This window comes from Brassica rapa, chromosome A07 (assembly GCF_000309985.2).
Source record: "Brassica rapa cultivar Chiifu-401-42 chromosome A07, CAAS_Brap_v3.01, whole genome shotgun sequence".
NCBI lineage: Eukaryota > Viridiplantae > Streptophyta > Magnoliopsida > Brassicales > Brassicaceae > Brassica > Brassica rapa.
This window is the reverse complement of record NC_024801.2, coordinates 7,419,210-7,491,298: the sequence shown is the minus strand read 5'-3', so window position 1 is coordinate 7,491,298 and position 72,089 is coordinate 7,419,210. Positions and strand designations below refer to the sequence as shown.

General features: G+C 37.6%; 3 protein-coding genes, 1 long non-coding RNA gene, 1 other non-coding gene and 1 pseudogene across 5 annotated transcripts in view; 3 read left to right on the top strand and 3 right to left on the bottom strand.

Moving 5' to 3' along the window:
- LOC103828516 overlaps positions 1 to 2,236 on the top strand; it is a 13,681-nt gene extending 11,445 nt beyond the window's left edge. The window contains exons 1-2 of the long non-coding RNA XR_625308.3: positions 1 to 1,003; positions 1,103 to 2,236. The exon at positions 1 to 1,003 is cut by the window's left edge and continues 11,445 nt beyond it. This is a non-coding gene — a long non-coding RNA (uncharacterized LOC103828516). The remainder of the gene's footprint in view (positions 1,004 to 1,102) is intronic.
- Positions 2,237 to 16,597: 14,361 nt separating this feature from the next.
- Positions 16,598 to 17,763, bottom strand: LOC103828515. Its single transcript, XM_009104113.3, has 3 exons — positions 17,489 to 17,763; positions 17,331 to 17,400; positions 16,598 to 16,949 (listed from the first exon to the last, which is right to left on the bottom strand). The coding sequence occupies exons 1-3, from the start codon at positions 17,655 to 17,657 to the stop codon at positions 16,805 to 16,807; spliced, it is 384 nt and encodes a 127-aa protein (XP_009102361.1). The 5' UTR covers positions 17,658 to 17,763; the 3' UTR covers positions 16,598 to 16,804.
- A 16,523-nt stretch (positions 17,764 to 34,286) lies between these two features.
- Positions 34,287 to 34,392, bottom strand: LOC117126962. Its single transcript, XR_004449723.1, has one exon. It is a non-coding gene; the product is annotated as a small nucleolar RNA R71 (small nucleolar RNA).
- A 14,018-nt stretch (positions 34,393 to 48,410) lies between these two features.
- LOC108868979 (cilia- and flagella-associated protein 251-like) lies at positions 48,411 to 49,070 on the top strand. The gene has a single exon (XM_033275927.1). The coding sequence runs from the start codon at positions 48,411 to 48,413 to the stop codon at positions 49,068 to 49,070; it is 660 nt and encodes a 219-aa protein (XP_033131818.1).
- Positions 49,071 to 51,687: 2,617 nt separating this feature from the next.
- LOC117126811 lies at positions 51,688 to 52,625 on the bottom strand. Its single transcript, XM_033275926.1, has 3 exons — positions 52,360 to 52,625; positions 52,180 to 52,318; positions 51,688 to 52,053 (listed from the first exon to the last, which is right to left on the bottom strand). Exons 1-3 carry the CDS (start codon positions 52,623 to 52,625, stop codon positions 51,688 to 51,690), a joined length of 771 nt encoding a protein of 256 aa, XP_033131817.1.
- Positions 52,626 to 53,843: 1,218 nt separating this feature from the next.
- On the top strand, positions 53,844 to 68,127 carry LOC103828513 (annotated as a pseudogene).
- Positions 68,128 to 72,089: the final 3,962 nt, after the last annotated feature.

Genomic DNA, 72,089 nt, shown 5'->3' with positions numbered 1-72,089 from the left:
GAGCCCAAAAGGCATGACCAAGTACTCGTAATGCATGTTATGCGTACGAAACACAGTCTTGTGGATATCTGATGGGTGCATTCAAACTTGGTGATAACCCGCGGTCAGGTCCAGCTTTGTGAAGATTGTCGCTCCATGTAGCTCATCGAGCATATTGTCAACAGTTGGAATTGCAAATCTGTCTTTGATTGTTGCAAAATTCAGTTCGCGATAGTCAGTGCAGAACCGCCATGATCCATCTTTTTTCTTAACTAGTAAACCCGGTAAAGCAAAGGGACTTGCGCTCGGTTTGATGATACCCGATGATAGCATCTCATGGACATGTCACTCTATTTCATCTTCCTGGTAGTATGCGTACCGGTAAGGCCGAACATTGATTGGATCTGTACCTTCCTTCAGCGTGATTCGATGTTCTATTTGATATTTTGGTGGCAAGTTAAGTCCGTGGCTGGAATAGATCGCCGAATTCCGAGACAAGACGTTGGATCTCGTCGGGAGTAGGTGGGTCGTGCTCATTGGGCTGAGCTACAGTAATGGAAAAAATTACCTGTCCACGACGGGCCTCCCGTGTGAAAGTCTCATGTAGAGTAGCCTACAACTTTGTGGGCTGCAGCCCATGGAGAATGACCACTTTGTCGGCCCATGAAAATTCCATAGTTTGAGCCTTCCAATCACAAAGAGTTGGGTCTAGACTCGCCATCCATTCTATACCCATTACTAAATCAAAGTCCACCAAGGTTAGTGCGTATAGGGTCACCGTGAAAGTCTTGCCACCCATGATGATACAGAGGCCGTCCAACTTGCGAGATCCATTGGCCACACGGACACTGACAGGAGATGTAGCTTCAATTCCCGAGCAACTTTGTCGCTGATGAAATTGTGGGTAGAACAACTATTGATCAAAGCCACCAGTTTATTCTTTTGAATCGAAGCGTGGAGTTGCAGAGTACGGGTCGAATCCCAACCGCCAAGAGTGTACATCGTAATTTCAGGTTTCTTTCAGGTTTATGTTCTTCTACTGTCTCCTCGTCTCCAGATTAATCATGTGATTCATGTTCTCCTTCCATTATGAATACCTGTGGTTGCTTGCATCGGTTTCCAGGTGTGAACCGTTCATCACAACTGAAGCAACGACCAACACTTCTCTTCCGCTTAAGTTCCTCCCAACTTTGTTTCTTTGGTGTCTGATCTGATGTGTTGCGTGGTGGGAAATTCTGAGGAGGAAAATTACGTGCCTGTGATTTGGTTTGTCCCGCTCTTCTCCTCTGTCGCTGGAGATGGCCATCCATCAGACGGGTGTAATTGATCACCTCCTTCAGTGTTTTTGGACGAAACATACGGATCCCATCCGCAATTGATCGATGAAGGCCACCCATGAATGTCCCAACTAAGGCTTGTTGCGACCAGCCTCTGACCTTGTTATGCAGACGTTTAAATTCTTGTTGGTAGTCGCTTAAGGTGCCGGTTTGGCGAACTCTTGATAAGGCCTCATGGAAATCTTCCCCGTCAGTAGGTCCAAATCTGCCCCACAACTCCTCTTCAAACACCATCCATCTGATTGGTATTTGATCTTCACGGAGAGCCTTGGAGATCACCTGCCACCATTCGTTTGCAACCCCATCGAGATGGTAAGAACTAAAACTGACTTGTTGGTCCAGTGGCATCCCTTGGTAGTTGAAGTAATGGTTAGCCTTGCTCACCCACTCAGTTGGGTCTTCTCCTGAAAATCTCAGAAATTCCAGTTTTACAGGACAGTGGTTTGGAGCGAGAGGTGCCATAGCAATGGGGTTACCTGTTCTTCTCGCTGATGTATCGGATTCTTCAGATGGTGTCTTTCAGGTCGTGGACTATTATGTAAGGTGTTGGAGTCACCTGATCATGGTTACCAGCCATTATGTCCATCAAGCGATTGAACTTATCATCGACATCTCCCAACATGTCCATCATAGCCATCTTCAGCTTCTGCATTTCGTCTTGCATCATTCCGCAGCTTGTCTCCAATCCCTCAAGCCGATCTTTAGTGGTCGTCATGGGCTCGACAGGTACGTCTGGAGCCGCAACTTGCTTCCCTTTTCTGATCTTCGTAGAGTAGTGGTGATGTGTTTGTGAAAAAGAAAAAAAATTGTAGAACAAAGTGTTGTGATACCAAGTTGATGTGGTCCCTCTTCATAACTAAGAGATTGTGTAAACAAGAATAAGAATTTTCTTCAGGCAAATGCAATCTTCTTTTTATTTCGTTTTGGCTTTTCTTATATAGAAACAAAGGAACTACACGTTCCAACAAAACAGGAAGGAAATAGGAAATGGAAAAGTGCATGTTTCTTACTCTGGTCCTACATGTTAGGAACAGAATGGACTAAGTATTATTTGCTGAAACAAAAACAAATGGAAATTAGAAACAGAGACTCAATGGTGGTAACGTGGATTTGATCTCCTTTCTCTGCTTGACTTTCTTCCGCCAACTCTAACGTCTTGTACGTCATATTCGTCATCACACTTACACATAGATCATTATCTATTGTTGTAGTAGCAGATAATGGAGGATATGGGTAGGAAGCTAATTATTTTCGAAGTTGTTAATCCTTTTCCATCACCAATAATATATCTGCTTCCTCGTTTCAGAAAATCATTTCCATAGAATATAGAAGCCCATCCATAAGATTGGATGTGACAAGTTTTAGCTTCAAATAGATGATTGTCATGAAAATATTGCCTTGTGCAATCTAGAAAATAAACATTCTGGTTTTATCACAAGTCTCAAAAGTCTGTTTCGCAAGTAAAGCCTCTTTGAATCTTGCTAAATCTCGGAAATCGTTCCTCTTTTTGTATACTGATTTTTTTCCATGCGACCCAAAGTAACCTTTTTGTTGATCATTTGTTTTCCACCGAATTAAAATGTGTTGGTTAATTCCAATTAAATTGAAGAACAAGTTAACTCATTAAAGTGGAAGTTTAGTGGGTTAAGGAAAAAACGAAAAACATATAGAGCTTAGGATTTATGTTTCCATATTACTATTAGGTTAATGAGTAGCTTAGTCTTATATAAGGAGTTCTCAAGGATAGATGTAACATAAAGAGAAACACATTGATTTAGTTTTGAGAGAGTTTCTAAATCTAATAAGAAGAGTTAGTTCTTATAATACTTTGTGTTCTTGCAACTTTAATTGGTATCAGAACTCCAGGTTTCAAAAATCGTTTACAAGAGGAGTTATAATTTGAACAAAACATGGGAGACGATAACAATTCTCAAGCACGTGATAAAGGTCTTGAGATGAAGAAGGACATACGATGTTCTATGCTATCACCGACCAACTACACCGTATGGTCGATGCGAATGAAAGTGATGCTTCGTTTATACGAAGTTTGGGATACGATTGATCCAGAGAGTGATGATGCAAAGAAGAACAATATGGCGATTGCTCTAATCTTTAAATCAGTCCCGGAAGCGCTAATACTTCCGAAAGGTGAACATGATACATCGAAAAAGATTTGGGAAGCTATCAAATCCCGTAACCTAGGTGTTGATCGCATGAGAGAAGCGAGGTTGCAGACTTTGTGTCTGAGTTTGACAAACTGAAGATGGCAGACACAGACACGGTGAATGACTACGCAGAAAAAACATTCAGGCTTAGCATCAAGAGCAGCCACATTAGGAGAAATAATGGAAGAGTCGAAGATGGTAAATCATTTTTTAAGGGACTTCCAAGAACAAAGTTCATTCACATCGTAGCTTTGTTAGAACAAGTGTTGGATTTAAATTCAACGGGATTCGAAGACATTGTTGGGAGATTGAAGGCTTTCGAAGAATACATAAAAGAAGAAACCCAAGATGAAGATCAATCGAAGCTAATGTTTGTAAGGAATGATACGTAAGGTCGTGGAAGCCATACAAACTCGCGAGGAAGAGTCAGGGGTAGAGGTTATGGTGGAAGAGGAAGAGGACGGGGAAGGTTTAATGGTTTTGGTCATAACAAAGGAGGAGAAGCTTCGGAAAAGACCAAGAAGGACTACTCTAAGGTTAAATGCTGGAGATGCGACAAGATGGGACACTTTATGTCACATTGTCCTACACGACTGAGAGAAGAAACAAATATAATGGAGAAAAAAGAGGCATATGTATTATATATGCACGAAGTTGTGTTCCTCAACGAAGAAAGAGTGTTTCCTAAAAGATTTGACGAGTGGGATGGAAATACGAGTCAATGGTATCTTAACAATGGTGCAAGTAACCATATGACATGAAAGAGAGAGTTCTTCTCAAAACTAAACGAACGTGTGAGAGGCAAAGTCAAATTTGGTGATTGATCACACGTCGAGATTTTTGGAAAAGATTCGATCACGTTCATCGCAAAAACATGAAAGAGAAGAGCACTCAAAGATATCTACTACATCACAAGTCTTAAACACAATATTATTAGTCTTGGACAAGAAACCAAGATGGATTGTGAGGTTAATATGAGAGAAGACTTACTGATGCTAAAAGATCCCTGTGGAAGGCTATTGGTACAAGTCTCAAGGTCACCAAATCGATTATACAAGATGCCAATGGAGGTTGAATATCCGAAGTATCTTCAAATACAAGAAATTGATGTCACATGGACGTGGCATGCGCGGCTAGAACATATGAACTTTGGAGTCATGAAGAATATGGTAGACAAGGAGATGATAGTAGGGATGCCTCATGTGATACAGGAGAAAGATGTGTGCAGCGCCTGCGTAGTTGGAAAGCAAACTCGGAAGTCTTTCTCGCCTAAAGCAAAGTATCAAACATCACACGCATTGGAGCTTGTACATGGTGACTTTTGCGGTCTGATATCACTACCAACACCAGCAAACAATAGATATGTATTTGCCTTAATTGATGATTACTCAAGATATATGTGGACGATGCTTCTAAAAAAGAAGAGTGAAGCGTTCGATCCATTCAAAAAGTTTAAGGAGTACGTGGAGAATCAAACGAAGCTAAAACTCAAGATTTTTCGCACCGATAGAGGAGGAGAGTTCACATCTTCTGAGTTCATTTATTTTTGTGAAGAAAACGGTGTAACTAAACATCTCACCACACTGTATACACCGCAACAAAACGGTGTGGTCGAGAGAGGCAATAGAACACTAATGGAGATGACTAGAAGTTTGATGAAAGGTATGAAGATACCTAATCAGCTATGGGGAGATGCAGTACATCATTCAACATATCTCATAAACCGCATTGCTATAAAGGCTTTGGAAAACAAGACTCCATACGAAGGCTTGTATGTTAAGAAACCAAACATTAAGCATCTAAGGGTCTTTGGATGAGTAGCTTTTCGCAAAAATCAACGGTCCTCATCTCAAGAAGCTGGATGATCAACTTAGGCACATATGCCGGCTCAAAAGCTTATATGCTCTATGACCTGGTCGCGAAGAAGGTAGTTGTTAGTAGAAGAAAAGTTGGGATTGTGGGAACCGAAATTCGCACTGTCGATTTCCGTTTAAATTGGGAAACTAGGAAAACCCTAATTTCCCAGAGGTCCCGGATCTCTGCGAGAGCCAACGACAAGTGACCAAATATATGCGGAAATCATGAAAAGATAACAAACGAATTTAGAGAAAACAATAGATCTTATTTCGAGTCCGCGTAAGAGCGTTGCGATCATTACAAGAGATCATAAAAGCTTTGGCCGCAAAGGCTGTCAGCGAGTTACTTAGTTCTAGCGGCCTAATAGCTCAAACCTAGTTGAGTCGCAGCTCGATAACAAAAGACGAAATAAATACAGAAAAGGTTTTTGATTGATTTCGGACTGAACCTTGTTAAAGGCTGCCTACGTACCCCTTTCGAGGATCAAGCCGAACGTAGTTCAATTGATAGAGCTGGACAAGAGATCGAAATGCCTGGGCGAGTTCATCTAGTAATTGAGTGCCAGTCATAGAAACCGAACTTGTCGAGAATAAAGCCTAAAGTTTCTAAGTGCAGAGAATTCCGAGTCTAAAAAGTTCTCCCTCATGCTCCTCACCTAGGACTATTTATATACTAGCTCCATGGTCGGTTTACGCGTTTACTCTTCTGCCCTTAAGCCGTCCTAGCATAATTCCATTTTTCCCGATCTTCATAATTATCTTCAAAACTTTCGTATTTATCCGCGGAAACTTGACATTTACCCTTCCTTGTGGACCAAGCGTAAACCGTGCTGTGGTTTACGGGCTTTTGGTTAAGAAATCGTAGGATGGCCTCGAGTCGTGTTTTTGGTCCCTTTGGGCCGTCTTCCGACTCGACACGTTTACTACGAGTTCTTTTGATAAAGAACGAACTTTCCGCGGTTTTTAATCTGCAAAGTTTGATCGATGATTTAGAATAGCGGAAAACATGGACTGAGCTTGCTACGGTCTTCGGGAGATAGCATTTGAAGGTTTGACGAGAATGCATGGACTGGTGTCGTATCGATGTTCGGAAGAGCTTGGTCGCTACGCAACGACCGAACTTTGGCTCGAGCCCGGTCGCTACGTAGCGACCGAGCGGAACGAGCGCTCGGTCGCTACGTAGCGACCGAGCGAGGCGAACTCTCGGTCGCTACGTAGCGAGAGCGAGACGGACGCTCGGTCGCTACGTAGCGACCGAGCTGTGTGCATGCTTGGTCACCACGTATCGATCGAGCTTGGCTTGTCTGCGGTCCAATTGCCATACTCGAGCTTGTCCGCGGCCGATTTGGATACATGTCTGTTGCCTTCGGACAATCGTATTTAGTGGTTCGATTGAGATTTGAACAAAATTTTACAGCAAGGCTCTTCGTAAAGATATCTTTACGAGGATTACTTTTCGTAAAAATGTTCATGCTGATTTTTACGGACTTTCAGACATTGATTTCGTCGTGACCGATTTTGACCCCAACAGGGATTGGTCTACACTATCAACAAACGTGGACGAAGAACCAGGATCATTCAAGCTTCTTCATATCGATGTTACAGAAGGAGGAGATGATGATGAGCATCAAGATCACCAACACCACGAAGAGCAAAACCATAAAGAAGAAGAAGAAGCTTTAAACGCAGGTAAACAAGAGCAAGTAGCAGAGAACAACGATGCAAACCAATACCAACATGTATCATCGAAATATGGCCGTAACATCAGAAAACCAAAGCGGTTCGATGATTACTTTCTGCTCACCGAAGTTGAAGGTGGTAGACTCTTGTTCACCATATATGGTGAACCCGAAAGTTACATCGAAGTTGCAACGATACAAGCTTGGATCGATGCAATGAAGGCAGAGAACGAATCTATCATAGAAAAAAAAACCTGGAAGCTCGTCAAGAAGCCGATAGGTGTAAAACTGATATGTTTAAAGTAGGTTTATAAGATCAAGATGAATGCAGATGGAACGATGATCAAATACAAAGCAATACTAGTCGCAAAAGGTTACGTGCAACAACAAGGCATAGACTTCGACGAAGTATTTGCACCAGTCGCTCGGATAGAGACCATACGACTACTCTTAGCTTTGGCAGCGACCAATGGATGGGAGATCCATCACTTAGATGTGAAAACTGCGTTCCTAAACGGAGACTTAAACGAAGATGTGTACGTAACTCAGCCAGGAGATTTTGAAGAGAAAGGTAAAGAGAACCACGTATACAAACTCAAAAAAGCTCTATACGGTTTACGGCAAGCTCCGAGAGTTTGGAACATCAAACTCGGCCGTGTTCTCAAGGAGATGGAGTTCACGAAGTGCACCTAGGAACCTGTGGTATATCAAAAGAAAGAGAAGGGGGAGCTTCTGATCATAGCTATATACATCGATGACTTGTTTGTAACAGGACTTCGCTCAACATTATCAACCAATTCAAAGATGATATGTCAAGAAGATTTAAGATGTCAGACCTTGGGAAACTTACATACTATCTTGGTATAGAAGTGACGCAAAGAGCTGATGACATTCGAATCAAGCAAGGAGGATACGCGCAAGGTATACTTGTCAAGACGAAGATGGAGTCAGGTAACTATACTCACGTTCCGATGCACACTAGTTTGAAAATATCAAAGGCAGAGGAGGAGCCTAAGATTGATGCAACATCGTGTCGAAGCACCATACGGTGCTTAAGGTATCTTCTTCATACTCGACCAAACTTGGCATTCTCGGTCGTTGTATTGAGTAGATATATGCAAATTCCAAGCGAGAGCCATGAGCAAGCCGTGAAGCATATGTTGCGATATATAAAGGACACCACTGAGTATGATCTCTTCTTCAAACGGAATGGAACAACGGAGATTACAGGTTACAGTAACAGCAGTCGTAACATAGACGTTGATGATGGAAGAAGCACTACATGGTTTATGTTCTACCTTGGAACATCGCCGATCACGTGGACATCGTGCAAGCAACCCACAGTGGCACTGTCTTCATGTGAGGCGGAGTCATGGCATATACAAAAGCTGCAAAACAAGAAATATGGTTAAAGGAGTTAATGGCCGAGATCATGAACAAAGAAGACAAGAAGGTCGTGTTGAAGATTAACAACAAGTCAGCGATTACCCTCACTAAGAACCCGGTGTTTCATTGAAGAAGCAAATACATACTCTCGAAGTACCACTTCATTCGAGAATGTGTGGAGTTCGACTTAATCGAAGTTAAACACGTACCTGGAGTGGAGCAGAAGGTAGACATACTCACTAAACCATTGGCAGAGATCAAGTTCGAAGAAATGTGCAAGTTCATCAAAGTTTAGAAGATCAATATACCCGAGATTCAAGTTGGAATTAAGGGAGAGAATGTTGGATAATTCCAATTAACTTGAGGAGCAAGTTAACTTATTAAAGTGGAAGTTTAGTGGGTAAAGGAAAAAAGGAAAACATATCGAACTTAGGATTTATGTTTCCATATTACTATTAGGTTTAGGAGTAGCTTAGTCCTATATAAAGAGTTCTCATGGAGAGATGTAACATAAAGAGAAACTCATTGATTTAGTTTTGAGAGAGTTTCTAAATCTAATAAGAAGAGTTAATTCTTATAATACTTTATGTTCTTGCAACTTTAAGAATGCTCTTCAACTCTTTGTAATTTGAGCGGCAAAAAAAATTCTCTTATACTCTTACTTATTCTCATATACTCTTATTTTTAGTGAAATAATATAATTTCGATTTTGCCCTTATTTTTTCTCCAAATCAAATTTCAAAATTTTAGATCTCAATAATCGAGGTCAAGTTTCACCTAGTTTTACAGTTTTACCAAATTCTAGATTTATAGTTTTACAATTTACAAGTTGAAAACTTAAACGATTGTACATCTTGGTAAAGCGAGACACAAAGTTTTACTAAGTTGTACCATTGTTGAGATATAACTTTGTAAAACTTTGTACCTAATCTAACCAATTTCTACACTTTTACAAAGTTGTATTTCAACGATTGTATAACTTGGTAAAACTTTGTTTCTTGGTTGAAGTTTTACTTTTACAGTTTTCATATATCCTGTAACATAACAGATCTAAGAGATAAAATCAAATAAGAAGAGGAGAAAATCGTAGAAGAATCCTGAATTGTAAAGAAAGACCAAAAAAAGAAAGAGAGAAAAACATAGATCGAAATAGAAAAAAAAATGAAGAATTCATAAAAGAATAGAAGATATTCGATGAATAATATATATGTTGAATAACAAGAGGAAAACAGATTGAAAGAGAGAGAGAAAAAAAATATAAAAAAGAATGAAATAAAATTCCAAGAACAAGAGATTTAGGTTGAAAAATGAAAGAGAATAAAAAACAAAAGAGAAGAGATAAAGAGAAAAGATGAAGAATGAAAGATAAGAAAAAAAAATTAGATCTAATAGGATAGCATATAAATAGATATATTTATTTAGGATATATTGGGTTTTAAGCAGATTTTGAATCTATAATATTACTTATGAAGTGATTTAGCTTATTTGTCATGATTTCCATGAGTTTAGGTAATTTTACTTATTTGTCATGTTTTAATTAGGTTTAAGTTGAGTCATTATCTATAAATAGTTTTAAAGTGATTTAGCTTATTTGTCATGATTTCCATGATTTTAGGTAATGTTGCTTATTTATCATGTTTTAGTTTGGTTTAAGCTGAGTCACTAATTTATAAAGATTACACAAAATAGAATGACTTTGAGTTGACTTTGAGTTAAACAATCTCGAGTTTGTTAGAGAAATCTCAGTTTTTGATCAGAGGAACCCCAAACACGAAGCTGCTATTAATTTACAGAAAATGTACAAAAGCTTTCGTACCAGGTGAAAGCTTGCGGATTGTGCAGTGCTCGACAATTTTAGACCACTTGGTATCATTAACTTTGTGGAGTAGCAGCATGTTTGTTGTTTTTATAGTTCTTACTTTTATTTTATGACTGAGAACTGATATCACATTATCTTGCAGGTTCATAAAAAGTTTAATAGATTAAAATCGATTGTATTATATATTCACGAAATGTGTTCATATATAAGTGTCAACTTTTTAAGTTAACTAAAACCTATACAAATACCCTGGGTGTAGCCCGAGAAAATCTCTAGTTAAAAATAAATCAAAATAAAATAGAATTTAAAAGTAGAGTATCTGAAAAAAAAAATTCTAGTTAAGATTCTAATTTGAAACAAAACATCGAGTACCATATATTTTAATATGATTTCTTTACCAGCTGGGGATAAAAATCGTGAGCTCCAATGAGAATTTTTTGCTTTATCTCCACTGGGGATACTGCATTGAACATTTCTTTCTTTTTTCTTCCAAATTGTTTTCGTTGTTGTACAATAAAACAAAAGAATGAGACTGGATCTCTTTTGTTTATATAAGTATATATTAATAATATATTTATTTCTGTCTTTTGTGAGAAAAAGTAACGAAGCGAGAGAGAGAGAATAGACAAAAATAATGTTATTATTTATCTTGTTTCTTATCTTACAATCTTACAACAATGAGAGGAAGAGGGTATTTATAACTCACTAAAGTCGGTCATGGACTCAGATATTTACCAACGAAAGATGTGGTGGAGACATGTGTATAGTGATAATCACACACATTTGATGAGAGTGGGACATCTGTTACCATGATGAATAATCATCTTTTCCAACACTCCCCTTTGATTATTCATCTTGTATTACGTAGTATCTCGTTAAAAACCTAGTCACGGAATAACCCATTGGGACAAAAACCATGACAAGGGAAAAAGAGTACACTACCGTAATCTTCCCCTGAAAATAGTGGAACTACCTTTCTCGTCACAGGTCACGCAAATACTCTTTATTTTTTTTGAGCTCCCTTATGTACGAGAAAAATCTTGTAGGAATATGCTTTGTTCTGTCGCTCTTAATGTAGTCTTCCTTGAGTGAAGCAATACAAGCCGAATTGTCTTCAAATATTTTCGTCGTTGACTATTCAGCTTAATTCTTGTATGTGGTGACTCATTGACCGAAGCCACACACATTCTCGACATGCTTCATGAAGCGCAATAGTCTCTGCATGATTCGAAGATGTCGCAACCAGAGTTTGTTTCTAGGACCGCCAAGAGATCGCGGTTCCACCAACTGTAAAACCATATCCGGTTTACGTTTGACTTTATAAATATCATGTATCTGCAAAACCATACCAAACTCGGGGTTTCTAGGTAAACCAATTCTGAATCAATACGTACCTTGGAGAGAACTGACATGTTCTCGATGCCATTCTAATTTCCATAAATAGGAAATAAGCTGTATCTTGCAAAAACATTAGTGTCTAAAACTATATTTTATCAAATACAACTTGCAAGACATATAAGCTCACAAATGATTTATTACCATTAGCATCTCCAAAGTACTTATTTATATAAAATCTTACCTGGATCTTTTAAAATAACATCTCTTTTAACATCGAGAGATCTATTTACCATTGGAGTACTCAAAGGAGTCGCTTTATTCATACAAAAGCGTTTCAATAACCTTTTCGTATGATTTGATTGATGCACAATTATTCTTTCTCGGAGATGCTCTATCTGGAACCCAAGACAAAACTTTGTCTTGCCGATATCTTTTATTTCAAACTCTTCTTTTATATGAGTCCGAGCAACATCAACCTCCTTTTGAGTTCCAATTATGTTCAGGTCATCTACATACACAACAATGATCACAAAGCCAGATGACGATTTCCTTATAAAAACGCATGGACATATCGCATTATTAACATATCCCTTTTTCAAGATATATTCACTTAAGCGATTGTACCACATGCGTCCGGATTGCTTTAATCCTTATAGTGATCGCTGTAACTTGACCGAAAAATCTCTCTGGATTTTTCTTTCAATGCCCCTCGTATTTTCAATCTCTCAGGGAGTTTCATATATATATATATATATATATATCATTATCCAACGAACCATACAAATATGCAGTCGCAACGTCCATGAGATGCATCTCAAGATTTTTAGACGCCGTTAAGCTCATCAAAAATCTAAACGTAATTGCATCCATTACCGGGAATACATTTCCTCAAAATCAATTCCCGGTCTCTGAGAAAATCTTTGGGCAACTAATCAGGTTTTATATCGTATTACTTTTCTCACGAATACCCACTTATACCCAACAAAATTTATATTCTCTGGCGTTATGACTATAGGTCCAAAGAAATTCCTTTTATTTAGGGAGAATAATTCAATTTGAATGGCCTTCTGCCTCCTCCCAATCATGTCTTTTTAACAAATGGATCTTGGATCAGGATCATCACTTTTATGATCGATTTCTTTGGACACAGAAAAGGAGAACATTCCATCAACATCTTTTATCTTATAACTTTTCATCAAGGGTGTATTTGATGGAAATCTCATACTTTTATGTTCCCTTTTCGTCATCTGGATCATCTTTATTTGGTTTATCTTGAACCTTTTCATTTATGCCTTCTTCAGACATTTTTCAGTATCATGTTCTTCTGGAACCTTTCCACTTATGCCTTCTTTCAGACATCTTATAATATCAGGTTCTTCTGGAACCTTACCATTTAAGTGTTCTTTCAGACATCTTTTAGCATCAGGTTCTCATTGAACCTTTCCACTTATGTCTTCTTTCAGACATTTTTTACTATCAAGTTCATCTGGAACTTTGCAAATTTTCTCAACCAATTTCTTTTGGGGTTTTTATCTCTAGAACCCGCTAGTCTCCCCCTCTTTAACTGAACCCTAGGTTCATTTTATTTCCAACAGTTTGTTCTTTAGGAACATCAACTTTTGATGGAACACTTTCAGCGGGTATATCATATCGTATCTGTGAACACATTTGGTAACTGGTTTGCCAAATTATGCAAATGCACAATTTTCTGAATTTCCAGCTCTCTTTGATCCGTAGGGGGACCAAGGTGTAACAACGACTATGTACACCATGTAATTTCTTTAGGAATTTCTCAAGTTCCTCCTCCTAACGCTGGAAATTCACCTTCATTAAAATGACAATTGACAAATCGTGCCGTAAACATATCACCAGTTACTGGTTCAAGATACCTTTTATACGGCTTGTTCTAACTCTTCCAGAGTTTTATACATTCCCAAGACTATCTTTAACTCTCCAGAGACTACTAAATATCAAGATGCAACTCAAGTCATTTTTGTCCTGCCAGACATTTCAATATATTGCATCTATTTTAAATTTTCTCCAGCGACCTCGGAACAAGCCGTTTTTCATACCTCAAGGTCATCTTTCATTCTCTGGAGAACTATACCTTGGACTTTTGGTCCAAAAATCTCTTGTTTTTCTAACGAGCTTTATATCGAATTGATGGCCAATCAATTCACTATATCCTCATATATAGAGGTAGATTTGTAATCTTTATTTATATAGCGCTTTTTTATTATTGTCGACAATCTATTTTTTTTCTTTGGTTCCATCTTTATACCCGTACTGATATGGTTAATCGAGATCTCTTTATCATCATTGATGATTTACCCAGGTACATGACTGTAATATTAACCATATCAACGGTCTCATCATGAGATTCATCCTCAATTTATATTTTTGCTCATTTTCGAGGACTCTTTGGAACCAAAGTGGTGTATCATGTCTCTAGCGTGCCATAGACTCATATATTGGCCGTTTAGGATACTATTTTCTTATTGGAGCATTTTCAGCTCGAATATGAGATATCATTTTTTTCATCAAAATGTCTGACAGATATTTTGTAAATGGATTATTCTACTTTTCATTGTAATCCATTTCACATATCTCATTCCATCAGCTTATCATATGCTTCTAGCAAACTTGCGAGCATATTTCTAAATATCCATATATTTTATCCTTCTGGATTGTTTATGTCTTTATTACATGCACAACTGCATATTTACACTCGATCATGGGATTATCTTGAATTTACTTTATCAAGTTCTTTTTTAAGTGCGAACATAATTTTTCAATGTTCCACTCATTCGGATTCTTTAATTCTCCTCTTCGAGATGATGACACTCCATGTCTAAAATCTCATACCGAATCCCACTCTAGAACCAATAACATATTCAGTTTTCCCATTTGGGATAAATTATGTTTCAAATCCTTTAGAGTGAGATCTTAATTTGGGGTCTGTTTAAAAAAATCACATATTATGAACTTGTTTGATGATTCATCACCTATGATTGTTTTCTTTATTTTCTTTAGTTTTTCAGCATTTCACAATAATGTTGATAACATTATTGGAGATGACTATATATCAGTAAACTTCAGATTTACCACTCATTTATAATTTTGCCATTTTTTCTTATGCATGTCTTTTCATCATAAGTTCCTCTAGAGCCAATAGTAATTTTTATATTACTAGATACTATACTTATTTATTTTGAGAGAGGAGAGATATTTGTTACCTTTAGTAGTCATGTACGATGACTCCATATCTGTCAGGTATATCTATCTCCATCCTGAATCTCAAAATCTTATTTAGGAAGATAATTCTTATATCACATCGATATTTTATTTTATTTTCTAGACCAACTAGAAAATCTGAATCATCAAGATGAGTATTCAAGCTATGAAAGATGGTCCGGGCTCATAAGAGACGAAAATTAATATACTTCCTTTCTCTTTTTCTTTTTGATTCTCAATATAGATCGGCGAAATATTTGGCGTACGACAACTGCGTACCCAATTTTCTTTCTGGCCGTATCTATAGCAAACCTGTTTTGTTTGCCTTTTATCACCCGACCACTTTCATTTTTCGTGGAAGTTTTCATTATTCTCATAGGGACGGAATCTTCTTCCTCGTCCTCTTCCACGACCATGATAGGAGGTTTCAACCGCATCTACACCCTCGTCCTTTTCTAGTAGGACCGACTTTATGGTTTAGTATCATGATTTCATATTTTTTTTTAAGTTTTCAAAAAAGATTTACATCAACTCCAACTATTTATTGAATCCTTTCTTTCAAGGATTTAATTATTCAAAGATCTTCTAGATCTTTTCTCATGATACACCTCATCTTATAAACCATCATTGAAGTGGTGTAAATTATCATGGCTTTTCTTTTTCTCATCCGATATAGTTTTCAACTTATCGATGATTTCTCAAAGCTCATTTTCTCTCAGGTGCATCTTTGCACCCACTGCCTAAGTTTTATAATTATTTTTCGTAATAGCCAGGGCATTAATTTTGAGCTTTGTCAAAATTCACATGATAACATTATTCACAGAATAATATTATAATAAAGACGAGAATTTTAAATGCAAAAATTAAAAGCATAAAATAAATGCATAAATCAAATTGTAGAAATTTAAATAGCATTAATAAAATCAGGAGGCTCAGCCTACCACATGATCCGAGGAGTCATAGACTACCATATTGATCATTTTTCAAAGTCCGAGGAGACATGGTCTACCATTTTGACTTTTACTTATTTCAAGGTCCGAGGAGACTTAGTCTACTATTTTTGACCTTTTCTTTTTTTTATTTACGGAGGCAAAGCCTTTCACGTAACTTTTTTTTTCAATTCACGGAGGCAAAGCCTACCACGTGTTTCTCTGATCGTTAAGACCTAGTCTACCATAACGATCAGTCGGAAAAGGTAACACTTATCATCCCGAAAAATAAACGGAGAAGGCCTAGCCTTTCACTCCAGAACAATAATAAAATTTAAATAAATTAAGTATATAAATTTAAACATTACCTCGACTGGTTTAAGAACTTTCGGATTGATAAATCTCAGTTGGCCAGAGCTTCGTGCTGATAACGTGTTATATAATAAAACAAAAGAATGAGACTGGATCTCTTTTGTTTAGATAAATATATATTAATAATATATTTATTTCTATCTTTTGTGAAGAAAAGTAACGAAGGGAAAGAAAGAGAATAGACAAAAATGATATTATTATTTATCTTGTTTCTTATCTTACAATCTTACAACAATGAGAAAGAAAGGGTATTTATAACCCACTAAAGTCGGTCATGGACTCAGATATTTACCAACGAAAGATATGGTAGAGACATGTGTATAGTGATAATCACACATATTTGATGAGAGTGGGACATCTCTTACCATGATGAATAATCATCTTTTGCAACACTGGTAACCTTATCTTTTTGAAGCTTCTCAATTTTTCCTTGATTATTTTTTGCCACTTTTAGGTTCGAGTTTATAGCCTACAAAGCAGAGTTTCGAAACTTTTTTTTCTTGCAAAACATCTAAAGATGATCCGAAGTTTTTGATTATAAAGAACTCAAAAATTAAATAAAGAAGAAAAAGTGCAAAAACGAAAGATGAATGAGAGAACCATACAATATAAACGCATACTTTGTTTTCTTTTACAGCCGAAGAAGATGTCTATGTTTCATTTCATGTTTAGAGACTTAAACAAGGGAAGAAGAAGTAAAAATGAAATGCTCAGCGAATAGGAACTTTGATCCAACCATTGGCAAAAGCAATGGCTAAGATGACGAATGGAGTTGACATACCAAAAATAATTATGTAAGGGAGAGGAGTCTTCATCGGATTCTCCCCTTCTCTTTCGCCAGCGCTTTGCCAATACCTACGTATTAATGTAATAATGGGCAAGTAAGAATAAATCACATAACATGGTAAGGAGTTCCGATTCGGATAAGGACACGAGCAGTGGTAAGACAGCACCACTACAAACCGTTTAGCTCGGTAAAACTACGAATGTGTATGAGTCACAAGTAAACTCTTCCCCACTAACCATGGGAATTAGATTTTAGTTGTGTGGTTACAAAAATAAAATTTTATTTGGAAATTTGATTCGTCAGATAATAAACAACAAAAGAGTCAACAATTCGCCAGTTTTTTTAATTAAGTTACACTTTTCTTGTTTCTAGATATAACGTTTTGCACAATTTGGCCATTTTGTGATAGGAAATTGAGAGGTGGATATGATAGGTAAGTAAAAACTAACTGCTCTGGTTCTTCTTCTTTGGTTATGAACTTCTTCTTTTCTTTAGGTTTCACTTCTCCATCTCCTCCACCTTAAGCAGGATCAGGTATAAAGAAAGTCTTTCTCTTAATAAAAAAAAATAGATAGGAAAATCCTGATTTGAAAGAGATATAAAGTACCTAATTTGGCGTGAAGCTTGAACTGTGTAAAGCCTGATGAACACGGTGTACAGAGGAATTGAGGCAGAGCAAGCAACGATGAATATGAGGAAGATGATGAAGTTGTCGAAGCATTGGCCTTGTGGCTAAAGGAAGAAGGGATGTGGAGTTTGGCTGCCATTTCTAACATCAATAGGTTTTTGTTTGTTAATATTCACTATATCAAATGGTTTCCAATTTTTTGTTATATTAGTTGGAAATACGTGGCATTTGTGGTTCCACTGGATGACATTTGGTAAACATTCAGATACATAAATCTTATCTCTTATTTATGTTCAGATGACAGATTTTTTGCAAGACGCTACATTCTTGAGAGGATATGCAAATTCGGTATTTAAAAAGGTCAAAAATAAAATATAATCTTATTTCTGATTTATTTCTATAAATAAATGATCCACATTTATCAATAAAATCCATAGATTAAAAGGTCCATCAAAATAAACATGAATTATGAATAAAGTATAAGTACATATTTTTCTAAATGAATTAAAAAAACTTGAGAAGGAAATTAATATATTTTTGACTGAGAACTTAATTTTATATTTCTTGAGATATATATATTTGTTTAATTTATTTCATTATTTTATTTAGGAATTTGCGAAAAATACCACATTCATAATACCATTTTTCATGTTTACTTTAACCACTTTTACCTTCATTTTTAAAGGTAAAAAATATTTATAACTGTACGGTTAACTAATCTAGACTTAGTCAAATTCACAAAATATCAAATCTTACATAAGTTCAAACATATAACACTTTCACTAAAAGTATTCTCGGAAGTTACTTAAGACTTTTGAAAGTTAAAAAACTTAGCTTAAACTTACTTAACAAATTTACAAAAAATAACGTAGAAACTTTACTAAATATGAATGTTGGTAACCTCATAAATACCACCAGTTAAGTTATAAATTTCATTCAGTAGTCCCCGTATTGACTAATATGCATGAATTAATAGAAAATATTAAAAAATATTTATCGTTTTAGAGAAAATGAAAGTTTTTTAAACATTAACGCAGACGACATCCACAGAAGTCGTCTGGTAGACTTCTAGGAAGTCGTCCATTTAGGTTAGTTTTACAATTGATTTTTAACCTAGACGACTTACATGAAAGTCGTCCATCTTTGTTTGTTAAAAAAAAATATCGAGACGACTTCCATGTAAGTCGTATACGGTAAACGGGTTAGTTTTGCATTTGACCTGATTGTGTCCGAAATTTGACTTTTCCTAGAGACTTACACAGTCGTCAGACAGATGACTTCCGTGTAAGTCATCTAGAAAGAATTAAATTTTTAAGTTTTATATTTCAATGGCAAATCTAACCTGAAACGACTTATATGGAAATCGTCTAGGTATAACAAAATATTGATTTTTAGAATTTTCTACTAGACGACTTATGTGTAAGGGCCTGACTGGTTCAAACGCAGCGGTTGCGGTTGCGGGAGTTTATGGATGCGGACGGTTGCGGTTTCTAGCGGTTTTAAGAGATTTGTACGATTGGTACTGCGGTTAAAAATTGGTGCGTTTGCGGGTGACTTATGACTGGTTTAACTACCAAATACGGTCACAGTCAAATAATAAATTAACAATATTTATATTTAATATAAATATATAAAAATATCAAAAATCATAAAATTATAATAAATATAAAATTTATATTTAGAAAGTTATAATTTTAATTTTTGAAAATTTATTGAAATTGTTTTTATTATAAAGTTTTATAATATTAATTAAAATATAATAGATATATTTTAATATTTGCATAGTTTCAATTTTAAAAATTTTATTAAATATTTTTACTTTTGCATATATATTTTTTTTTTAAAAAGAAATTTTTTTTACCATCCCGCAACCGCCCGCAACCGCAAACGATAGCTGGAGCCAGCTTTTGAATTTATGAGATTCGGAGCGGTTTGAAGCGGTTTAGAGCGATTTGAGTGACTGTTGCAAACCGCCGACAACCGCTACTAACCGCAAAAGCTGCGTTTGCGGGTGGTAGCGGAAAAACCAGTCGCCCCCTAAGTAGTCCAGGAAAAGTTAAATTTCTGACACAATCCGGTCAAATAAAAACTAACCCGTTTACCTAAACGAATTACACGAAAGTCGTTTCGAGATTTTTTTTTAACAAACAAAGATGGACGAATTCCATGGAAGCCGTCTCTAAAAACAAATTTAAAATTCAATTGCAAAACTAACCTCTGCACTAACCATAAGACTTCTAGTTAAGTCGTCTACAGCCAGAAGACTTACCCGGAAGTCGTTTGGGCGAACATATCTGGAAACAAAAACTGATTTCATAGTTTCAACTAGTGAGATAACTTGTTTAGCACACATAAGTCTTCTCCAAACACCCAGAATCTCTCAAACAAAAAGTAACCCACCAAGAATCGTAAGTTTTAATGGCTCTATGAACCATAAAAAATTTAGAATCAAAATTTTGAGTTTTTTTGGATGAATATGGAGAGAAAGTGAAAGAGATATTTTTAGTTCATAAGAATTGAGAAAGAAGGAGTGTAAATCGATTTGAGGTGCATTAAGAGTTTTAAATTGGTTGTTCATGGTGGTTTTGTGTATTGATGGCAATTGTAATCTTGTAAATACTTAAAGATGATGAGAGTAAAAAGACCATTTTTGAAAAAAAAAGAAAAATTAAAGGCATTTTCATGAATAATATTAACTTATGGGGTAAATAAGATAAAAAAAAATTCAAAAAAACATAGGTTAGTTTTAAGTTTGACTTTGAGTGTTAGGTCATTTTTGCAAATAGTCCTAAAAACAAATACCAAAATGATCTCTGCGATATGGGCTACATTCCATTGTAAAAAAATTGAAAGAAAATGACATTATATCAGGTTTTGTAAAGTATATAAGAACCGAGAAAATTGTATATCTTATTCGGTGATTTGTCAAGTCATTTTCAGGAAAAATGACATTATATCAGGTTTTGTATATATTATATTATATAGAGATAGCAAAATTTGAACCTGTCCGCGGGTCCAGCCCGTTTGGACCTGTTGCAGGGCGGGATTGGTTACTAAGATCTAGGCCAGAATTTTTAGCGGGCTTCGCGGGATGAGCTTGTGCGGGATTGGGCTAGAAGCGGGATGGGTTCGGTATATCCCGCGGGACGCGCGGGGATCCGCAAAGACTGGTCTCTATCTCCATCATCGTATGATCATCGTACGTCTTTGTATCCATCATCCGTACCAGACTGGTCTCTTCTCCCTGAAGAGGAAAGACACCAAACCTATAAAAAGCGGATACACCCTTGCTTCTTATTTGTCCATCCTTGTTCGTCTCACCTTTGGTGTTGTTTCTTTCATCCCTGCTCAATATGGAGGAGGACTCTTCTCTTCTTGATCCTCCGCAGAATCGTTTCAGTGACACATTACGACAGGTTTCTCGAGATTAACCGTGAGTCGCATCTCCAGAAGTTCAAGATAAAGTACGACGAGTGCAATGTTTATCTCTTTGGAATCAGTGAGTTGATCGCGGAAGCGATTAACCGTGGAGTTCATGACCTAGACATTGGCACACTCAAGTCTCCTCTCACCAAAGATCTCATGCCTGTGGACATTTACATGAGCAACACTTTGCGTATGACTCATATTTGCCTAAACTTACGGAGTTACGGTATGCCACATTACATTACTTGGATTTTGTTTTGGTGTTCATTGACATTACTTGGATTTGATTATTTGGATTTGCCATCGTTCACTCATGTTTTAAAGAAGTTTTTTCATTAAAACTCCTTAGTGTAATAAATATGGTTTGTATGCAAAACACATAGATTACTATACCATTAGTGATATGAGCATATGAAGGACACTTTCATTCTGATAAAGGAGGAGAATGATATGAGCATATGAAGGACACTTTCATTCTGATCTATATTAACATGTTACATTGAGTTTCTATGATAATCACACAATAACTAGGTTACTAGTATATACTTGTGTTCTTACATAGATCTCTTTCTTTCTATGTTTCTATGTTACATTGAGTTTCTATGTGCGCTTTCGATATGATTCTCAATCCTTTGGCTGAGCATCATTGTGTTCAACTGATTCATAGGACATGTTGTGTTCTCATCTCTATTGGTCTCTTTTTCTTGCAGGTGCTATGCTCAGGATAGAGATGGCGGGACGGGAAAGGCGGGTCGGTACATCCCAATTGCCATCAGTAGCGCATGTGTTGATGAAGATCGGAGTCCCGCGGACCTGTACCGCCAAGGCTTGTACAAGTCGCGGGTCGGGATTGTGCAGTTCTTCTAGGAACCGCATCCCGTGCGGACCTGTACCGCGAAGACCCGCATTGACCGTGTACCGCGGCGAGGCGAGACAAGGCGGGTCGGTACAACCCGATTGCCATCTCTAATATTATATGATGACTCGAAGGAGAAAGCGGTTAAAGATGAAGAATCAAGATTGGAGCGAGATGAGAAAGCTATGAATCTCATCTTCATGAGCGTTGGTGATCACGTACTAAGGAAACTGGACAAGTGTACCTTAGCAGCAGAGGTGTGGGAGCTTCTTGATCGTCTCTACATGGCCAAGACCTTGCCAAACAGGGTCCACGCTCAGCTCAAGGTCTATTCTTTTCGGATGCAGGATACAAGAACTGTAGATGAAAATGTTGATGATTTCTTGAAGCTTATAGCTGATCTGAACAACCTCAGCATAGAGATTCCAGAGGAAGTACAAGCTATTCTACTACTAAACGCTCTGCCGAGTCGGTATGATTCTTTGAAGGAAACTCTTAAGTATAGCAGAGAAGCTATTAGAGTTGATGAGATAGTAAGTGCTGCGAGATCGAAAGAGATGGAGTATAAGGATGCTCCAAGCTCTAGAACTTCTGGTGAAGGTAACTTTGTCAGAGGAAGACCAGAGAATAGATCGTCTAATTCTTACGGAGATAAGGGTAAGCATAGATCAAGATCTAAGTCAAAGGATGGCAAGCGTATTTGCTGGATTTGTGGAAAAGAAGGGCATTTCAAGAAGCAGTGCTACAAATGGCTTGACAGAAACAAGGGCCAGAAGCAAGGGTCAGATAGAGGAGAGTCATCTATGGCTAAGGATGATGCTAAGGGTCCAGTTGGTCTACTGGTTGCAGAGGTGAATTCAGCAGAATCAGATAGAGATGAATGGATCCTAGATACAGGTTGTACTTTCCATATGACACCAAGGCGTGATCTCTTCATTGATCTTAAGACTACAGACAGAGGAAGAGTTTATATGGCTAATAATACAATTACAGAGGTTAAGGGTGTTGGCTCTATCAGGTTTGAAAATTCAGATAAGACTACTTTTGTGCTGCATGATGAAAGGTACATGCCTGGTATATCAAGGAACCTGATATCGATGGGAAGTCTCAAAGAAAAGGGTTGTGAGTTCAAAGCAGAAAATGGTATTCTGAAGGTTATAAAGGGATGTACTGTGTTTATGAAAGGAATCAGACGGCAGTCGTTGTACATACTGCAAGCGTTTGTAAGGACAGATTTGAATGGGGAATCAAGCAGTGTTGCAGGACAGGAAGACAAGGAAATGGCAGACATTGAGTTATGGCAGAGTCGCATGGGTCATCTTGGACAAAAGGGAATGGAGGTTCTGCTAAAGAAAGGTTGTTTGGGAGAGCTGAAGAAGACCGAGATGAGTTTTTGCAAAGACTGTGTTATTGGTAAAACACATAAAGTGAGTTTTGGTCCAGCGCTTCATATTACTAAGGCTAAGCTGGATTATATCCATTCTGATCTTTGGGGGTCACCAAATGTTCCTCCAAGCCTTAGCTCAATACTTCCTCACATTTACAGATGACTTCTCAAGAAAGGTCTAGATCTAGTTCGTAAGACACAAGGATGAAGCGTTTGAATGTTTTGTCTCAGGGAAGAAGATGGTGGAAACACAGAGTGAAAGGAAGATCAAGAAGTTGCGAACGGATAACGGACTAGAGTTTTGCAACCTACGGTTCAAATCATTTTGCAACCTACGGTTCAAATCATTTTGCAAAGAAGAAGGTATGGTCAGACATAGAACGTGCACGTATACACCGCAGCAAAATGGGGTTGCAAAACACCTCAACAGAACTATTATGAACAAGGTTCGAAGCATGCTCAGTGAGAGTGGTTTTGAGGTCAGGTTTTGGGCAGAAGCAGCTGCAACAACTGTTTATCTCATAAATAGATCTCCGTCTTCAGCTATTCAGATGGAGATACCCGAGGAGAGATGGACCTCAGCTGTTCCAAGTTTCAAAGAGTTGAAAAGGTTTGGATGTCTAGTGTTTGTGCATACTAGTGATGGGAAATTGAACCCAAGAGCTAGAAAAGGATATTTTACTGGATATCCAGAAGGAGTTAAGGGCTTCAAAGTTTGGATGCCAGAAGAGAAGAAGGTTATTATATCTAGAGATGTTATTTTCAGAGAGGAGATAGTGTACAAGAATCGTAAAAGTGAATCAACATCATCTCAAGTCTCTACTGAAACAGAAGCTCCAAACCTTGTGAGTCTGAAGCTAGCAGACGATAAGTTGATTGAATTTGGAGGTGGAGCTGCAGGAAGAACTACAGACTTGGAAGATATGGTTGCAGATGAAGAACCAGTGGAGGAAACAACTGGTCCTGAGGATTATCAGTTGGCTACATATAGAACAAGAAGACAAATAAGACCTCCCAAGAGACTCGAAGACTATGAGTGTGATGCGGCATATGGAGAAGATATATACACTTGTTATATATGTGAATTACCTGAGGATGCAAGTTCAGAACCGTCGTCTTATAGAGAAGTTATGGAGGATCCATACAGTGATCTCTGGAAGGAAGCAGCAGGAGATGAAATGGTTTCGTTGAAGAAGAATGGAACGTGGGTACTGGTTGATAAACCAGAAGATCAGAAGACAATTGGATGCAAGTGGGTGTTTAAGAGGAAACCTGGTATAGTGGGAGTTGAGCCACCAAGATATAAAGGAAGGCTCGTTGTAAAGGGTTTCTCTCAGAGGGAAGGAGTAGATTTTCAAGAAATCTTTGCTCCAGTTGTTAAACATGTATCAATTCGATACATACTGTCTGCAGTTACTCACTTTAACATGGAGTTACAGCAAATGGACGTCAAGACTGCCTTTCTTCACGGGTTGTTGGATGAGACTATATATATGGATCAACCAGAGGGATTTGTTGACAAGAAGTTTCCACAGAAGGTGTGTCTGCTCAAGAGATCTTTATACGGGCTGAAGCAATCTCTGCGTCAATGGAACAAGAGGTTTGATGATTTTTTTAGAGCACAAGGATATACACGAAGCGAGTATGATCAGTGTGTATACTTCAAGATGAACTCAGAGGGTGTCTATGTGTACTTGTTATTGTACATAGATGATATTGTGATAGCATCAGTTGACAAGGCTCAAGTGGAGCGTCTGAAGAGAGTTCTGAATTCAGAATTTGAGATGAAGGACCTTGGTGGTGCAAAGAAGATTTTAGGCATGGAGATTCACAGGAACAGAGAGACTAGTGAATTATGGGTGTCACAGGAAAGTTACTTCTGGAAGGTACTTTCGAATTTCGATATGGATCAATCAAAGGAAGTATCAACCCCAATGGGAGCTCATTTCAAACTCAAGTCAGGAACAGATAAGGAACTGAGGGAGCAAGCAGATTACATGGCGAAGATTCCGTAACAAAGTGCTGTAGGAAGTATCATGTATGCAATGGTGGAAACCAGACTGGATTTAGCTTATTCAGTGGGTCTTGTAAGTCGTTTTATGACTAAGCCGTTGAAGGAGCACTGGCAAGCTGTGAAGTGGGTGCTACGGTACATTAAAGGAACATTTGATACAAGATTATGCTACAAGAAAAAAGAGATTTTGTGATTAGAGGATATTCTGATTCCGACTACAATGGTGATTTAGATCAGAGGAGATCGACTTCAGGAATGGTTTTCACAGCTGGAGGAAATCCTATAAGTTGGAGGTCATCACTTCAAAAGGTCGTAGCGTTATCAACAACAGAAGCTGAATATATTGCTTTGTCTGAGGCAGTAAAGGAAGGTGTGTGGCTTAAGCGGTTTGCTGAGGAACTTGGTTTTCCACAAGAATCAGTTGAGATCTTTTGTGACTCGCAAAGTGCTATTGCGTTGTCGAAGAATGCTGTCTATCACGAGAAGATGAAGCATGTTGCTATGAAGTATCACTTCATTCGTGAACTCATTGCTGCGGGTGAAGTACAAGTTTTGAAGATAGCAACAGCTTATAATCTAGCGGATATTTTTACAAAGGTGTTACATGTATTCAAGTTTCGAGAGGCATTAAAGTTGCTTCGAGTCTCCAAGCACTAAGTTCAGTTCGAGGTGGGGAAGATTGCAGTTGGTAGAACCTGCGATGATCCGATAAAGGATACAGAAGAGTTTTGTCTCGGTAAAGAGATGACAGAGAACTTCATCAAAGACTTCAAAGGTATCTTGTCTAAGGTGGAGATTTGAAGAATATAGATAAGATAGGATTACTATAACTAGCTTGGTTTAAGTTGATTGGTTTAGATAGGATTGTAATCAAGTCCGGTTAGTCTGTCACGGTCAATTAAACCGGTCTCTCTCTTAGATAGTTACACGTGTGAGTGTACGGGTGTGAAGTGAGTTAGTCTAAGGTATAAAGGCTAAGGATCTTTATGATTAGAGGTTAAGTCTGTTGAGCTGATAAGATTGTATCAGACGCAGAGCTAGAGTTGATAGAGAGTGAGAGGTTATCGAGTTGTAACGGAGCTCGCTTGTGAGCAGTATAGTGTTGCTGGTTCAATCCCAGCTCCGGTGAGATATAGCGGCCACGCCTAGTTAACGGTGTGGTGCAGTGAACACCGGGTCAACATATCGCATTGTTGGTTCGAGATTCGAGTTCAAGAAGAAGATCAAAGGCGTTCGATCTTCACAGGTTGAAATATAACAAGGGTTACAAATAAATAATCAGAACAAAAACTAGATCTAATATGAAATACAAAGGGAGTGAGATGAAAGTCGAGGTCAAAATATGTTGTTTACGTTCTCTAGGGTATTGCACGTGTCTTATCTCTCTCTTATCTCCTTTTTATAGTCATCCTCCCTTACTTGTTCGTTCCTTAAATCCCACAATCCTCGAGGTTTCTCTTAACCCGGTTTTCTTGGACATCCCGCCTAAGGTCGAGCGACCTTGCCCTTCTAATGGGCTCGGCCCATGGGCCTTCCTTGCGACATGGTTAATGGGTCCAACTATAAGGTCAGTAAATGATCTTGAGAAATTTGTGTCTTATCGAAGTTGTCCCAACACATCAAGGTTCAGTAGCAAGATTATAAGCAGCAGTGACGCCTGATAACTCTCACCCTTGTATTCAGAGCATATATAGCATAGTAGTAGAAGGAGGGCATACCAGAGCAACTAACACGATAAGTACTGCTTGAACAGTGGAATGCAAGACTACAACATAAACAGGTTCTTTCCGGCAGATAATAATATGATCTCCATCATCAGAGGAATGATTTGAGATGATAGACAATCTTGAAAAAAATAGTATCTATAACTTGGTTCAACTAGGGTTCTATAATATAAGTTTCAAGTAAGGCACCAAAAAAAATTATTCATAGAGTGCCAGTGACGTAAAACATTATTCAATCGCTGGATATATCTGCCAAGAACATTCAAAGTATTCACATTGCAACATATCTTTCCTTATTTGTTTGAGATGGAGCACCATGAAATTTAGGTGGATGAACTGGTTGCCGATCGGACGTGGATGAACCAACAAGAAATGAATCGTACATGGACGGGTGGTCAGTAAATGGAAAGGAGACAAACGGACCAACAGGGAATGAAACTTGGTCGGAAATGAATTCAAATAATGGAGATGAAGATCTAGACTTGGAAATGAACCAAATAGAGAATTTTGCTCGAAAAAGTGAACTTGAGGAGTAAAATGATCAAGGAAACTATCAGCTAGATCAAGCTCAAGAAGAAGTTGATTGAGATACGGCCTTTGTGGCCCAAAAAGGGGTTGTCATCTGATATCACTCAAATTACCCCAAGGAGTAACTTTACTCTCTCAAATAAGAGGTTCAGTCGTAGTATTTATGGGTCGAATCTACAAGGAGCTAAGACACATAATAGATCCTAAAAGCCTTATAACTAAGCTAGGGAGTGGTGCCATCGCGAGTTTGTTGATCGTCTGTAGACCAAGCGGTTTGCGACTGTCAGTTAGATTGATCAGTAACCCCAACCCTTCCTTCTAGCGCCAAACTTTGGGAACCCAAATTCACACTGTTGATTTCCGTTAAATTAGGAAATCCAAACAAACCAGAGATCCCGAATTTCTGCTAAGCCAAACGTCAAGTGATCATGTAATGTAACCGAAAAATAGTAAATCAATAAAAGCGAAAAGAGAGAAGAGACGATCTTATTCCGAATTTGTGTATAAGCGTTACAACAGGTAGAATCCTCGACCATAAGAGCTGTCAGCTAGTTCCTAGTTCTAACCACCCTAAGACTTGAAAACCTAGTTGAGTGGCAGCTCGATAACAAAAACAGAAAATTGCCTAAATCGCTCTAAGTGCTAAATTTTCTCCAGGTGTAAAAGTTCTCCCCTTGTGCCTCTCGCCTTGGCATCCCTTATATATTCCTCCTAGGTCGGTTTGGGCTTTCCTTTTCTGTCCCTGATTTAAGTTTATCTTCTCGTGAAAATATTCCATTTTTCTCGATCTTCATGATTATTTCTTCAGACTTAACATTTATCTTCGAGACTTGGAATTTATCTTTGAGACTTGAAATTTATCTTCTCCTGAGAGTAATAGATAGACCGTCATAGTAACCTTGCGCTCAATTTTGTCCAAAATCATACGTGGGCTTTTTGGCAGCGTCTTAGACCTTTTCGGGCCGTATTTTGACTTACCGTTTTTACGTTTTCTTTGAAAGATCGCCTTTGGTACGACATTGGTCCTTTTAAGAATAATTCAAATTAATCGTAAAGTCGAAACAACTAAGGTGTTAAGTATACCGTTGTCGTTTTATATGATCAATTTGAATTTATACAAGAAAACAAGTCTTGGTGGTTTCTATCGTAAAGTTCCTACGGTAACTCCAATCGAGACAAAACAAGAAATAGTGTAACCAAAGGTCGAAGGAAGAAGCTACAAAGATGAGACGAGAGTGCATGATGTTGGCGAGCGGGACAGAGACTCCCCAGATCGCCATATGGCGAGCGGGACGGAGACATCCCAGCTCGCCATATGGTGAGGGGGGCGATGATTTCCCGGCTCACTGTATGGCAAGCCGGTCAAGGTCGAGGTCAAGTTTTGGCTATCCTCGGGTGATTCATATGGTTGGGGAATAATGGTCGTCCTTCTTCCCGTTTCATTGTTCGTCTCTCGGAAGTCATCTTCCAATAGCTTGGACAATCTATTCCGATAACTTCTCGTATAACTCTTTTTAAATTTGAACATGGCTTTTAGTGTTGATTTTTGACTTCTCTCTTTAGAAGAAATATTTCTCAGGAACTTTCTGGCCATGATTCCATCGTGACCGATTTTGACCCCAACAGTTACCCCACCCCCGCGCTCGTTAGAACTGTGAGCCTTTAGTGTTAGGTTCTCGCGAGCGATTAGGCGAGTCTAGATGAATTAGGAAGAGTTGGCCGAAAATCCGGAGATTAATAGTAAATCTTCTTGCATATAAGAAGGTGGAGTAAGCTTTTCAAGTTATTTACTTACTCATCTCCACAAGATTTTCTCCAAAGGTAGAAAACCTATCTCTCCTTCTCTTCTTTTCTTACTCTTGATCATGTCTTCAGGCAGAGAGTTTCAAAGAGTGCTTTGTCTTCTGGTTTTGACCCCGAGAGTTTTCGTATCGAAGGTGACGAGACCATTCCAAAGATCGAGTTTGTAGCACACTCTTTGGATCCTGATGAAGCTGATGCGTATTGGATTTCCACATATAATATGGAGGTTCCTCCGCCCGAGCCATGGTGTCCCATCAGAACCTTCGCCGAGAAATGTGTTGGCAGGCCCACCAGGAGCACCTACCAATTCCTTGACAACGTACATAGTTTCTGTCAAGTTCTGACAAACGTGGTGGTGGCGATCGATGATGTAGGGTGGGTGTTGGTAGATGATGTAGGGCAGGTGTCGATCGATCTCATCAGGTTGGTGTCGATCGACACTAGCCTTTGGCGAAGTCTCCATATCTCTTCCCGAATTGTTCTAATCATGATCAAGCTTCTTCTCTGAAATCTGACCTATATCTTCAAACCATTCCTCCAGCTCCAAGGAGTCTTCCATAGTAACTTCTTGATATACCTTGGATTTGACCCGTTTTCATCCATGGTATATAGGTGTTTTACTATATAAATATCTATGTTTTCTACTCTTCTAGGTATGTTTCCAGGTTCAGGTGTATTTCGGAGTAAAGCTATGACTTTGGAGCATTTTGGAGTTTAAAGGACATTTTATCCGAGCTGACCATGTAGAGGTCGACGAGAGGAAGAACAATAGATCGATGCACATCCAGTTCTGTCGATCGATACCATGAGAGGCCTCGACAAATGAAGATTAATATCGATCGATGTACACAAGTACCATCAATCGATGTCGAGACATTGGACATGCGACATTTTGGATCCAGCAGACTTGAAGCCCAAGTCCAAGCCAAATTACAAAAATACCCTGATGAGTTTTTAACCTAGTAGATTATATACTGCCTAAGCGTTTTGACGGCAGAGAGAGCTTTTTGTTACAGTTTTACTTTGAGAGAGAGAGAGAGAGAGAGAGAGTTTGGGAGAGAAGATCACTTGTGATAACAACTCCTTGTTTTCATTTCTTTTCATCTATACTATGAATTCCTATTTCTTCATTGTCATGAATTGCTTTGCTATGTCTGAGTAATTCATTTATTAGATCCAAGGTTCAGATTGGTTTGTGGGATTAGCCCCAAACTATAGATCTGCCTTGTTGTGATATTCATGATAGATTTGTATTCATTGCTTGTTTTAACCTTGCTAACTAGAACATGATCATAGGACTTCATACTCAAGCACCCTTGTTATCCCATCCTGACATCTATCTATCATATTAGGACTGCTAGAGAGGGCTAACCGCCAATTTATTATCTTAATAGGGCATATCATACTCGCGCATAGGCCTGGCTAGAACCCGTCGATCGATGTCCTCAACAGACTATCGGTCGACGTAGGTAAAGGTGTATCGGTCGACGTCCCTACAGGACCATTGATCAACACTCTTTCGTTGTCAACATACTAACTGTTGAGACACGAGATCTAGTTTGTTAACCAGTGAAACATGCGACAGCTGATAACTGAGTTAAGCGGTTGAGCTCTAACATATCATGCATGCAACAAATAGGTATCTATAGATATTATAATCTCCAACACCTGAATAGTGGCCCTGCATCTAATATCATTTCCAACCAAGTTACATTACTATTTACTTCGCTTGTTACTATTGCTATTTCATTTAAACATTTACAACTCTTAGAATTAATAAACACTAGATTTAATTGTTTCCTAGCTCCTTGTGGATTTGATCCCTAAGTACTACATCTGAACCTCTTTTGATGAGAGTAACACTCCTTAGGGTAATTTGAGTGGTATCACTTCTCTACTTGAATCCAAATCTACAAGCTGTTCTCTATCCTCTAGCTCCAAGAGATCTTTCCTGGCAATCTCTCTGTCAACATCTAAGGCAGGATGACAACTTGGTACATTAGTACTCTTCTGTGTCGAGTCTGCAATGTCCTGAAGGCAACTCGATCTTTCAAGGATTTTGGGAGGTTTCGATCGACAAAAGATATTTGTGTCGATCGATGCTGAGGCCGGGTTATCAGTTCCAGCTTCGTCCACTCTGCTCGGCTCTCCAGATCCTTGCTGTTCATTTTTTTCTAGCATATATTCCAGCATAGATTTCATTTCAATCTCTAGATTTGCTGCATCATCATATAGAAAGTTGTTGAGGACAGGTCCGGTTCTGACCCCATTCATATGATACAAATGTATGGGGCCTAGGATTTTTTAAGACTTTTAGAATCTTTTTATTTGATTTATTGTTAGTATTAATGTAGTGACATACTAATTTTTTGAAGTAAGTGAAACGTTAAAATTCACAAGCTGTGGAACCAGTTTAAAATACAAAAACAAATAAATCTTAAATACTGTTTTTTGTTTTCATGGAAAAACTAAAAAGCAACATTATTAATGTTTTCAGGTTAAGTTTTGCTATTTAAATTTAATGTTTATGAACTATTTAGGAGCCAAATTTTTTATTTTGTATTGAACCCGAATATCTCAAGAGCGGCACTGGTTGAGGAAGGCGTTCATGATGTCTTTCCAGGTTTTAAGAGATCCTGGAGGCAATTTCTAGAACCAACATGCTGCTTCTCCAGCAAAGTTTATGGGAACTATTTCATAAGTGGTAGTCTTCAAGGACTTCACTGAAGATAAACGATACCATTTCCTCAAACATGTCGGGATGATCCTCTGGGTTCTTGTGGTGAGAGCTATGAAAGCGGCGGTAGCCCAGATGATCCTCTGGGTGGTTGTGGTGAGAGTTATGAAAAGAACGCTGACCCATAAAAATATATATATATATATGATATACCTTGGATTTGACCCATTTTTATCCATGGTATATAAGTACTTTACTATATATATATCTATGTTTTCTATTCTTCTAGGTATGTTTTCAGGTTTAGGTACATTTCGGAGTAAAGCTATGACTTTGAAGCATTTTAGAGCTTAAACAACATTTCACCCGAGCTGACCACTTAGAGGTCGACGAGAGGAAGAATAATCGATCGATGTGCATCAGTGCTGACGATCGATATCAGGAAATGCCTCGACAGATGAAGATTAATATCGATCGATGTACACAAGTACCATCGATCGATGTCGAGACACCAGACGCGACATTTTGGATTCAGCAGACTTAAAAACCAAGGCCAAGCCAAATTACCAAAATGCCCTGACGAGGTTTTAACCTAGTAGAATATATACTGCCTAGTGTTTTTTGACGGCAGAAAGAACAGAGCTTTTTCTAGACCTAGTTTTGTTACAAGTTTCATTTGGGAGAGAAGATCACTTGTGATTGGAACTCCTTGTTTATATTTCTTTTTATCTATTCTATGAGTTTCTATTTATCTATTGATATGAATTGCTTTGCTATGTCTGAGTAGTTCAACTGTTAGATCCAAGGTTCAGATAGGTTTGTGGGATTAGTCCCAACCTATAGATCTGCCTTGTTGTCTTATTCATGATAGATTTGTATTCATTGCTTGTTTTAGCCTAGCTAACTAGAACTTGATCATAGGATTGCATATTCAAGCACCCTTGTTATCCCATCCTGACATCTATCTATCATATTAGGATTGTTAGAGAGGGCTAACCGCCAATTTAGAATATTAGTAGAGCATTTTCATACTCGCGCATAGGCCTGGCTAGAACCCGTCGATCGATGTCCTCAACTGACAATCGATCGATGTTGGCAAAAGTGTATCGGTCGACGTCATAATAAACTATCGATCGACACTCTCTTGTGTCTGCATCTAACCAGTGAGACACAAGATCTAGTCTGCTAACCAGTGGTACATGCGACAGCTGATCACTGAGTTAAGCGAATGAGCTCTAATATATCATGCCTGCAACAGTTAGGCATCTATAGGAATTATAATATCCAACACCTGAATAGTGGCCTTGCATCTAATATCATTTTCAACCTAAGTTACATTTATCATTTACTCGCTTGTTACTATTGCTATTTCATTAAAACATTACAACCTTTAGAATTAATAATCACTAGATTTAATTGTTTCCTAGCTCCTTGTGGATTCGATCCCTAAGTACTACATCTGAACCTCTTTTGATGAGAGTAACACTCCTTACGGTAATTTGAGTGGTATCAAATTTGGCGCCGTTGCCGGGGAGCTTTGATCGCCATTAGATTTAGTTTTATTAATTCTTTTTCTTTTCTTTACCCCCTTTCTAATAATCTTTTTCTTGTCTTTTCAGGTGCATGTCCAGCGGTACCAGAAGCAACAAGGAGAAAGACTTGCTGTTCTCAGACGATCCTGCTCATTTGGAACGCACCATCCGTAGAGGTCAACGTTCCACATCGCTCGACGCAACCACTTCGTCGTCGATCGATACGCACAATCAACCGTCGACCGACACCAGACCGTCATCTTCGATCGATCCCAATCGTTCGACAACGATCAATACTACACCGCGTACATCGATCGATACCGTGTCGTCAAAACTGGTAAACATTATTATTCTAACTCAGGATGAGAACGGAAACCTGTATGACCAGGACGGTCCTCTACGTAATGCAACAGGTCAGAAAATAGATGCTCAGGGAACTGTAATCCCTGATGCCGATGCTACAGGAGCTGCTCAACCTGTAGAGCGCCCAGATGAGTACTATTCCAACAGATCAGCTATTCGACTTCCGGAGATCCAGAAGCAGAATTTCGAGCTAAGGCCTCAATACTACACTCTCGTGTCGCAGATACCCTACTCTGGGTTACCGCACGACCATCCTATGGACCATTTGGAACGGTTCGAGGATCTAATCGCTGCTATTCGGATGGAAGGAGTCCCCGAAGATTACCTGCTGTGCAAACTCTTCAGATACACGCTGAATGGAGAAGCGATGCACTGGCTTAGGCAGCAACCCACAGGATCTTTAACATCCTGGAGCGACATCAAGAATGCTTTCTTACGAAACTTCTTCGATGAGGCGCGCGCTGAAGAACTTCGGAACAAAATTTCCACATTCTCGCAGAAGGCTGGAGAGTCCTTCAAAGATGCGTGGATTAGATTTAGGTTCTTCCAGCGAGACTGTCCACACCACGGATTTAACGAAGTGCAGCTGCTAAGCACTTTCTTCCGAGGTCTCGCCTTACAGTATCAAATGGCTCTTGATACGGCGAGTGAAGGAAACTTCACTACTCGGAATCCGTTGGAAGCTGTGAGACTTATCGAAAACCTTGCTAACAGCAGCAGCACCAAAAACACTGACTCTGAACGGAAGAAGTCTGTAGCCTCTATCGGGAAGGAACAGATGGACGAAGTAAGAGCTAAGTTAGATGTGGTGCACGAGCTTCTTAGGAAGCAAGTCTGTTCAGCTGAAGGAGAAGTAGCAGATACGGAAGGAGAAGAAAATGTGAATTACATCGGAGGTACCGGATTCCAGAAATTTGGAAACCAAGGCGGAAACAGAAACTTCTTTGGAAATGGTCAAAGAAGTAATCAAAATTCACAATTTCAAAAACCCTTCAACAACAGCAAGAGCTACTCGAACTCTTACTACCAAAATCCACCACCCCAGACTCAGGAAAGCAAGATCAAAGAGATGCTTGATCGAGTACTGTTGGGACAACAACAAATCACCGTGGATTTCAACGGTAAGATAGACTCTGCCTACAACAATCTGAACACCAAAATCGAGACCTTAGGGACTCAGGTGAGACAACTTGAAATCCAAGTAATTCAGACGGGCGAGACTATAAAGAGGCAAGAAGCTTTCGCTAGAGAGGCAGGAGCCGACAAAGGAAAACACCACGTAAATGCCATCATAGATGATGATTTCTGGCAAGTGGTGAGAAATGAAAAGCTTGAGGAAGGAGATTTCGAAATCGAAAGCTCCATGAGTCTCGGCGGATCCCAATGGTGTCGACCGATGTCGATGAACTCGCATCGATCAACAAACCATGATGAAGATCGATGGACGGATTACTCCAGTCATCGATCGACGTCGTCTGCCAATCGACTGAATGCAATGCGGTTCGAATTCTAACTCATGAAGAATTCGCAGCTAAGCATCCTCACCCACCCTCCCCTTTCTATGATAAAATCGATTGATCGGTTGAGCCAACCATCGATCGACAGAGTGAGTCCAACGTTGATCATCACAACACAACTCCCATCGATCGACATGCACCTCTGACATACCGAGTGCGGTTACCCTCAATCGATAATGATTACATCAACGCACTCAGACCACCACTTAAACCATTAGCAAACCCACCCGAACCAAAACCCAACCCTTTAAATAGTTCACCAGAATTTGTTCAAGAAGAACAAGAATCTGAAGGGAGAAGGTTAAGGAAAAGAAAGGAGAAGATTCCTAAAAACCTTAAGAGGGAAGCTAACGATAAGGAGATGGATGGTTTCACTAAACGAGTCCTCAGAATCCCAATCGAAAAACCTTTTGATGAAGCTTACTTCACACACCGGTTGTGGATGTTCTTCAGAGAAACAAAGGTAACCGAGGAGGACATTAGGAGAATGTTTCATCAAGTCAGAGAGAAGATGAAACAGGGGATCACATTGACGAAGAAGAGTGATCCTGGGAAGTTTGCAATACCATGCGTAGTCAAGGGTGTTGAATTTCCCCATTCAATGTGTGACACATGAGCATCAGTTAGTATCCTCCCTAGGATCAGGGCAGACCAGCTTGGTTTGACCATCGAACCCTCAACAGAATCCTTCACCTTCGTGGATCTTTCAGAGAAACGATCAGGAGGCATCATAAGAGATCTGAAGGTACATATTGGTAATGCCCTTGTCCCTGTAGATTTTCATGTCTTAGACATCGAGTTTAACTGGAACTCTTCACTTCTGCTTGGAAGATCTTTCCTAGCTACAGTAGGAGCCGTATGTGACATGAACAAGAACAAATTGTGTCTAACGCTCATAGACCCAAACATCCACTACGACCCCATCCGACCTAAGAGAAAGGTCATTAATTCTGTGGATTATGGGAAAGAACTCGGCTTCATTGGCGCATGCCATTGTGGAGCAGAGTATGAATTGGAGTATGAGACAGAGTACTTGGAATCGATCGACACCCCAACATTTCCATCGATCGATTCCAATGTGTCAATGGTGACCGATGACCACAACAACACGTCACTCGACGTAATGCACCCACTTGACCATTTCGCTTCACCAAATCATAGTTACCAACATTTTGCCTTCCAACCTCTAAGCAAGAGAGGACATGATGATTATTCCATAGGCAGTTGGGCAGACAGTGGTTTCCATGAGAGTTTTGCAGTTGACACTGTAATTATTTCACCTAATGAGGAACATACCGAGGAATACGATGAGGATTACTGGAAAGAACGTGCAATAGAAATATCTTTGCAGGATGAAAGACTTGAAACATAAGTTCACCAACAGTTAACATCGTACGTTTGCACATCGGTCGAGACACACTGAGAACAACGATCAGTCACAACACGTCATCAACACATCCGTCAGCGTCGCCCACCCATCGTCAACTGACCCACCAGTCCATCAGCCACACCTCGTCCAGCAAAACAACCGCTCACATCGATCGACACCCACAAAGAACATCGATCGATATTCGCGCCGCAGCGAAAATCCAGGAGCAGGAGAATATTCCCTCCCCAACTAGGTTTATAGATACCTATATAAATCGTTTTGCACCTCCGAAACCACCTACACACATCAGAGCAAACACACAAGCAAAAAAGATGAACACTCTTCCTTCTACATCAACAGAAAAATCATGAAGAGCAATCATCTCAAGAACAAAAGTTCTGCAGAAATTACTCTGCCATCGATCGATGTAACTGTATCTACATCGATCGATACTACTCTAAACCCTAATCTTTCTATTTCTAAATTGAATAATTATGCAAACATTGATTACGGTTTTCTAACACCTGATGAATTTGGTATTTTCAGGGACCCAGATGGCAACGCACGTGCAATGGATGGAAGGATTTTACAAGTGTCCAGAGAGGACATAGCAGACATCCTTCAAGTAGACAATGGACCTGACAACCTATTCTCACAGCAACGTGGCACTCCAGACGTCATTCAAACAGATCCTAACAACCACGCAGGAGTCACCACGGCAGAGACCAACCCAGATCTATCACGCCAACCAAAAGGGCAAGCATCGATCGACGGTACAACGGAGACATCGATCGACATGTAACACCAACGTCGATCGATATGGATGAACCGACGTCGATCGACAGACGGTATGAATGTGGGAACCGCGCTTTCGACATGTATGGAGCCAGAAAGTTCACTTGGGAACAAAGGGACGAATATGGAGTCTACAGAGATGAGTGGACACGCACGAGGCGCAGCTGGTGAGATGATACCTGTCACAAAGGACAACATCAGGAAAATACTGGAAAGAGCATCTCTTTTTGAAGAGAGCCACATCTGTCTTCCAGAACATGCCACTTCCTTCACACTCACAAGACTGGCACCAGAACTCTACACCAAAGATGAAATCGATGAGATGGTGTTTGTATTTGTGGAGCTCAGGAGAAACTGGGAGAGGAGCTCAAAACATTGGTAGAAGATACACATCAGCCTTTGGATAGAGGCTACAATAAGCTTTTCAGATGTATGGCAGAAATGAGGACATAAATTGAGAGTTTACATCAGCAACTTGAGAAGGAAGCTACGACCTCAACATCGATCGACGCACCACGTGCAACATCGATCGACGTCAGTCTTCCTACAGCTCAGATCCCTGCAGAACCGCAATGTTCAACACAACACAGGGATGAATGGGAAGTCTCATACATCAACACAAGGATAAACGACGTTTACTACCCTCTCAACAACAACGTGGACTGGCTAAGCACTAAAATCGAGCTATTACAGCAAGATCTGGACACCATTCGCAAGAAGGACCAACAACCAGCCACATCGATCGACATGTGCACCTTTACATCGCTCGACGCCAAAGTCTCATCAATGAATGAGAGGCTGAGGACTTACGAGGATATGCATGACCGTTTTATATCACCAGTCATAATAGATTTAAACAATTTGTCTAGTCAATTACTTCATGCCCAAAAGGATATTGAGAACATTACTAATCAAAATTTTTTGCAGGCAAAATCAGCATCGATCGACAGGCTAAGAGGACCTTGGATCGATGGCAAGAAACCTGTGGAGTTACTTCCTTACACAGCAGCAGAGGTTGACAAGATCACATACAAGATCTACACTGCTCTAGACACCATGGAGGAACGACTTGACAAACGCTGCGATGACATCTACTTTCCATTCGACAACAAAATCAGTGGACTAGACAACCACGCAGAATGGCTACATAAAGAAGTCAAAGCCATTCAGAGGAAACTCGCAGCTCAACATCAGATATCAGCATCGATCGATAGGACAAAAGCGAAATCGATCGACGGCAACTCGCCGAGATCGACCAACGAACACATAATCAGCATTGAGCAGCTGATACACAAGACAGTAGAGTCAATGCAAAAGGACCGGACAGATCTTTCAGCATACGCCTATGACAACATAGGCGGGCACCAGGTCAGCATTGACAACATTCAAGAAAGGCTACAGAACATCTCCAAAGTACTTGAGAAGATGGATGACAAATGGACAAGAAATGATGAGGTCACAAGAAGTTTCATTGCATCTTGGTCCAGAATGCGCAGAGATGACGTGGATGCTTGCTTTCCAACAAGCAGCTGCTTCTCCACACAATAGCCAATCAGTACCACAGTCAAGTTAAATGACTATAACCAAGCGCTGAGTGGGAGGCAACCCACTATTAGGTATTTTACTTTGGTTTTATTAGCTAGCATTTAATTTCTTTCGTTTTATTTCTTTCAGATTTAGGAGACCCAAGTAGGAGGACCTGAATATCGACCGACGACGAGCCGTCGACATTGTTCGACATACGCAACCACACGACGATCGATGTAACACTTACACATCGATCGATATCTAATCCGGTAAGATGTATCTTACCTACTTCTTACATTTCGTACATTATAAACTATTCATCATAACTCCGGCTGAGTTACACTGAGACAGTGTAATTTAAGTCTGGGGGGAGATTTACTGATATAATTTATTTTATTCTTATGTAAAAAGGAATTTCAAATAAATTATGCTTAGTTATTGAAAATAGGGACTATAATCCTATATTGATTTAAACATGAATATCTAACCAATCTTTAGCACCATTTTAGATTTACTGATTGCAGATAGCACTAAAAATGCTAAAGCGGATCAATCTATCAACTACACACTTGCCTTGAACCGTATGAAGTAACCAAAGCTGATTTCCAACACTAAACCTGACATAACCGCTTGTCTTGGGGCTTGGTATACATGGGATCGGATTCTTCAGACAGGTCTGGAAGGTAACGCCTGGTTTAGATTATTTATCACATTTTCTCTCTCTAGATTTCGACCCTAGATTAGTTAGTGAGTAAAAAAATATATATAAATATATATATATAATAAAATAAAAAATATATATAAAAATAAGATCTATGGTTTAATTAGGATGAGTCTGAACAGGACTTGGTGGCTAAAACCATTAAGGCTTGATTCATAAAGACTCAAATAAAAGAGTTCGAAACAGGATTTGGAGGCGGCAATCTTCAAGGCTCGCTTTTGCAAAAGAACTCTTGGATATAGGTCAAAAAGAAGTGAACAGAACTTGGTGGCAACCACCATTAAGTTTTGATTCATGGAAGCCTGTCCAATCTTGGTCACTGATCCTGCAATGGAAGCAGACTTTGACTTAAGAGAGAAATTTAGAGAGAGAGAAACTAGGAACTAACTTTTCTGCAGCTCCAGATACCTGTCTGAAATCCTTGCATCCTGTGATCGATACTCCCAAGGTAAAGCATTCACTTTATATTTATGCTAAGAAATGAAATCAGTAGATGGGATGTCAAACGTGAATTGATGAGTTGTGTTATGTTAGAAATGGTTGCTAAGCTAGGATATTGCATAATGTGCTTTTGTAATTAGGATTTTTTAAATGTGGTTGCAAAATTGTTGAGGAAACATTTCTACGTTTTAAAATTTTAAATCCCTAAATATTTTCAAACCTCTTTCAGAGAGACTGCCTGTATGTTTTGCTTGAGGACAAGCAAAAGGGTAAGTCTGGGGGAGTTGATATACCTTGGATTTGACCTATTTTTATCCATGGTATATAAGTACTTTTCTATATATATATCTATGTTTTCTACTCTTCTAGGTATGGTTTTAGGTTCAGGTGCATTTTGGAGTAAAGCTATGACTTTGAAGCATTTTGGAGCTTAAAGGATATTTCACCCGAGCTGACCACTTAGAGGTCGACGAGAGGAAGAATAATCGATCGATGCGCATCAGTGCTGACGATCAGAATCAGGAAATGCCTCGACAGATGAAGATTAATATCGATCGATGTACACAAATACCATCGATCGATGTCGAGACACCAGACACGACATTTTGGATTCACCAGACTTAAAAACCAAGGCCAAGCCAAATTACCAAAATGCCCTGACGAGTTTTTAACCTAGTAGAATATATACTGCCTATTGTTTTTTTACGGCAGAAAGAACAGAGCTTTTTCTAGACCTAGTTTTGTTACAAGTTTCATTTGGGAGAGAAGATCACTTGTGATTGGAACTCCTTGTTTCTATTTCTTTTCATCTATTCTATGAGTGTCTATTTATCTATTGATATGAATTGCTTTGCTATGTCTGAGTAGTTCAACTGTTAGATCCAGGGTTCAGATAGGTTTGTGGGATTAGCCCCAAACTATAGATCTGCCTTGTGGTGATATTCATGATAGATTTGTATTCATTGCTTGTTTTAGCCTAGCTAACTAGAACTTGATCATAGGATTGAATATTCAAGCACCCTTGTTATCCCATCCTGACATCTATCTATCATATTAGGATTGCTAGAGAGGGCTAACCGCCAATTTAGAATCTTAATAGAGCATTTTCATACTCGCGCATAGGCCTGGCTAGAACCCGTCGATCGATGTCCTCAACTGACAATCGATCGATGTTGGCAAAGGTGTATCGGTCGACGTCTTAATAGACTATCGATCGACACTCTCTTGTGTCTGCATCTAACCGGTGAGACACAAGATCTAGTCTGTTAACCAGTGCTAGATGCGACAGCTGATCACTGAGTTAAGCGAATGAGCTCTAATATATCATGGATGCAACAGTTAGGCATCTATAGGAATTATAATCTCCAACACCTGAATAGTGGCCCTGCATCTAATATCATTTCCAACCTAAGTTACATTTATCATTTACTCGCTTGTTACTATTGCTATTTCATTAAAACATTACAACCTTTAGAATTAATAAACACTAGATTTAATTGTTCCCTAGCTCCTTGTGGATTCGATCTCTAAGTACTACATATGAACCTCTTTTGATGAGACTAACACTCCTTAGGATAATTTGAGTGGTATCAATATATGAAGGTGCCAGCTTCTGAACCTATAAATATACTAAATAGACTATAAAGCATAGTAATTAGTTATTACAATTCTTATAAACCATGGCTAAAAGTGAGTAAAATCCATGACCTATCAACTCTCCCAGATTTACCCTTTTGTTTGTCCTCAAGCAAAACATACATGCAGTCTCTCTGAAAGAGGTTTGAAAATAGTTGGGACACACAAATTTAAAACTCAGAATTATCACCTTAGTAAATCATGTCTGACAATCCCCTCTACCAACCTCATTTCTTGCATAAATAAAAGTGTATGCTTTACCTTGGGAGTATCGATCACAGGATGCAAGGATGCAGGTAAATGGGAGTTCCTTTCCTCTCTCTCTACTAATTTCTCTCTCAGTTAAAGTCTGCTTTTATTGCAAGATCATTGACCAAGATTGGACAAGATTCCATGAATCAAGCCTTAATGGTTTTAGCAACCAATCCTAATCACTTTTCTTTACCTATTTCCTAGGATTATTTGTGAATCAAGCCTTAATGGTTTGTAGCCACCAAGTCATGTTCTAATCCTTTACCTATAAAATTCTTATGAATCAAGCTTTAATGGTTGTAGCCACCAAGTCCTGTTTGAATTTATTTTCCTAAATTATCATCTATAATTATATATATATAAAATCTGAATTTCAAAATAGAGAGAGAGAGATATATAGTGATAAATCTACACAAGGTTTTATCTTCTGGACTTGTTTGAAAAATCCGATCCCATGTATACCAAGCCCCAAGACAAGCAACGTTGAGCTCAGTTAGGTTGGAGGTCAGCTTTGGTTCCTTCAAACATTCTACGAAAGTGTAACATAGTTCACAAGTTGATCCACTTTGGTATCTTTAGTGCTATCTGCAACTAGTAAGTCTAGAATGGTGTGGTTAGATAACAAACAAAATCAATAAGTTCATTGTCCCCTTCTTGACTCAATAAAAAACTTCTTTTTGAAAACTTTAATAAGACTCATGAAATAAACTACTATCAGTAAACCTCCCCCCCCCCTTACTTAAACTACATTGTCCCCAGTATAAATTCAGTCGGAGTTATGGTGATAACTAACACAAAAGGACTCAATTTAACAAGTAAGAACGATATACAATACCGGAATAGATGTTGATCGATGTTAATATGTAGTCATCGGTCGCGGCATGTTTGGGTCAAAATCGGTTACGACGAAATAAAAGTCATAAAACTTACTGAGAAATGTCCTCTTTAAAAAAAAGAAAAGATAAAACTCAAAAAAATAGAGAAGCGGTTGAACTAAGTCAAGTTTTGTAACGCTTCCGAAAAGGATTCACGAAATAAATCTTCAAGAAAGGTTGCTCAAGGCCTCGGACAACGTATCCCAAAAACAAAAAAAACCATCGTCCAACTCGCCAAACGGGAGAGTTGGACCGATCACACTGTCCAACTCGTCAAATGGGCGAGTTGGACCGACCACGGTGCCTTCACCCCATTCTCGTAGTTCCCTCTTCTGTGATTGGATCGAAGTGACTCTTGTTTCGTCTCGATCGGAGTCATCATCGAAACTTTACAGTTTGGAAACCACAAAGAGCTCGTTCATGTGAGTTTTGTGATTTATCAGAGTATAGTTGAGAGGATTAAGTAACTAGAAGAAGAACATGAGAGATAGAGAGAGAGAGAGTGAAGGAGGAAAGTGTTTTCCTTACTTAATTAAGTTCTCAAACATGTTACATAAATAGATACAAGAGCTTCTAATGAGACAATAGGAATTAATAAAAAAATTGAGACAGCATGGGATCAAGTCACTCTCAACTGAGCCATGAAAGTGACATCTCCTCTTTCTCTTACATCCTTAGCTTAACATGTGACTTTGGCCTGTCTTTGAGCTCCAACAGATCCATCCACTTGCGTCAAAATTGTATTTTAATTTTTTACATTTTTTCACATTACTCTTTTTAGGTATTTTTTGCACTCTCTCCCATCTTTTGACCTTAAGCCATCACCATCTATGTATTTCGTTCACCTCTCTGGTGTGCAGTGCTTCTCACCATCACTGGGAAAAGACTCACCTCCGTGTATTGTTTTTCCTCACCTTCTTTTTTCTGTGAGATTATCTTATATTTGTTATAGATCAGACATATTAGTCCCATGTTGTGTGGTTGTTTCTTACGGCGTTGTATGTTATTTCGGTCAATATTGGTCCTCTTTTTCTTTAGGTTTTGGCTAAAGTTAGAAACTGAATCTCATTGGGTTGGGCCAGAGTTTAGTTGTCATTGATGTTGTTTTCCTCGTCGCTGGTTTGCCGTCAATAGTCTCTACTCGTCTTGGTTTTCAAGATCAGGTTTTTGGTGATTTGACTTCTATGCTCTTTTTCATAGCTCAAGGATGGCTCCACGGTTTGTTGATTTCATTTTGTTTGTTTTTTTATCTCTTTGTTCTCTCAACTCGTTGCAACTTTCATCGTTGATCACGTCTCGTGTGGCTCTCCCTTTCGCCATATTTGCTACTCCAGAGTTGGATATTGTTTTTCTCTATGTATCCTTTGTATGCTTGGAATGTTGTTTATGGTCTCAAGCTTAAGCTTTGGTTTTTTGGTGGTTGGCTTCCATTCTCCTCCACTCAGGTTGTTTATCTTCTTCTCATGCATCCTTTGGTGTAGGTGTGCGGAGTTAGTCTTTTGGAGCTTTGGTTTCTTCTATTCATAGTTTTTGTGGTTCTTCGCTGGCATGAGCGCCTTGTATGTGCTTGTTTAGTTTGTGAGGTGCTTCTTATCTCTTAGCTGGTGGTTGTGTTTCCGGTGCTTTAGACATGCATCTTTTTGTTTCATGGTGACTTTGTTCTTCCAATGATTATTCTTTCTCTGATCCGCTTTTTTTTGTTTTTTGCGCTGGTGCTTGATCGCGATCCTTTGTGTTCTGGAGATTGTTTATCTCATATTTTATCTTTTTACCTTTTTCTGAAATCTGATTGTTCTTGCCAAGACATTATTTGGTAAGATGAGATATGTTAGTCTTCTTTGTGGATCATTTTTCAGCTTCAAACCTTTATTGAGTTAGTGTTACTATAGTATTTTACTTTTTTCTCCCCAAATGTGGAAGTTTTAAGTTTAGATTATGTACTGCACTCTAATTTTTCTTATTAGTTAGATCATTTTATATTTGTAATAGTTAAATAAATATATAATTTGTAAATTAAATAATAGAAAATGATAAAAATAAAATAAAATAACAAAAATTTATGTTATGTTTAGTTATGAATAAATTAAATATGTAAAATATATTTCTATTATTTTATTTATTTATTTATTCATCTTGAATTTTAGTGAAAAATAAAATAGATTATCAAACTCCATATGATAATAGTTAGTGCAAAAAGGATTAGATAGTTCACGATTAAAAAATACTTGGCCAAATTGCAATAATCTAAAAGAATAAGGACCTAAAATGTAAAAAATATACATGGATGACACGTGTAGCAAAAGCCTCATGCCATTTGTCAGAATAAAGGAAAAAAACAACTTTATAATAATAGATATATAGATTGCACACAAGAAAGACAAAAAAAAAACAAAAACCAAAAACCAACAATAAAATACAAAATACAAACTGAAAAATTGGAGAGATAATGTGCAACAACAAAACATTTTACAGTATCTAAAGATAAATCTTGCAAAAGTTCATGATTATCTCTTGTTAAAAAAATTAATAATCTACACAAATCTTTAATAAAATTCTAAGAAAATCTAGAAGTCATCTAAAATTTTTTTCAAAATTGAACAGCTATTTTATTTTAAAAATCATCAAAAAAAAAGTAAATCACAAATTAATAACAGCCCATAAATGGTGATATTAGTATATGAGGACTGTATGTGTAGATGAATTGCCTTATTTCTCTCGATAAACTTTGCTTTAAATTTGACCTCTTGTTGCCAAACAAAATTTGGACTTTATTCTCGATTGGCCCAGTAACTCCCATGCCTATTCTATTTTATCCCACCAATTAAAAACAATATAATTTTTAATATATTTTAATCAAAAACGTGGTGAAAATCAAAATTGCCCTTAATGAAACCAGTATTTACATGATCCAACCTAAACTATTTGACTCGACCCACTATAGCTCGGATCTTTAACCAGACCCGTGCAATCCTTTCCTTTTTCTCTTCCTTTGTCGTCTCTCCCTCTCTTCTAAAACTGAAAATTGAAAGAAAACCCTAGATACGACGAACACGATGAAGGCCACCGCATTCACTGCTTCTTCTCTTGTATTCCCTTAGTCCCCCGTGCCCTTCATTGTTACTCTGATTTCATCATTTCCCTAAATCAGTCCGTAACCCTAGATCTGACGAAATCAACCGAAAAAATTGATCGAATCAACTGCTCATGCTCTCCTACGCCGTATTCCATTCTCCTGCTCCTTCCGTTGGCGACGAAATCGACGGAACCCTAGACTTCATCTTCCATCTCCTGTTTTCGTTCTCGTCTCTTCCGTGTAAAAGGTATGTTCTCTCTCCAATATTTGATTGATTTTGTTGTGGGTTTGAAAGTATTATGGTTGAAATCGGTTAGGTTCAGATTTTTTTCAGAATGTGGATTACAGAGACTGAAACTTGGACACGTTTGGTTTTGAGATTATAGAGATTGAAATTTTGGTTTCAGATTTGAGATAAGTTTAGTGATTATTGAAGACTGGCTGTTTTGGTGATAGAATGTTTGATATGTGAAACCGAGTTGAGTGAATGTTTGTGATGTAGTGATCGAATTGACTGCTTGGAGTTTTATTATTGAATGAATGGTTATGGGTTTTGAGATCAGACAGCTCATAAAATTGGAAGAATAAATGAATGATTTGTTTTGTTGTCAATGATTTGGAGTCATTGTTTTCGAGATTGAATGTTTGAAAGTTTGAAGATGTAATACTTGAAGGAATGACTTGAGATTAGGCAGATCGTCATACTATAAGAATCAATGATTTATTTTGTAGATATTTCATTGAATGGGTTTGCTAGCTTTGGTGGTATGTGAACGTTTATTGTGTAATTATATATTCAGGGGATCAAGATATTGAGAGGCTATAGATAATGGAAGGCGAGGTCGAGGAAAAAAAAAATCTCAGCAGAGAAAGTCCACAAAAAGAAACAGTGCTCCTGTAGAAGAGCAGCATGTAGAAGAGCTTTCAACAGGGAATGATAGTGATGATCTGTCAGCACCCAAAAATGAGTTTGATCATCAGTCTGCATCATCTCAGGTAAATTAATCCCAAAAAATTGTTATTGGTGTATTACTAGTGTGACTAGTCTTACTAATAAATAAATGCTAATATAACTTTTATTTGGTTTACAGGAGTGCCAACCACTGCCACCTGATGAACTATGTTTCAAGAACACCGAATTCACCCAGACGTGTAAGATACAGAGGAAGTGCTATGTGACCGCGACGTTGAAGATCCTGAAGAAGGCTAGGTTTAAGTCTGAGCTGGAGTGGTTTGAAAACGACCCTCAGTTTTACCATTTTTTCACATGCTCGATGAACCAAACTTGAAGCTGAAGGGTATGTAGGTGCTTCCAAGCTGTGTCCTTTACACGAGTCAAAGGACATAGCTTGGTTTGCTGTTAATGGAGTGCCCATTTAGTATTCAATGAGAGAGCATGCTCTCATCTCGGGATTGGACTGCCATGACTACGCCATGACTACCCGACTAAGTATAAGAAGATTGGAAGCTTTGTGTTTGTAGACAGGCATTTCAAATCACATAAGGAGATCACGATGATATCTGTGAGAGAGAACTTGTTGAGTATGAGTGTGTGTGGGGATCGACTCAGGATGGCGTTGCTTTACTTCTTAGGCACGATTATCAGAGGGAAGGGAAGGTATAATGCTCCTTTTGACTCTTTCATATTAAGAGTAGTCAACGATGTGGAGGTTTGTAAAACTTTTCCTTGGGGTCGGTTGACGTTTGAAGATGCTCTACGGTCCATCACTTGCGTGATGAAGCATCTGAAAGGGAAATCTAAGAATAATGTCAACTTTCCCGGGTTCATAATTCTTTTGGAGGTAAATTTTAGTTCTTCTTATGATTTTATTTTCTTTCGAGAATCAGCTCTGGGTGTTTTGTTTTGACAATCAGATCTTGGCATTTGAGTGTATTCCAGCTCTGAAAGCACGATTTAGAGAAGGTGTAGATGGCTGTATGAGTAATTGTCCGAGGATGCGTAAAAAGTGGTTCCAAAGCAACAGCATGAAGGGTTATCCTCTTGAGGATATGTACGACACACTTGGAGAAATTAAGGTATGTGTTGAGTGTTGTTTTGTTTTTATTAAGTGAGTGGGATACAATATGTGTTTGATATTTTTTTGGTATAAATTTTCAGGTTATTGATAGTCTTCTTGTTCCTACTGTTGATGAGGAACCTCATGGCATGCATAATGGATGGGGAGCCAGACTATGAAAATGAAGAAGGCGTGAGTAATTTGTGGAGCACATGGCTGACTGTTAAGGAGAAGCCTATCTTTTGGCAAGAAATCTATGAGTTAGATGTGGCTGCAAGGGAGTTTCCTCAGAAGAAATATAAAAGGAAAGTGCATGAAGAAGCATCCTCCTCTAATACAAGTTTGGAGAAAGGTTTGAAGAGAGGTTGATGACATGTTTGAGTGAAGTGAATGGGAAGGTGGTGAAGATGAACAAGAGGCTTGGGAAGATTGAACGTTGCCAAGTTGTTTTAAAAAAGAGGTGTAAGAGGATGAAGGCAATGGAGAAGAAGCTTGAGAAGATTGAAGATTACCAATATTATTTAAAAAAGAAGGCCAAGAAGGTGGAGACATTGGACGGGAGGATTGATGGCATTGAGAAAAAAATGAAGGAAATGAAAGAGAATGAGGAGGATAAGGAGAACAATGAGGGTTTCGACTACCAAGGCATGGATTATGATTGGGGTGGACAGCGGAATGACAACAATAGAGTGGACGCAACAACCAAAAAAACAGAAGATGCAGATATGGTTGAAAATACAGAGGTGGTAGAAGAGAAAGAGAGTGAAGAAGAGGCTCAGAAGGACGATAGAGGTTCTGAGGAAGAGACAAAACCTGAACATGAATCAGAAGTTGAAGAAGACAAAGAAAAAGAGGATGAGGAAGAGAGTGAAGAAGAGGCTCAGAAGGACGATAGAGGTTCTGAGGAAGAGAACGAACCTGAACCTGAAGCAGAAGCTGAAGAAGACAATGAAAAAGAGGATGAAGAGGTTGAGAATGAAAAACACCTGAGAAAGAACCTGATGAGGTTCAAGATGAGGTTGAGATGAATGAGGCCAATGAGATTGAAGAAGAGGTTGAAACAAAGGTTCGGGTTGAAGTTGAAACTGAGAAAACTCCTACACCACCACGTGGTAGAACTAAGGCAGCAGTCGCGAGGAGACAAGTCCTTACAACACCAGAGAAGTTGTTCGAAAAGGCTGAAAAAAATGGTGGAGGAAGAGGTGGAAGAACCTGAGGAAGAGGCTGAAAAAATGGTGGAGGAAGAGGTGGAAGAACCTGAGGAAGAGGCTGGAAAGATGGTGGAGGAAGAGGCTGAAAAAAGGGTAGAGGAAGAGGTGGAATAACCTGAGGAAGAGGTTGAAAAAATGGTGGAGGAAGAGGTGGAAGAACCTGAGGAAGAGGCTGGAAAGATGGTGGAGGTAGAGGCTGAAAAAATGGTGGAGGAAGAGGTGGAATAACCTGAGGAAGAGGCTGAAGAAATGGTGGAGGATGAGGTGGAAGAACCCGAGAAAGAGACTGAAAAATATACTGAAGAAGAAAAGCAAGAGTAGTACATGGTTGTCTACGAATGCAGTACTTGTGAAACAAAGGAAGCTGACAAGGGAGCAGCCACGCCTTCTGGAACTGGAGTCAAGCAAAAGAAAATGGCGTTGAGGAAGAAGGCTCCTAGGCCGAGGGGTAGACCGAGAAAGGATACTCAACCAAAGAAGTTCACAACGCCAGAACAGACAACATCATAACAGACAAAAAGGATACGTTCACGTTTACAGTGGATTTCCAATCCTTTCACTGAAGCTAACACCGATGAGATTAAAGGGCGCAAGAAGAAGCCTAGAACAAAGGCGTAGAAGACAAGAAGCTTAAAATATTTTGGGTATTTAGTATTTATCTCGGCTTTGTTGTGAACTTATGTAAGATGTTATGTTTTGTTGTCTGCTAGTCTGTAAAACTTGAATGCTATCTTTTATGTAGGATGCTTTGTGTTGTGTGATTGTCTTGCATCAGGTTTGACCCAATTGAGGACAAGACAATCTAAGTCTTAAGAACACACATTTGTACTACTAGGTTTATCATGTATTACTAAGACAAAAAAATTGTCAACACTTTGAGAAAAAGAAAAAATATAACATGATATATAATATTAAATATCACATGTCTAAAACGTGTAAAATATAAGAAAGAAATGGTACATCTAAAACGTGTTGTTTGAATATTAAATTAATATTTATCTTACTTTTAGTAGTACTCAAGGAAGTAGTAACATTTCATTCTTCATAGTAATATTTTTGTAAATTAGAACATTTTTTAGTAATACAACCTCAAGAAATTAAATTTATTAGTAATACAAATGTATTTAGACAATTTTAGATTATATATACCACATTGGCAGAAATTCTTTTCAGAAAATGTGTATTTTTCGGAATTTCATCTCATTATGGCCTTCCATTCAAGACATTAGTATATAAGTAGAAGGATGTTTTCTATAGAAATGAGAGGTTTTCAACTAATTTCAGAATTTAAAAATATTCTACGTCTAATTTGGCAAATAAACACAAATATGACCATATAATCTCGTAATATATGAGATATGTTTTCTAAAAATAAATAATAAGACGAAAACAAATGTTCTTAGAAACATGCATACTACATAGTAATTCAAGGTAGTTCAAGGTAGTCCTAAGTAGTCCATAGTAGTACCTAGTAGTCCATAGTAGTACTTAGTAGTACTTAGTAGTCCATATTACACATAGTAGTTCATATTAGTACCTAGTAATCCATATTACACATAGTAATTCCGATAGTACCGAGTAGTGCAGCGTTACCTATTACAAGAGTTCCATGTTACTCAGAGGTGGCAGAAGTACTTCCACATTCAAAATACTCATACAAACATCCGCCTCTCCTTCCCCTGCCCATGCCTCTTCCCCTTCCGCGTCCTCTTCTTCGTCCACGAGATTCTCCGGCTGATGGAAACCTTTGCTTTTGAGTGGGTCTTTTCTTTTTTTTCATATATCGAGGGAAGAACTTTAAGTTCTCGAATCTCATCAGGTATGACCCCTGTTCGGAACTACGCTAGGCGCTAGTCGGGCGGTGATCTTTGGCCTAGCGAGTTATAAAAAAATCGGGGATTAATAGGGGTATACGCGGGGCCTAGTTTTTATATATTTTAATTATAAATATACATATATGTATTAAAACATGTGAAATCTTATCGTAAAAACGAGATAGCCCAGCGGTTTGGGAAGCATTTGCTGCTGTAACAGGTAGAGTGTTCGATGCTCAGGTGCTGCATCATTTCTTTTTAATTAAATAAGCGCGAGTTAGGAAAAAAAAATTAAAACTCACTTATATTTGTCCCACATCGGCTACTAATGTCTGTGAGGAGTCTTGGAGTCTCCTATATATACATAGAGAAGGTTTCTTATTTTTACAGACAATTGGGCCTATTTTATGGGCCGCATTATGTCTTACAAGTTCAATATTTGCTGGTTTAAAATCGGTTTTTAAATTATTAATCGGGTTTCCGATTAGTTCAGCCGATTTGACCAAATCGTGGCGGTGAACATCCGTCGAGCGCCTAGTCAGGCGCCTAGTCGGCTAGCCGCGCGCGTTTTAGAATAGGGGGTATGACCCATTCAGACATGAGGAACAAGATAAATCGTCCTACAGTATGCCAATGCCCACAACTCCACCAAATAGTATTTCGAACAAAACTCTTAACTCTTGTAGATGAAGATCTCTTCCTACGCTCAAGAACTTGGCAGCAGCAGCAGCATGAACAAATGGGGTTTTGTCTATATCAAAACACCTGCAGGTGCACATTTCTATTGCCAAATCAACCGTATAAATCTTTCCGTCACTACCATAGACATTGTACTCAAGGTGGAAGTTGTTTATCTCAACAACATCTAAACACCTCGCTTCCAAACATCTTTTTGACAACTCCTTTTCCATTGTTGGCACAAGCTTCTTTGTGACTGGTATTTCAGCTGCCTTCTTCCTATGTTTGTTAAACCATTCATTCATTTTCTTGATGATAACATCAATAATCGGTAGCATGAAGAATTTCCTCGCTTCCCGAAGAACACCAATGGTGGATTATGCTGCATTAGTTGTGTTAACATTGTATCTGTCTCCTTCAAAGTAACATCTTACCCATTTTCTCACTTCAACAGTTTTCTCCAGATACGCCGCAACAGAAGGATACCTTCTGGAAAAGGCATCATAGAGATCATCAAACTCAGCCACTGTATAAGCATGTGCACACTCTGTAAACTTGCTTGTGCAAGCGTCTCTGTTGTTGAGACATTTTGAGACAAATGCCATATACAATACCCATGTGCAGCCATTGGGAACATCTCACGTATTGACTTGATCAAGCTTCCATTTCTATCCGAAAGAAACACCAATTCGCCTTCATCTGATATCACTGACCTCAACTTATTCATAAACCACGTCCAACTTTTGTCTTTCTCACCATCAACTACACCAAATGTGATAGGGTAGTGGTGACGGTCAAGATCTTGAGCCGTCGCAACAAGCAGAACTCCACCATTAACATGCTTAAGATGTGTTCTATCCACAATGATAACTTTCCTCATCGCTGCGAACCCTTCTATAGAAGCTTAAATCTTTTCGCCGCATCCACTTCAGCATAACTTACTAAGTCAGGATTCTTCAACTTAAGCATGTTCATATAGGAGTGTATCATAGAAAAACTCTCTTCCGGAATACCTCGGACTTCATTAGCAGCCATCCTTTTTCCTCTCCATGTTGTGGCATATGAAACATCAACACCAAACTTGTGGGTAATCATACTGATCAGATCATTTGGTGTTGGTGTGTCATATCTACTGGAATATTCTTTACTCAAAACAGATGCGATAACCTGTGGTGTGCCTATCCTTCTATTTCTAAGGGTACTTGTAGTTACTACTGAACATGTATGAGACTTGTTGTAAGTTCTAACCGTCCAAAGATCTGAATTCTTAAGCTTTGCTACACGCAAATACCACCTGCAACCTTCTTTGGCTCCTCGACATTTTGCCACAAATCTCACAGTATCGGACTTAAATGTTTCATACTCAAAACCATTTTTATGTGCACCCCTCTGAACTAGAACTTGCATGGCTACCTTAGTTCTGAATTCTTGACCCTTAACCAAATCGAGACCATTATCCCATTCTTCTTCTACTGCTGTCGTGGCTTCAACTACTGCTCTTGCAGCTTCAACTCCTGCTCTTGCAGCTTCAACTCCTGCTCTTGCAGCTTCTTCTTCCACTCTTGCTTCTTTTTCCTTCAAACCCATGCTCCAAATTCTCATGCATCTCAATGTCTTCATGTTGTTTGGCTGTGTAAAGCGCGACCACGCCATCCATCTCATGATCCTGATCACTTCCATCTTCCTCGGTCCCATCAGAAAGACCAACATATCTATCATCAGTTTCATCATCATCTCCATCAGAAAGACCAACATAGGTATCATCAGTTTCAGTAACATCTCCTGAAAGTGACATACCACCATATGTATCATCCATGTCGTTGCAGATCTCCACATGTAAAACACTTCTACATTTATCATGATTTACTTGCATGAGATAACCCAAAACGTCTTCATCACACCAAATATATGATGGCTTGTTTAAGTAACTAATCTTCACCATCCAATCTCCATTTGCGTTAATCTTTCTGCATATACTCTCAACCAATTCAGAATACGTAATCTCTTCCACAGCTGTCTTCATCACTAGAGTGTGAATTTCTTCTTCTCCCGAGATCCATCTTCTCTCACCCCCATATTTGATGTAACTTCCTCCGTAATCAAAACATATGATTGTAATAAGAGAGGCAATAGATTACCTGAAACAAAAATTATGATTAGTTAACCGTTTAAAGAATCTAAGATGTCCAAGATCTTTGATACATACTTGATTTAGTAATACAAGTTCTAGCTTAGTAGTACTAGTCATTCCAGTAGTTTCTATAAATTTTCACTTTTGTTGATTTAACCCTTTTAACTGACCAACGCGGTATTTTACAACGCACAATATCGTCAACCAATATTGTAATGCATTATTTAGCTTTAAAACAGTGAAAAATTAGAAAAAATATACAAAATAGTCCTCAAACATCATTTTCAGACCAATATACCTAAAACATTAATCTTTCATCGGTTTAAGTCTGTTTAATCAACAAATAACGTGTTACAAAACCCACATTATCGTCTAACACCATTTTTATGTTTTTCCTATCAAAATCGTGTTAAAAAAAAAAGAGAACCTTCTTCAAAATTTATTTTCCTTTTTCTTTGAAAACTTTCACGATTTTTACAGCTAAGTTTTTATTTTTTTTGTTACTCATAACATATGGAACATAAGTAGTATATTAGTATGAAAATTTCATGAAAAAATCGTACCAAATTTCGTCAAAAGAACCTTCAAAAAACGCCAATGGAACTTGAAGGGGAAGAAGCATTCGCATGTGGTTGGAAAAAATGGAGAAAGATCTGAGAAAAATGAACTGATGGACAGCTGTGGAAAGGAAAAAGGTAGATGGGGTGTGGGATCGTTTGTTAGGTGTCCAATTAATTATGGACTTTATGTGGGATGAGGGGTCCGCTTTTTATTTTTAAAATTAAAAATCAGGTGTGGAATCAGCGAGAAATAAATAATAATATAATAGTTGAAGATAATAAAGAGATGGGAAATATGATAGGGTATTTAGAAATGAAATGGGGTAATAAGAATACAAAATTTCCACAGGCAATATAGGAGGTGATTGGTAGTTGCTGTAGGTGCTGTCCACAACCCTATTTATTTCTACAACACTAAATTCAGAGCAATCATGCTTTAATTTTTTTTTTGAAACCACAACTCGTGAAATAACCTACAGTTGTACAAGTGCTCTGCAGAGCCAAATATCCAAAGCAATTGTTTAGTATTTTCCATAAAATTCTACAACAATAAAATCTAAAGCCACAGCAAAAAAATCTATAGATTTTTTTCTACAGCAAAAATTTTAAAGCTACAGCCATTACCAATCGGATCCATACGTTACTTTCCAAAAAATTTGACATCTTATGATATGTTATTATTCGCATCCTAACACTATAGGGCAGTTTATGCTACTCAGACACTTTCTCTTTCCCCAATACACGTTTCATTTCTTCTAGTAACTGAAATCTAACTAAATCTCAACTAAACAATAAAATCTTAGTTTTATATTATTTTATATTCTTTTCTCTTTCTTCTTCGTCTTTTTCCTTCTAAGCTTTCTATTTGTTTTTAAATTAGAATATGATTCTTTATATTGTTTTTTCAAAAGAACTTCATAATTATATGATCTATGTTGTTTTATCTATCTTTTAAGATAGGTCAAGGCATATTTCCGATGATAATGTAACAGAGACATATATGATAACAACATCAATGGAAGAAACGTAATCAACTTTGGTGTAGTGACGACGGAGACATAGACGATGGTGGAAACGTTTGTAGACGATGCAAAAGACCCATCATCCACCATATATTGTACCCGGCTATAATGATATTCATCCACCAGGACCACCATCGTTCCTTCACATGTGACACCGCCAAGAGATTAGGGTTCCTCCACCATATTCGTGTTTTAGCTCCTCCTTATTCGTCGAGATTTATTTTCCTTGTGACAGTTTTTCGTCTCTGATGCGCTTTCAACTATCACGAAAGCTTGAGGACAACTATGGATAATTTTAGCTTTTTGCAAGTCTTATCCCATGTTTTTCATCATTTCGATTTTGATCACAAACTCTTTAAACACACATATTGCTTTAAAAATTTGACTCTAAACTTCCAAATTTGCATTTTTATCCAATGCGATATACAAATAAACAAATGCATGCAATATATACACCTAAATGAAACCTAATATGATCAAAATGAACTATAACAAGATACTCAAAATCATTTGAATCATCAGATATCATAACTTGTGGAGTCTATAAAAAAACCAGTGTACATGTGATTTTTTATAAAAACAAATTTGTACATGTGGACATTGATAACGAAGGTCATCTTATCTCACTATGTTCAAAAATAATGAAGAAAACATATCACGAATTCATGGGGTACTGCTCTAGGTTGGAAGGCCTATATGTTTAGTGTTTATGTACATAAGAATAGTGAAATTATCTAATATGTGTATATTATTGTACAAGTTAAATAGTGTACATATGAATTATTGTACATGTGGATAATGAAATATTTGCTACATGGTATAGTGTACACAACAAATGGCTTTTAAAATTACATTTTTATTTCTTTTGTACATTCTGTAAAACTTGAACAGTATGTTTGTGTTACAGATTTCATTTCTTCTGTACATTTATGATTTAAATTATTTAAATTATCAACATTGTTCTCTTTGTCTTTTATCATAGTGTACATGTCCATAAGCACATTTACCTTATAGGGCACTGCTCTAGGTTGGAAGGTCTATATGTTTAATGTTTATGTACATAGGAGTAGTGAAATTATCTAATATGTGTATATGTACAAGTTAAATAGTGTACATATGAATTATTGTACATGTGGATAATGAAATATTTGTTACATGGTATAGTGTACATAACAAATGGCTTTTAAAATTATAGTTTTATTTGTTTTGTATATTCTGTAAAACATGAGCAGTGTCTTTGTGTTATTTTTAGAGTTATTTTCATTGTAGGGCAGTTTTGAGTTTTTTATTACACTATAGGGCAGTTATTACTCCTAAGGTAGTTTTTTCAAACTACAAGCTAACTATTTCTTAACCACGTGCATTCTTGAAACTAAATGGGTCCTACAATTTTTGTTTTCTTTTTCTCTGTAACACAGAAACAACTTTTCTCTTTGTTATAATGGTTTTAATGGATAAAGAAGATGAATATAAAGAAGCTGAGCGGTCGTCACCTAGACAAAATCTCCATTTTTTTTATATGAACAAAGCTCTTGCCGCATAAACTTCTCGTCTTCTCCTACTTCGCCTAAGCCTAGATCTGCCGTAGTCTTCCTTGTCATCTCCTCCGACACTTTATTCATCTCGTAATCTCTTCCTTTGCGTTTCAACAACATTTCCGGCGTCGCTACCTCATCTCTCTCACTGTCACGACACTGTAGAAGCTCGAGAACATCAATGGCCACTTTTGTTTTTTTTGCACTATTGTCCTTAACGTTTTGTATAATTTTGTTTTTAACCCAAAACTTATTAAATTGTGCACTTTTGGTCCTTAACATTTCCAAAATGTTTCTTTGATTTATTTCAAAATTAACCAATTATATACTACAACCCTCTGTTAATGAAATTAAGAAATATATGCACATAATTAAATGCATTGGAAAAGAAATTAAATGAACTAAAATAAAAACTAAAAATCATTAGATATGAATAAAACACAAAATCATGTATGCACCAAGTGTCATGTACACCATTTTCAATTTGACTTGATCTATTTATTATGTATTTTGGTATTTTTTTTAAGTATGTGTACAACTTATTAACATATATTGCCTCATTTTCAATGTACATGTGTACACATTACAAAGTGTACACAAAACAACATGTCCATTTTTCTTAAACTTCTAATTTGTTCAAGTTTATACACGTGTACACATCACAAAGTGTACACACATGTCGTTTGTTATTCTTGCTCAAAAACAAAAATTGGTCTTACATATGGGTGTCTATGCATCGGTATACACGTAGACAAAAATATACAAGTGAATCATTGTATATGATAGTAAAATCTGTGTGTACACACGGGCATCATATGGTTGTACACACTTTGAAACTTGCAATTAGGTAGTGTGATACAAGTCAATCCATTGTACATGCTAGTAAAATTATACAAGTAAATCATTGTACATAATAGTAAAATTATCCAATTAGGTAGTGTGATATTATGGTAATGTGTACACATATTTCTGCTATCTCACTTCTTCTTTTTTGATCGAAAAGGTGGGATTATAGAATAAAAAACTCGTGAAAGGTCACACAGTTGCTAGTACATCCAAAGATAGAGGGTACAAGGCTGATTTAGCTAAAGCATCCTTCCATATTTGCTAAATGCGGAATAAAATGGTACGAGATAGATCCACATTTTACATATCTCACTTCTAAGTCGAAGTACACGTCTTGAAACTTGTAGATCAAGATGAGTAATTTCATGCCATGGTAAAAATGTATACATATTGCTACAATTATACTTCAAAGAAGAATAACTTTCACCTCTTAAAGCCAAACAACGGTACACATTTGAATTATGTCATACATTACCCAAATCATATATAGATGAGATGTGATTCATTTTAATTTGGTTGTTGCGGAGATGAGAAGATTATAGCTAGTAAAAGTACAAATCTCATTTGAAATTTCCACAAGTACAATGTTTTAGTGATATATATGTGTACATCATTTTACATATCCACATGTACAAAAGGGTGTGTGCGATCTGGTGTACATCGGTTTACATATCCACATATACAGAAGCGTGTTCAGCCTTTCTTCCTTACATATTGTCCACCTAAATGAATTCTTCATGTGAAGATAAAACAAAACAAAAAAAAAGTGTGTATGAATTGACTGAACAAATGTAAAAAGATTGCAGAATTTAATTATCATGATTAACATGTTTGAGCCAAATTCAGAAGAAAAAAATATGTGTATCTGTAAATATTTGGGGCCAAAATCATGACTAATCAAAAGCTAAAATACCAAATGGCAGTAAGAAGAAAGTCGGATCAATCATGTTCAACGATTGCGACTAAACATATATTGATCAAGAATGAACTCTGGTGTGATTCGCCGGCGGTCACAAAGTAGGAGCAAAGCTCAAAGGCGGAGAAGAAGACTTATACAGTGCTCTCACAGTGGCTTGGAGCTTTGATTATGGTGGATAGGAGCTTCATGGCGGTTTCAATCGTGGAGGAAGAGAGCTTCTACTAGGAATTTATCGATTCTTCTCCTCGCTAGAATCATGGAGGAGGAGAGCTTAGTCATCTACATTAAAGTCTTCACCGTTGACGTCGCCGTCGTATACGCCACTGTTACACCGACACCAGAAATATAGCTTGACATATCTTAAAAGATAGATTGAGTAATGGAGACAATGATTAAATACCGATCTTCTTTTAAAATATAACTGAAGAATCAGATTTTAATTTAGTAAAAATGAAGCATTTGGGAAGAGGAAGACGAAGAAGAAACATAGAGGGTTCCACTTTGTCTATGGTGAGTTTTAATCATTAAATTAATAAATGAATGAATGAGTGTGGTTAAATCCCAAAAAAAAATACATATTAAATATATTTAGCGTATGACAGTTGGTTACAAAGTTATTGAGTTAGTTTCTAACTGAAAATAGGTGAAAAATTTACACTAAAAGACAGTTTACTAGTTTATTATTTCACTCTAAGACACTTTCAACTACCAACACACTTTTTCTCTTATCTCAACACCTTCTCTCCTTTTCCTAACATATGAAATCTCATTACTACCCTTTTCCATTATGTATCTTTGAAATATAACAAAAATACAAAAAAACAATCATGTGGACATAAATCAATCTCTTTACTCTCTCTCTTTCCTTATCTCTTAAAAAAAATTCTTGTCTTTCTCATACAATTTTTTTTTTCTGTAAAACAAATCATGCTAAGAAGAAAATAAAGATTATGATGAAGATACAAAATACATGACGATAGAGTTCAATTTTGCAATCCTTAGTCGGCCTCAAATAGAACCAGTAGAAAAATAAGATGAGGAAAGAGACGATGACAGAGTTGATGATGAAAACGGCGACGACAGTGAGAACAAAACGACGACGGCAAGGATGACGAAGGTGAATGTGAGGTATGACTGAGATAATAAGTTTGTATGGAATCATCGGCATCAACGTTTGGAATCCTAGACTCAACTTCCACCGTGGATTTAACCATCGTTCCGGTGATGGATAAATAACTCCGATGAACTCGGTTTATGCCTATGGTTGCTTCCTTATAATTTCAATGAAGCGGTTATGACTGAACTGAAATCTACTGAGTTCTTGTATTCTGATTAAAATTTCAGCGAAGCAGTTATGACTGAACTGAACAACGACTCCGGTTGTCATCGTTGAAGGTGTAAAGATTTGTAATTTTTGAATGCACATACCCGTCTTTGTGAATTACACAGATCATTGTTTGGTTTGTAATCAGTGTACATGTAGATTTTTTAAACTGATGTACATGTGGACAGTCAAACATTGTATACACATGGATAGTTAAAAGTTGTAATGAAAATTTAAGAAGGATTATTATCAAAGATTTTATATTTATCTTTCGTCTCTTCATGTGTTTTCACTTATCAACATCTATACTGCTGCAAAATAGTATTCCACATGTATACATAATTCTCAGTATCCACATGTACATTTATGTGTACAAGAGAGTAAATGATGGACAATGATTTGGCGTTGCAATGAATATTAACATTTGACAATCTAACACACACGTATGAAAGCGTTTGAATTTTTACATATATACTGACAAATACCATCGACATGTAAATATATATTTGACTATCCCTGTTTACACAATGTTTGATTGTCCACGTGTATATCAGTTTAAGAAAGAGACGTAAGATAAATATAAAATCTTTGATAATAATCATTCTTAAACTTTCATTACAACTTTTCACTTATATGAAGCAAAGAAAGTCCTCACTACGGTTTGTCCAAGAAAAAAAAATCCTCGCTATGCATGTGAAAAGCCCCATTTTTTTCTCCTTCTTAGCAACATAGATCGAATTGGATACGAAACTTTCTATATCAAAACAAAATTGGATGAGTCAGATGGAAAAACTTGTATTTTATTAAGTTATTTACAACTATTACACCATAAATAAATATGATTGAATCAAGTCTTGAAGACTAAACATCAGTGTACATGTGTACATCAACGTGCAGGCGTACATGTGGACATCTATGAGTACTTGTACATATAAACACTTGCAAACAAAGAATACGAGTGTTTATTTACTTGGACAATGCTTCTCCTATAAAACTTATCAAACTAAAACAGACCAAAGCTTCTTACTAAGCCAACTTCAATGTTGTATATCTCTCATACAGAATGGATATCCATTTTTGGTCGATGCGCCACAACCATCAGTTGTCATCAGCGTTTGTGGTTGGCACGCCACCGCCATCAGAATCCAACAAACACCATCGTCTACTACACTTCCCCCTCTCATCGTCATCATTCATGTATTTACTTTTCTTCACTTTCACATTCTTCTCTATCACCAAATCGTCATCTCTCCCCTCATTCCTCTCTATCACCAAATCTTTGTCTTTAACTAACTACAATGACTTCTTACCCTCCTCATCTTATACGCTGCTTTTCTCCAACATCAGTTATTCTCTCATGTCAATTATTTTTCCACATCTGCAACTTTTACATATTTTGTGCTACCATTGGAGTTGCATCGATTCTTTTTTCCACCACCTTTTTTGTTTTGTTATTAATATTCATAGATAAAGTAGAGTAAAGTTACTTTTAATTTGTGTGGTTCAGCTTAAAACAATCAAATAAAATACATTTAAAATTAAAATTAAGTGAGACACAACACTCACGTGACTTAAAAAAAAGAAAAGGTAAAGAGAATGTTTGTTGTATGTGGGGGTAATGGTGTCTTTCACCACCCAAAAACTACCTTAGTAGTGGGAAGTGCTCTTGAGTGTAATAAAAACTTAGAAAGTGTCTATTTGTGAAAATAACTCAAAATAGGTTTGGTTAGAAAAAAATACCTTAGTAGCATAAAATGTCTTACTATGTAATAATAAACTCAAAACTGCCTTATGGTGTAATTCTTTCATTATTTTACAATCTAAGACACCTGTGGCTACTAAGACACTTTTTATGTCTTTTCCCAACCAAATCACATGTGAAAGTCTATTTTACGGGTTTCATTTATTTTGTACATTTATGATTTAAATTATTTAAATTATCAACATTATTCACTTTGTATTTTATCATAGTGTACATGTCCATAAGCACATTTGCTTTATAGTTTCCATCTGCACATTTGCCTCATAGTGTACGTGTGCATTTGTGATGTATTTCTGCATTTGTGAAACATAACTTGTTTGGTCCACAAGTGAACTAATGTACATGTAAGTTTTTGGGAATCTATGTACACGTGGACAATGAAAATTATGTATACATGTTTGATAATTATGTTACACGTTTGCATTTTTTTGGTACACATGTACCTCACATTTTTAATGTGTACATGTACACCCACAGAAGGGCAATCTTGTAATTTTATATATCTTCTTCTTCTTCAACATTTCTCTTTCTACATAGCTTGCAGCCCTTTTTGTTTTCAGACATAAATCACCATTTTCTGGACGATTTGCTTTGATTCAACCTCGTTTCTTTATTATTATCATTCAAATAGGATAGATCCTTGATATAACATAGGATTTTAGACTCAAATCACTTAACGTAGATGATTTTGAACTGAGATTGGTGGCCAAAAAAGAGTCTACAATCAAATGGAAGATGATAAAAGTGAATCTTGGATGAAAGGAAGATAAACCATTATATGAGAAAGTTAACCCAAAAAAATCAAAAAAGCAAACAAAAAAAGTTCACAGTTTTTTTACGTTTTTTGGTGGATTTCAAATTTTAAGGAATTTAATACAAAAGCAAAAAAAAAAAACTCTTGTGGTTACATTTAGTTAGGGGCATAGATAACGAAAAACTAACTAAATATATAAGAATGACAAAAAAGGGTTTATGGCTGCTCTTTTTCTAGGGTTAACTATGTCTTTAACCACAAAAAATTACCCAAATAGGAAAAACTGTTTTTTTGTGTAATAAAAACTCAAAAACTGCCCTGCCGTGTAAAAAACTCTAATCATTACTCTAGAGAAGGGATGATTTGTTAGATGGTCGGGGCCCATAGCGAGCTTATCGCACATTAAAATATTATCTGAGCTGATAAATGGCACGCAGCCCTAGGTTTCATTTCGTCGCCACACGCCTCTCTCTTGTCTTCAGTCGTCAGATTCGCCTCCTCCATGATCGTCTTCATCTGATTCAGCCCCTAATATCATTATCCTTATCTTCCTCAACCATCTGCATCGGAAAGTGTGATTTGATATTTTCGTCATGTATAAAAACGCATTTTCCTCCATCCTTCGAGCTGCTTCCGCTCGCTCCTTCCGATCCTCATTAACTCTTTCCTCCTCCGCCGCATCTCCTTGTTCTCTTCTCGGCCAGAGATCTTTTGCTACTTCCTCTCCCGCTTTCCGTTCACTTCCTCGCTGGAGCCATTGCCTTCACTCCAGACCTTCTCCGTTTTGCCTTAGCTCTCAGATCAGAACTGCTTCCCCCGTTTTAGACCGACTTGAGAGGAACTTCTCTTCCATGGGTAAATAATTTCTTTCTTCATCTCTATCCGATCACGGATCTAGCTTCGATTTTGCGATCTTAAGGAGTTTCGATCTGTCATTTTTTCAGCGTCAGAGCATCATCCATTTAAGGGTATCTTCACGACCCTTCCTAAGCCTGGTGGTGGCGAATTCGGAAAGTTCTACAGCTTGCCTGCTCTCAACGATCCAAGGATTGGTAAAATATTAATCTCTATCAACGATTTGATTGATTCACTTGCTCTAATTTCATTTCGTTGTGTTGCAGAAAAACTGCCTTACTCTATCAGGATTCTTCTTGAATCTGCGATTCGTAACTGTGATAACTTCCAGGTTACCAAGGAAGATGTTGAGAAGATTATCGACTGGGAAAAGACTTCTCCTAAACAAGTCGAGATTTCGTTCAAGCCGGCTCGTGTTCTTCTCCAGGACTTTACTGGAGTACCAGCTGTTGTTGACCTTGCTTGTATGCGTGATGCTATGAACAAGCTGGGCAGTGATTCCAACAAAATCAACCCCTTGGTACCTTCTTTTTCTTTTTAAAGGTTTTATGCTTTGGCTTCTGGATTTCTTACGTGGGCCATGTCTCCCAGGTTCCGGTAGATCTTGTGATTGACCATTCTGTTCAAGTTGATGTTGCTCGTTCCGAGAATGCTGTGCAAGCAAACATGGAGCTTGAGTTCCAGAGGAACAAAGAGAGGTTTGCCTTCCTTGGGTTCTACTGCCTTCCAGAACATGTTTGTTGTGCCTCCTGACTCTGGTATTGTGCATCAGGTAACTCTTTTGCAGTTTGCAAGTCCCATGTTTTTGGTTCTTTATACATATACATATTCTTTTTAACCTCACATTTCCAGTGTATTCAACCGTTGCCTTTATTTTGTTTTCCTTTTGTTCATTTTTGAGTGGATTTTCTCTCAGTTTAACCCCGTTCTGAAAAATTCAAGTCAATCTGGAATATCTTGGAAGAGTTGTTTTCAACACGCAAGGCGTTCTCTACCCACACAGCGTGGTTGGAAATGATTCACATACAACTATGATCGATGGCTTGGGAGTTGCTGGATGGGGAGTTGGAGGCATTGAAGCTGAGGCGACAATGCTTGGCCAGGTAAATTATTGAATATTAACATCAGCCATGGCCACTTCTTATGTTTGTGGATCTAGAACTACTTTACTTAATATAGATTAGATAACAAAATTTTGTGACTCTTTTGCTCGAATTTAGTGATGTTTAACCTTCCTTCTGTTGATCACTCTTTTTTATTTAACAGCCCATGAGTATGGTATTGCCTGGTGTTGTTGGATTCAAACTGTCCGGGAAAATGCGAAATGGTGTTACAGCGACTGATTTGGTCTTAACAGTAACTCAAATACTTAGGAAGCATGGCGTTGTTGGAAAGTTTGTTGAGTTTTATGGTAATCTATTGCCTAGTAAACTCAAGTGCTTAGCTCCTTCTTGATAGACATGTATTTGTTGGAGAATCAAAGTCTTTTTCTTCTTCTTAGGTGATGGTATGAGTAGGCTATCCCTCGCTGACAGGGCTACAATTGCCAATATGTCTCCTGAGTATGGTGCGACCATGGGCTTCTTCCATGTGGATCATGTGACCCTGCAGTATCTCAAATTGACTGGAAGAAGTGATAAGACCGTGAGTCTGGTGGCTTCAATCGTCCTGGGTATATTCATTCATTTATCTTGGCTGATATAATGCTTTCATTTCAGGTGGCCATGATTGAAGCATATCTTCGGGCAAACAATATGTTTGTTGACTACAATGAGGTAAATCAGCCTTATCTTTTACATGCTTGGGGTTATATAGGTTTTCAACTGCTTTCTGGGTCTTATATGATTTCTTTTACTTTGTGAAAAAACTCAGCCTCAGCAAGAGCGGGCAAACTCGTCATATCTAGAACTGAACCTGGACAATTTTAAACCTTGCATTTCTGGACCAAAGCGGTACGTCTTTTGTTGGTTTCTGTAATCGCCAAGTGTATAATACACTGTGTATTGCTTGATTACTTGGTCAAACCATCTTATTGATATCTACTTTGCAGGCCACATGATCGTGTTCCTTTGAAGGAAATGAAAGCTGACTGGAATTCATGCCTCGACAATAAAGTTGGATTCAAGGTATGCAACTAAAGCTTCGTTATGTGGAGGTCTTATTTCTTTAGCACCTACTTGGCTTCTGTTCCACATTGTGGATGCCACTGTTTATTTATGTATTGTGCTTTACATTTTCTGCAGGGTTTTGCTATCCCTAAAGAGACACAAGAAAAAGTGGCAAACTTTTCTTTCAACGGAAAACCAGCAGAGATAAAACATGGAAGTGTGGTGATTGCTGCGATCACAAGCTGTACTAATACATCAAACCAAAGTGTCATGCTTGGTGCTGGCCTTGTTGCCAAAAAGGCTTGTGACCTTGGCCTACAGGTTGGCTTCAGTCACTAGATCAAATTAGACATCTATCTGATGGCTTGACTTTTGTAATCCTTTGTAAAAAATTGCCTCTCTAGGTCAAGCCTTGGATAAAGACAAGTCTTGCGCCAGGCTTAGGAGTTGTTACAAAATACTTATTAAAGAGGTACGTCGTAGTGTTTTCAAGTTTTTTTGTTGTTAAGCTTGATTCTTGATTCAGTGTGGGAAACCTGTAGTTGACATTACACTCTATGCAGTGGACTGCAAGAATATCTGAATCAGTAGGGTTTCAATATTGTCGGCTATGGCTGCACTACATGCATTGGTAACTCTGGAGAAACTAATGAATCAGTGGGAGTTGCTATCACAGAAAATGGTATTCACAACTAAGACTTTCTTTGGACTTAATACCTTTTTATATCTAATTTGGGTGGCTAATTTCTTATTTGCTTATTGTTATACATTGTGGCGGCTGCTGTGCTTTCCGAAAACAGGAACTTTGAGGGTCGTGTTCATCCACTAACAAGAGCCAACTACCTTGCATCTCCTCCTTTGGTTGTTGCGTACGCTCTTGCTGGAACGGTAATAAATCGCATGAACTTGTCAAAATTCAACCTACACTTCTGTATGTTATAATGACACATGATCCATCATCACATTGCTAATTTAACTTCTTCGTTTTTTCTTATTTCCCAGGTTAACATTGACTTTGAAACGGAGCCCATTGGCACTGGAAAGAATGACAAGGAAGCTTCTTAAGGGATATCTGGCCAACCACGGAAGAAATTGCTGAGGTATGTACTCAACTCACAACCAGAGAACAAAACTTCCCTCTGGTACAGGATTATAAATCGAGTATTTCCACATATGGATCAGGTGGTTCAATCGAGTGTTTTGCCAGACATGTTCCGAGCAACATATGAGTCGATCACCAAGGGTAACCCGATGTGGAATGAGCTGTATGTTCCTGAAAATACCCTCTATTCATGGGATCCTAAGTCAACTTACATTCACGAGCCACCATACTTTAAGGACATGACCATGGATACTCCAGGTCCACACAGTGTGAAGGATGCTTACTGTCTGCTCAACTTTAGTGACAGTATCACCACTGATCACATCTTGCCAACTGGGAACATCCAGAAGGACAGTCCCGCTGCAAAGTATCTCATGGAGCGTGGCGTTGATCGCAAGGACTTCAATTCATATGGAAGTCGCCGTGGAAATGATGAAATAATGGCCAGAGGCACTCTTGCTAACATCCGTATCGTTAATAAGCTCATGAATGGGGAAGTTGGCCCTAAGACCGTTCACATTCCTTCTGGAGAGAAGCTCTATGTTTTCGACGCATCCATGGTTTGTCTTTTGTTTCATCTAACCAAAATTTTTATTATTTAGTGTCTCCTTATCATAATATCTATTGTATTATCAGAGGTACAAGTCATCTGGTGAAGACACAATTATTCTAGCTGGAGCCGAGTATGGAAGTGGTAGCTCACGTGATTGGGCTGCTAAGGGACCTATGCTACAGGTTTTTGTAGAACCCGCTTGTATTTAGATTTACAGCCACTAACTAAGACAAACTAAGTTTGGATTTTCCAGGGCGCTAAAGTGGTGATAGCAAAGAATTTTGAGAGGATTCACCGAAGCAACTTGGTTGGAATGGGAATCATTCCGTTGTGTTTTAAGTCCGGTGAAGATGCAGACTCACTGGGATTGACGGGTCACGAACGCTACACGATTCACCTCCCGACAGATATATAAAAGATAAGACCTGGACAAGATGTTACCGTTACTACCGACAACGGAAAGTCTTTCACTTGCACAGTCCACTTTGACACTGAGGTAAGTAAAATTGAAAACTCAGTTTCCAAAACCTTTTATGATATGTGAACTAATTAATGGTGTATATGTGTAGGTGGAACTGGCATACTTCAACCATGGAGGCATTCTTCCATATGTCATCGGAAACTTGAGCAAGCAGTAGTGAGCGGTGAAAGGAACTGACACAAATCTTTTTTTTTTAATAAAGAGAATAGGATCTTTACGATCTGTTTTTCAAATGTCATTTTGAAAAAAGGCAGATAAGTCTGTCGATGATAGGTGAAAAGGTGGAATGATCTATCTCCTGCAATATGCGGGTTTTTTTCTACAGTTTCAGTTGTTATTTTACTTGTATTGCTCCCTAAAATTTGTGCAACTTGCAAGGGCTGGGTATATTATTTTGGGAAATAATAAAAAACGAGTGTCTTGAATACGATCTTCTTATACTCTATTAGTGGAAAATGTTGCAAAGATTTTACCTTGTTGTGTTTAGTGTACTCACTTTTTTTCGGTCAACTTCATTTTCTAAACAAAAGTACAACGGCCTAGTGATTGAGCCAGGATACTATTATTATGTGCCTAATCAATTAAGTCAATTTCAAACATTTTCTTTTAACAATGAAACACCGAATGCTTGATAATGGGTGTATACCACCGAATGTTCAACGATGAAGAACATTACCGAATATTTAACAATAGGACACATCACCAAATATTCAATAGGATATACTACCAAATGGTCAATAATGTAGCACACCTACAAATGCTAAACAATGGACCAATCCACCAAATACTTCATAGCGGAGGCTTACACCAAATTTTCACCAAAAATGCTATTCACAAAATTATGAACAAAACTGTCCAATAGGAAAAAGTCCAACTAATGCCCAACATGGTTTTTATGTTGGAAGTCAATAAGAAAGTGTGAGAAATTCGCAACAAAAATTTATTTGATGGTGAACCGTTCACCAATTATTGAACAAACTTCATCATGCGGTCTCGATTTCACGAATTATTTTGAAACTGGTCAGATTTACGTACACCTAAAACTAGATATTTTTCAGTATATAGAGAACTGCACAACGAACTTACACAAATTTAAATGAATATCATTAAAACTACTCAGATGAAGAAGATTAATTTATGCTAGTCGTTTCATTATTACTCTATTTAATATAATATAATAATTTTTATTTTTATTAACTTGTTAAAGATTTAATTTAAATGTTTAACATAAGTTTATATTTATTTATGATTTATTTTTCACTTGTTTAAAATTTTAATCTTTTCGTTATGCCAGTTGCCGTCACAAGGCGTCAACACCTTAGTTACGAAGAAAGAATAGAAATGTGGAATTTAGTAAATGAGCAGTTTACGGAGTTAATAATCAACCAACATTGACTTGCTATTATTGATATTTTGATAGAGCACATGTTCAAACCAATAGAGGTTTGGGATGGATAAATATATGGCGCCGATTACAGCAAGATGTTGCTACTTGTCTTTAGTTGCTAACAGATGTCACTGCCATGTTTCAGAACATTGTTGATACACTGCAAAAAAAATCATGATCTACAACCAGCATTAAATATAAGTATTGAAGAAAGTGAGACCATGTTTGAACATGTGACATTTTGTACCCAAAACAAACATGCTTTATATGAAATACTCATGTTTATATATAAATATGTAGAAATAATGAAGTTCAAAGAGATTTATTTGATATTTGGCCGAGTTTAGAGAAAATTTATCGAAGTTCTTACACCAACTGAATAAATTGACTATGATTATACTAGGTTACTAATAAGATAAGATTTATACCGAGTTCCTGAAATACTTCAAGCAGATCAAACATATTATTCATTTTTGTTGGACCCGTTAGAACTATGGATGGGGTTTATGTATGCGTAAAAGTGAACATGAGTTACAAAAAATGTATTAGAACCAGCATGATAATGCATTTTTGAGCATCATGGTGATGGGATTTAAATACGTTATTGACATTTATATGGAATGGTGCACTAAGATCATGTCACGATACATATGTTTTGGCTATGATACAACAAAGTGATTATGAACTTCCTTTTCCTACACCAGAAAAGTACTATCTCATTGATTATGGCTATCCAAACAAACAAATATTGTTAGCTTCTTATAGATCATCACATAATGGAGATGTGAGATAGCATATGTCCTAGTTAAGCCTATTATCTTGCTCTGAGGGATAAAAAATGGTACAATTAATGTTATACATCTTTGCATTTTGCAGTTGGGAGAACAATTAGAGTTTGGATGAGAAATAGATGATTTATTTCATATTTTCTGGTATATAGTACACACATACAAAACATGGTATTAGCCACAAAGGAATTACATAATTTAATCAAAATCTCAAATTTCTTAAATTTACATTTTTCGAATACAGTGGTAGACACATGAATGAGCAACATATATTTAAAATATGAATTTCGCAACAAGACAAACTCAAGAAAGCACATAGAAAACATATGTTACAAACACGGGATAGTATTGCAAACGATGTTATGGAAAAATCAAGTACTCGATAGTATTTTTCTTTTGTATTTTTTTATATTTTGTTATTTAACATTTAGTTTAGATACATGAATAAAATTTAAAATTTTATTTCAAATAAATTTGTGTTTAAATTTTATAAATAATAATGAAATAATTTACGACATTATTACTAACAATTGATTTTAATTTATGATTATATTATTTAGTTATGTATATATATTTTTTATTATTTAGCTATATTATCTTATTCATACTTCTTTTTGTTTTTTACCAATCAAACAATTATTCAATACCGCATAATATAGTTTTACCTTTCAAACACTATTTTGCACCGCTTATTCAATCAAATCGTATCTATTTCATTTAATATATACATGGACTGTACTTGCTTCGTACTTTAATTCAGTACCATTTATATTACTAAATTTGTTGTTACATTTGAACTCTTATGGTCGATTTTCATTTCCCTTGGTTGCCATCGCGATGTAATCATTGTGACAAGTAGGGTCATGGAAAAAACGTCTGTGTAATGAATAGAAAGGATAAGGAGATGACTACAAGGTCTTCTTCCTCTACAACAAAGCAAGCCACGGAGGATTTGAGTATTACACAGGACACTGAAGGGACAATGAAGAAAGATGGAATACTTGGGATAAATGAGGAGGTTGAGATAGAAAAGGTGGAGAAAGAAGTAGAGGATGGAAGAGATGAAGAAACATGAGAGATTAATGAGAAGGTGGAGTCAGAAAATACAATGAGAGAAGGATTGGAAAGTGGAGAGAAAAAGGCTCCGAGTGAGGCAAGCGAGTGGCTACGGATTTCTCCAGCGAAAGTTGGATGTTCCCCAATGTGATCTGCCCAGAATCAGACAGAGGATATCCATATATCAGCATCGAAATTTTCAGTGCTAAGTGTGGAGGATGAAGAGGAAGGAGAGATAATGGAAGAGATGCAACAGAACACTGAAGATGAAGATACGTTAATAAGAGAAAACATGGATGAGAAAGAAGTAGCAGAAATGTCAGTAACAGAAGACAAGGGAAAAGAGACTAACTACAAAGGCATAAAGAGAAATCAAAAAGAGAAGAAGGCTAAGTCGCATGATGCAAATCCGATTGCTATGGGCACAAGGTCTTCTCGCCGAAAATTTTAAAATGTCGAGTTTCTTTTGGAATGTGCACGGATTCAACAAACAATTGAAACATTTCGTGGTAAAAGAGTGGTTATATAATCAAGAGTTGCAGTTTGGCTGTATATTGGAGACTAGGGTGAAAGAAAAGAAGGCAAGACAAAATATTGGAGTCAGTTTTTAGAGGTTGGTCATCTATGACTAATTATGAATATAGTTAGGGAGTTTGAATATGGTTGGTATAGCGTGATTCAGTTTGTATGACACCGGTTTATAAGACGGATCAGTTAATTACGTGTTCGGTTGCATTGCAAGATGAAGAAGAGCTCTTCTGCACTTTTGTATATGCAAGTAATCAGAGTGAAGGAAGAAAAGAGCTGTGGGAAGACTTATGTTATCATCACAACGATCCTCTTTTTCAACACAAAGCATGGTTGATCATGGGAGATTTTAAGGAAATACCAGAAGGTGAAGAGCACGTGGGGTTCTCAAGTTTAACAAGAGTACCAAATGGAATGAGGGACTTTCAGAAGCTGGTTCTTCACTTTCATCTCACTGACATGGGCTATCAAGGTCCACTATACACTTGGTGTAATAAGAGGGAGGAAGGTTTGATCTGTAAGAAGTTGGATATGGTATTGATGAACGATGTAGCTCTCCATAGATTCACAAATGTTTATTATGTATTTGAACCAGGGGCTGTTCAGACCATATGAGATGTAAGATGCAAGTAT

What these genes read in the sequence shown, in the direction of transcription:
- LOC117126811 (XM_033275926.1), bottom strand. Translation starts at nt 52,625, where the DNA reads ATGAGGAAAGTTATCATTGTGGATAGAACACATCTTAAGCATGTTAAT. An exon ending in TTCCCAATGGCTGCACATGG is followed by an intron (nt 52,319 to 52,359) that starts GTATTGTATATG and finishes TCTCAACAACAG; the next exon opens with AGACGCTTGCACAAGCAAGT. An exon ending in CTGTTGAAGTGAGAAAATGG is followed by an intron (nt 52,054 to 52,179) that starts GTAAGATGTTAC and finishes GTTATCATCAAG; the next exon opens with AAAATGAATGAATGGTTTAA.
- LOC103828515 (XM_009104113.3), bottom strand. Translation starts at nt 17,657, where the DNA reads ATGTTAGAAATGGCAGCCAAACTCCACATCCCTTCTTCCTTTAGCCAC. An exon ending in CAAGCTTCACGCCAAATTAG is followed by an intron (nt 17,401 to 17,488) that starts GTACTTTATATC and finishes ATCCTGCTTAAG; the next exon opens with GTGGAGGAGATGGAGAAGTG. An exon ending in AAAGAAGAAGAACCAGAGCA is followed by an intron (nt 16,950 to 17,330) that starts GTTAGTTTTTAC and finishes ATTAATACGTAG; the next exon opens with GTATTGGCAAAGCGCTGGCG.
- LOC108868979 (XM_033275927.1), top strand. Translation starts at nt 48,411, where the DNA reads ATGACATGTTTGAGTGAAGTGAATGGGAAGGTGGTGAAGATGAACAAG.